Source organism: Oncorhynchus tshawytscha, linkage group LG08 (genome assembly GCF_018296145.1).
Source record: "Oncorhynchus tshawytscha isolate Ot180627B linkage group LG08, Otsh_v2.0, whole genome shotgun sequence".
Lineage (NCBI taxonomy): Eukaryota > Metazoa > Chordata > Actinopteri > Salmoniformes > Salmonidae > Oncorhynchus > Oncorhynchus tshawytscha.
Window position 1 is genome coordinate 26,175,251 of NC_056436.1, and position 60,948 is coordinate 26,236,198.

Sequence of the window (60,948 nt, forward strand, 5' to 3'; positions counted from 1 at the left end):
AGAAAAAAGTATTTAATAAGAATATTTCATTCATTCAGATCTAGGATGTGTTATTTTAGCGTTCCCTTTATTTTTTTGAGCAGTGTATATAGACTATTTAAAAGGAAGAGAGCTAGCCCCAGAGATAGAAACTTTTGAACTAAAAATTCAAATCACAGGGCCTTTGCGCCATTATTCGAATTACATTTTCACGGCAGCCTAGAGTAGAATGTGTACTTGCTTGAAAACAGTACAGAATTATTCATTGTATTGTGGTGTTGTAGGTTAGTCAAGGTAGGATAATTTAATTGTACCTAAACAAGATCAATAGGGGAGCTTTTTGAGCTGTGTGTCATGTCTTCACTGTTCTTTCATGCACAATGATGAACGTGGCCATTAAGCTGCCTATGAGCTATTTCTATTTGTTCTCATGGATTCATTTTGGAAATTGGACAAATGATCCACCTAGGACCATTGTCACTATGAATGGTGGGTAGAGGGCAGGATGGACCGTTAGACTGGTAGACTATACTGACGTGTGGTATAGTTAAGCAATAATTCCTGAGGGGGTGTGGCATATGGCCAATATACCACGGCTAAGGGCTGTTCTTATGCATGACACAAGGCGGAGTGCCTTGATACAGGCCTTAGCCGTGCTATATTGGCCATATATCACAAACCCCCCGAGGTGCCTTATTGCTTTTACAGTATAAACTGGTTACTAACGTAATTAAAGCAGTTAAAATAAATGTTTTGTCATACCAGTGATATACCGTTTGATGTACCATGGCTGTCAGCCAGTCAGCATTCAGGGCTCGAACCACACAGTTTATAATATAAGTTAGCACACAGAGAGGCATAGCGCATAAGGGAAGTACCAAAACACCTTGATATAAGGGAGGCATATGCAAGAAGATTAGGAAATTTGGCTAGGATGGAAGAAATTATATAGCAAAACCTGCAATAAATGAATGTAATCCTGGGGAAACAATGCACTACCCTCCCCTGTACCCAATAAAAAAACATACAAACCTCCCCAAAGCAAAGTTTTGAACCACCCCTCAAATAAATTGCAAGATTCCTTCTCCGTTTTCTAGATGCCCTGCAAACCTCAGTGACTGGCACTTCGCTCAACTCATTGACTGGAAGAAAAGTCACCTTTCACTGATTACAGAAGATCAAGTGACAGGTTGGTTTGATCAAACTATTTTTTATTATTGCCATCTTTGAAATGAGAAACAGAGTTTAAGTAAAAAGACAACAAATATTGTGTGTATGAAAGTGACAAGTTGTAGATGTTTTGAAAAGGTAACTCACAAAATTGTCATATAGCCTATGAAATTACTAGGCTTTTACGCTTGATTAAAGTAACTGTGTTAAAGCTATGTTAAATTGCATTTTTTATGTGTGATTTGGTAGGGTAGCCTATGCTATACTGTTTCAAATCTATAACTGGTATTGTGCTCTGTAAATATCCTTGGGCTACAGTCAGTGAATCAATGAGACATTTTGTTTAGGCTACACTGTACTTACGTAGCGGTAAGATTTAATACAGGTTTGGTGACAAACTGATAACAGATCTGGATTCATTCAATTGAATAACAAGAAATATTATGCAATTGACTTGACACGACATTATTCTATTTTACTGTAAATGGTTGTATAGTCTAGGCTACTGCATAATTAATTGTATGCCCATTTTCAGTTCTATTATTTTGACACATTTACTCATGTCTCACAATATGCTGACTTTAAATAGTAAACTGAACAAGACTTGACAAAAAGAAACACATTGGCAATTTGAGAGACAACAAGATTTATGTTAATTTAGGCTTTAATGAGGCATGCGTGAAATGAGCTGTGAAAACCAAAAGTTGGGTTTGTCTGTGGGAAATAACATAGGTTGACAAGACACCAGTAAGATAAGAGATTCATGCCTTTATGTTTGCATGCTTGCTCGCTCCTCAATTTAAATAAATAATGTCCAGACTGTGTGAAAAAGAGAATTAATGGATAGACGGGCAATTTGCTTTTATGAGTACCTTGTTACAGATTTTGGTTTTTCCATTTATGTTTTGAGGTTGGACTTAAGCACATATAACATGTTAGCACATAGGCTGCACCGATTGGTGTCACCTCGTTAGTCAGTATGTGTTCCACCTGTACTGGGTTGTCCTTCTCGTCAGTCAGGAGGTTAAACCTGTGTTGGCATAAGTAAAATATTGGTGACAAACTGAGGACAGACAGGATTCATGAAGTTGAATAACAAGAAATATTATGCAATTGACTTGACACTACATTATTGTCTGGCCCAGTGCTCCCTGTTTTAGTTTTGCTCCACTTTTTGGTTTGCTTCCTTTCTTTAAGTTTGTAGTGGGCTTTTCTTTTGTTTGCCTCATTTTGGGCAAATTTAGTGGAAGCTCATGGTGGGTGTCTTTTAGATTCCAGTTGTTGTTGCTTTTCAACTTTCAATGGAATCCCCCATAAGGGTCTTGCCAAATGGGGATCGTAACAACCAGCTTAGATCACATTTAAAATGTAAAGTTAGATTTGGATTTAAGGTACAGAGAGGCAGAAAAATAGTTAACTCGCTAATTATAGTGTCGTTATCCTCGCAAGGGGAGGGTGCTATTATGACATTATTTGTTAAACTAAATCTTTCTCTGAGCAATTGTATTAATATATTTTTTAGCATACAATATAGCTCAATATTTGTATAATTTATTTATACAGATATTTTTGCTAATCTTTATCAAGGGTGCCAATAATAATGGACCCCACTTTATTATACAAATATTATCCTTATCAGCCACTGGCTTGCATCCCATCATACATATTACCAAAATGGCAGCAAGTCTGTTTTTGTTTCCCATGTTATCTTATTTACTTGGTTCTTTTATCTTTTTATGCAGCAGAAGAATATTTTATTTAAATGAAAATGGTCTTACCAATCCATTCATATCATTTCTGGAGCAATTCAAAATTTGAACTGGATTTTACATCCCCTCTTGATAGATAGCCTTGAGAATGCTCACGGAGTAATAATTATCTTACTGTTACTGTGGGTTACTCTCATCCTTTTTACTTACAAATAACTCAACTGTGGGGGATTTAGTACATTGGAAAGTATTCAGACCCCTTGACTTTTTCCACATTTTGTTACGTTAAAGCCTTATTCTAAAATGTATTAAATTGTTTTTTCCCCCTCATCAATCTATACACAATACCCTTTAATGACAAAAATGTGCAAAAAACAGAAATATCACATTTACATAAGTATTTACTCAGTACTTTGTTGAAGCACCTTTGCAGCGATTACAGCCTCGACTCTTCTTGGGTATGATGCTACAAGCTTGGCACACCTGTATTTGGGGAGTTTCTCCCATTCTTCTCTGCAGATCCTCTTAAGCTCTGTCAGGTTGGATGGGGAGCGTCGCTGCACAGCTATTTTCAGGTCTCTCTAGAGATGTTCGATCAGGTTCAATTCTGGGCTCTGGCTGGGCCACTTAAGGACATTCAGAGACTTTTTCCAAAACCACTTCTGCTGTATCTTGGCTGTGTGCTTAGGGTCTTTGTCCCGTTGGAAGGTGAACCTTCGCCCCAGTCTGAGGTCCTGAGTGCTCTGGAGCAGGTTTTCATCAAACCTGACTAGTCTCCCAGTCCCTGCAGCTGAAAAACATTCCCACAGCATGATGCTGCCACCACCAGGCATCACCGTGATGCTTGGCATTCAGGCCAAAGAGTTACATTTGCAAACATTTTAAAAATGTTTTTTTCTTTGTCATTAAGGGGTATTGTGTGTAGATTGATAAGGGGAAAACTATTTAAACAATAACAATTCAAAACGTGGAAAAAGTCAAGAGGTCTGAATACTTTTCGAATGCACTGTGTGTCCTCCGAGGGTGAAGGTGTGATTGTCCTTCTGCCCTGTTTACAGCCTCAGCAGCATGTTGTCCAGTCTCTCCAGCTCCCGCCTATCAAATAAAATAAAATCAAATTTTATTTGTCACATACACATGGTTAGCAGATGTTAATGCGAGTGTAGCAAAATGCTTGTGCTTCTAGTTCCGACAATGCAGTAATAATCCAACAAGTAATCTAACTAACAATTCCAAAAAAAACTACTGTTTTATACACAGTGTAAGGGGATAAAGAATATGTACATAAAGATATATGAATGAGTGATGGTACAGAGCAGCTTAGGCAAGATACAGTAGATGGTATCGAGTACAGTATATACATATGAGATGAGTATGTAAACAAAGTGGCATAGTTAAAGTGGCTAGTGATACATGTATTACATAAGGATGCAGTAGATGATATAGAGTACAGTATATACGTATACATATGAGATGAATAATGTAAACATTATATTAGGTAGCATTGTTTAAAGTGGCTAGTGATATATTTTACATCATTTCCCATCAATTCCCATTATTAAAGTGGCTGGAGTTGAGTCAGTGTGTTGGCAGCAGCCACTCAATGTTAGTGGTGGCTGTTTAACAGTCTGATGGCCTTGAGATAGAAGCTGTTTTTCAGTCTCTCGGTCCCAGCTTTGATGCACCTGTACTGACCTCGCCTTCTGGATGATAGCGGGGTGAACAGGCAGTGGCTCGGGTGGTTGTTGTCCTTGATCATTATGGCCTTCCTGTAACATCGGGTGGTGTAGGTGTCCTGGAGGGCAGGTAGTTTGCCCCCGGTGATGCGCTGTGCAGACCTCACTACCCTCTGAAGAGCCTTACGGTTGTGGGCGGAGCAGTTGCCATACTAGGCGGTGATACAGCCCACCAGGATGCTCTCGATTGTGCATCTGTAGAAGTTTGTGAGTGCTTTTGGTGACAAGCCGAATTTCTTCAGCTTCCTGAGGTTGAAGAGGCGCTGCTGCGCCTTCTTCATGATGCTGTCTGTGTGAGTGGACCAATTCAGTTTGTCTGTGATGTGTATGCCGAGGAACTTAAAACTTACTACCCTCTCCACTACTGTTCCATCGATGTGGATAGGGGGGTGTTCCCTCTGCTGTTTCCTGAAGTCCACAATCATCTCCTTAGTTTTGTTGACGTGTCAGGAAAATAACCTCACACTCAACCACACTCCAAGGGCCCTCACCTCCTCCTTGTAGACCATCTTGTCGTTGTTGGTAATCAAGCCTACCACTGTTGTGTCGTCCGCAAACTTGATGATTGAGTTGGAGGCGTGCGTGGCCATGCAGTCGTGGGTGAACAGGGAGTACAGGAGAGGGCTCAGAACGCACCCTTGTGGGGCCCCAGTGTTGAGGATCAGCGGGGTGGAGATGTTGTTGCCTACCCTCACCACCTGGGGGCGGCCCGTCAGGAAGTCCAGTACCCAGTTGCACAGGGCGGGGTTGAGACCCAGGGTCTCGAGCTTGATGACGAGCTTGGAGTGTACTATGGTGTTGAATGCCGAGCTGTAGTCGATGAACAGCATTCTCACATAGGTATTCCTCTTGTCCAGATGGGTTAGGGCAGTGTGCAGTGTGGTTGAGATTGCATCGTCTGTGGACCTATTTGGGCGGTAAGCAAATTGGAGTGGGTCTAGGGTGTCAGGTAGGGTGGAGGTGATATGGTCCTTGACTAGTCTCTCAAAGCACTTCATGATGACAGAAGTGAGTGCTACGGGGCGGTAGTCGTTTAGCTCAGTTACCTTAGCTTCCACCGTGGGGGCAGCTATTGACTCCCTGGTGCACAGGTGACATGTCTATAGTGTTGTCCTCCTCAAAGGTCTGAGAGCTGACAGTTCACCATAGTGTCCAAGAGCAAGAGAGAGATTGTTTTTTATAAACATAGACCTCATTTATATGTAGGCCTAATAGTGCTTAACAATAATACATAATTGACAGTTACCTTCTTCTCAAAAAGCTTGGCTGAGAGGCTGTAGCATCACATGGTGGCTCCAACTTCCGTTGGCTGCTCCATTTCAATATCATTCTCTTTGTCCTCATCTTCCTGAAGCAGTAATAAATGTTCAGCACATAAAAAAGGGAGTCGTGAATGGAAGGGAATTGTACAAGTTATCAATAGGCTTGCAAGGTGACAAAGTTACATTTATTATCCAAAGGTTTTCACTGTAACATTTGAAAAAACATGTAACCATTTCATATTTGATAGTCCATAACTGAAATAATATGATAATGTATGCCTGTAAGTAGCAAAGTCACAAACCAGCTAGATCAGGATAATTTTGAAACCAAGCAAACTACCAACCTGAGCTTCGAAACGTCATTATAGCCATCTATCAATCAACGGTTAGGCTTCAACCTTAGGCTACATGAATTCATGCAATCAGCAGTCAGTTAGGAATCATAGCTATCACAGATTTTTTTTAAATACATAATATATATACAGTGGGGCAAAAAAGTATTTAGTCAGCCACCAATTGTGCAAGTTCTCCACTTAAAAAGATGAGGCCTGTAATGTTCATCAACTATGACAGACAAAATGAGAAAAAAAATCCAGAAAATAACATTGTAGGAGTTTTAATGAATTTATTTGCAAATTATGGTGGAAAATAAGTATTTGGTCACCTACAAACAAGCAAGATTTCTGGCTCTCACAGACCTGTAACTTCTTCTTTAAGAGGCTCCTCTGTCCTCCACTCGTTACCTGTATTAATGGCACCTGTTTGAACTTATCAGTATAAAAGACAGCTGTCTACAACTTCAAACAGTCACACTCCAAACTCCACTATGGCCAAGACCAAAGAGCTCTCAAAGGACACCAGAAACAAAATTCTAGACCTGCACCGGGCTGGGAAGACTGAATCTGCAATAGGTAAACAGCTTGGTTTGAAGAAATCAACTGTGGGAGCAATTATTAGGAAATGGAAGACTTACAAGACCACTGATAATCTCCCTCGATCTGGGGCTCCACGCAAGATCTCACCCCGTGGGGTCAAAATGATCACAAGATCGGTGAGCAAAAATCCCAGAACCACACGGGGGGACCTAGTGAATGACCTGCAGAGAGCTGGGACCAAAGTAACAAAGCATACCATCAGTAACTCACTACGCCGCCAGGGACTCAAATCCTGCAGTGCCAGACGTGTCCCCCTGCTTAAGCCAGTACATGTCCAGGCCCGTCTGAAGTTTGCTTTAGAGCATTTGGATGATCCAGAAGAAGATTGGGAGAATGTCATATGGTCAGATGAAACCAAGATAGAACTTCTTGGTAAAAACTCAACTCGTCGTGTTTGGAGGACAAAGAATACCGAGTTGCATCCAAAGAACACCATACCTACTGTGAAGCATGGGGGTGGAAACATCATTTGGGGCTGTTTTTCTGCAAAGGGACCAGGACGACTGATCCGTGTAAAGGAAAGAATGAATGGGGCCATGTATCGTGAGATTTTGAGTGAAAACCTCCTTCCATCAGCAAGGGCATTGAAGATGAAACGTGGCTGGGTCTTTCAGCATGACAATGATCCCAAACACACCGCCCGGGCAACGAAGGAGTGGCTTCGTAAGAAGCATTTCAAGGTCCTGGAGTGGCCTAGCCAGTCTCCAGATCTCAACCCCATAGAAAATATTTGGAGGGAGTTGAAAGTCCGTGTAGCACAGCAACAGCCCCAAAACATCACTGCTCTAGAGGAGATCTGCATGTAGGAATGGGCCAAAATACCAGCAACAGTGTATGAAAACCTTGGGAAGACTTACAGAAAACGTTTGACCTCTGTTTTATACCCTTTGTTGGCAATGACAAAGTATTGAGATAAACTTTTGTTATTAACCAAATACTTACTTTCCACCATCATTTGCAAATAAATTCATTAAAAATCCTACAATGTTATTTTCTGGATTTTTTTTCTCATTTTGTCTGTCATAGTTGAGGTGTACCTATGATGAAAATTACAGGCCTCTCATCTTTTTAAGTGGGAGAACTTTTGGTTCTCAGCCACAATTGGTGGCTTTTAGTCTTTTTTGCCCCATTTGTTTGTATTTTTTTTGCAAACAAGTAGGCTTCTACACACACACAATATATATATATATATATATATATATATATATATATATATATATATATATATATATATATATATTTATTAGTGCCTTCAGAAATTGTTTAGACCCCCTTGGCTTTTTTCACAATTTGTTACGTTACAGCCTTATTCTTTTTTTTCACCAATCTGCACACAAAGTGAAAACATGACAAAGCGAAAAGATTTTTTTTGCAAATGTATTAAATATAAAAAACAAAAATACCTTATTTACATAAGTATTCAGATCCTTTGCTATAATATTCTAAATTGAGCTCAGGTGCATCCTCTTTCTGTTGAGATGTTTCAACAAGTCCAACTGTGGTAAATTAAATTGATTGGACATGATTTGGAAAAGCACACACCTGTCTATATAAGGTCCCACAGTTGACAGTGCATATCAGAGCATAAACCAAGCCATGAGATCGAAGGAATTGTCTGTAGAGCCACGAGACAGGATTGTGTCGAGGCTCATTTCTGGGGAAGGGTACCAAAAAATGTCTGCAGCATTGAAGGTCCACAAGAACACAATGGCCTCCATCATTCTTAATTGGAAGAAGTTTGGATACACCAAGACTCTTCCTAGAGCTGGCCACCTGGCAAAACTGAGCAAACGGGGGAGAAGGGAGGTGACCAAGAACCCAATGTTCACTCTGATAGAGTTCTAGAGTTCCTCTGTGGAGATGGGAGAACCTTCCAGAAGGACAACCATCTCTGCAGCACTCCACCAATCAGGCCTTTATGGTAGAGTGGCCAGACGGAAGCCACTCCTTAGTAAAAGGCACATGACAGCCCGCTTGGAGTTTGGTAAAAGGCACCTAAAGACTTGAGAAACAAGATTATCTGGTCTGATGACACAAAGATTCAACTCTTTGGCCTGAATGAAAAGGCTGTAATCGCTGCCAAATGCGCTTCAACAAAGTACTGAGTAAAGGGTCTGAATACTTATGTAAATAAGATAGTACCCCCACCAAAAAATATATAGATTTGCAAAAAAAAAACATAAAACCTGTTTTTGCTTTGTCATTATGGGGTATTATGTGTAGATTGATGAGGGAAAAAAACTATTTAATAAAGTTTAGAATAAGGCTGTAAAGTGGAAAAAGTCAAGGGGTCTGAATACTTTCTGAATACACCGTATATCTATAGTCTACCTGTAGTTTAAAAAATAAATATATATATATATATTTTAGGCTACAAGCCTCAACTTTAGTGCTTAATTGTACGTGCGCCAAATAGCCTACACGGCAATCGCCCAAAAATAATTTTGTGAACAGGCAGAAAACGCTAGTTAGCCTATAAGAAGCTTCTAAAGCCCTGAATTTTCCAAGCTGTTTCAAGGCACAGTCAACTTAGTGTATGTAAACTTCTGACCCACTGGAATTGTGATACAGTGAATTATAAGTGAAATAATCTGTAAACCATTTTTGGATAAATTACCTGTGTCATGCACAAAGTAGATGTCCTAACCAACTTGCCAAAACTATAGTTTGTGAAAAAGAAATTTGTGGAGTGGTAGAAAACTAATTTTAATGACTCCAACCTAAGTGTATGTAAACTTCCGACATCAACTGTTTTTTCTCTTTATCAAAAAACAGCAGGACTGACAGCCACTTAGCTGTTGTTGTCGGAAGAATTAATGTGGTGGTCTTCCAACATGGCCGCCAGGTGGTGTCGTACGTCAATTGCAAGCCCTCTATATACAGCTGATATTTCTATGTTACATGTTTCGTGTTAGTGGATTGAATACATCTCTTTGCTCAGATTTACTTCCTGAAGTGTTTATATTCCCCTTTCATATTGGCTATGATGGGACCAGAGTTTTTCTAATCAGGTCACAGGGTTTTAAACTATTGGAAAAAACTTTTGGCCTTCGGGTGGATGAAAATGCAGTTAGACTGCAGCAACCTGTCACATTCTGACCATAGTTATTTTGTGTTTTCTTTGTTTTAGTGTTGGTCAGGACGTGAGCTGAGTGGGCATTCTACGTTGTATGTCTAGTTTGTCTATTTCTATGTTTGGCCTGATATGGTTCTCAATCAGAGGCAGGTGTTAGTCATTGTCTCTAATTGGGAACCATATTTAGGTAGCCCGTTTTGTGTTGGGTTTTGTGGGTGGTTGTCTTCTGTCTCTGTGTCTATGCACCAGATAGGACTGTTTCGTTTTTTTCACATTTGTTATTTTGTAGTGTTCACGTTTATTGTCCTTATTAAACATGTTGAACACTAACCACGCTGTATTTTGGTCCTCCTCTCCTTCAACGGAAAAAAACGTTACAGAATCACCCACCACAACAGGACCAAGCAGCGTGGTGACAGGCAGCGGCCAAGGACACAAGACTCCTGGACGTGGGTGGAAATCCTAGAGGGGAGAAGACCCTGGGCTAAGCCAGGGGAATATCGCCGAACGAAAGTGCAGCAGGAGAAGCAGCAGCAGCAGGAGGCGCAGCATCAGCAGCAATGTCAGGATTCCTGGACATGGGATGACGTTTTGGATGGCAAGGGTTGCTACACATGGGAGGAGATCCTGGCTGGTAGGGATCGCCTGCCATGGGAACAGGTGGAGGCAGCGAGGAGAGCAGAGGCAGCCGGAGAGAGGAGCCAACGATACGAGGGAACGCGACTGGCAAGGAAGCCCGAGAGGCAGCCCCAAAAATGTCTTGGGGGGTGGCACACAGGGAGTGTGGCTAAGCCAGGTAGGAGACCTGTGCCAACTTCCTGTGCTTACCGGAGAGCGAGAGGGACCGGGCAGTAATCGTGTTATGCTGTGGAGCGCACAGTGTCTCCAGTGCGGGTGCATAGCCCGGTGCGGTACATTCCAGCTCCTCGTATCGGCCGGGCTAGAGTGGGCATCGAGCCAAGTAAGGTTGGGCAGGCTCGGTGCTCAAGAGCTCCAGTGCACCTGCACGGTCCGGTCTATCCAGTGCCAACTCCACGCACCAGCCCTCCGGTGGCAGCCCCTCGCACCAGGCTGTCTCTCAGTCTCATCCCTACAGGTGCTCCCGCCTGTCCAGCGCTGCCAGAGCCTTCCTCCTCTCCAGCGCCGTCAGAGCCTCCCATCTGTCCAGAGCTGCTAGAGTCTCCCGCCTGTCCAGAGCTGCTAGAGTCTCCCGCCTGTCCAGAGCTGCCAGAGCCGCCAGTCAGCCAGGATCCGCCAGAGCCGCCAGGATCCGCCAGAGCCGCCAGGATCCGCCAGTCAGCCAGAAGCTGCCAGGGCCATCAACCAGCCTGAGCTGCCCCTCGGTCCTGAGCTGCCCCTCGGTCCTGAGCTGCCCCTCAATCCAGAGGAGTTTGTTTAGTCCAGTGGGGCCCTTTAATAGGGTTTCCAATCCTAGGTCGGCGGCGAGGGTCGCCGTTCCTAGGAGGCGACTAAAGCGGACAAAGACTATGGTGGAGTGGGGTCCACGTAATGCGTCAGAGCCGCCACCGGGGGGAGGGTGTACTGTCACGTTCTGACCATAGTTTTCTTTTGTGTTTTCTTTGTTTTAGTGTTGGTCAGGACATGAGCAGAGTGGGCATTCTATGTCGTTTGTCTATTTCTATGTATGGCCTGATATGGTTCTCAATCAGAGGTAGGTGTTAGTCATTGTCTCTGATTGGGAACCATATTTAGGTAGCCTGTTTGTGTTGGGTTTTGTGGGTGGTTGTCTTCTGTCTTTGTGTCTATGCACCAGATAGGACTGTTTCAGTTTTTCCACATTTGTTGTTTTGTATTTTGTAGTGATCACGGTTATTATCCTTATTAAACATGTTGAACACTAACCACGCTGCATTTTGGTCCTCCTCTCCTTCAACGGAAGAAAACCGTTACACAACCTTGCACTTCATATTGTAATTATATTTTAAAGAAGAACTATGGGGGTTTCCTACACAGACAAACAAAGCCAGTTTGCAGATTGTCCTGTCTTACAGAACTGTAGGCCTAAAAACATTTACTCAGTCTGTGGCAACTAGATAGCCTAATCAGCCCACATTTTATCCAATTCTAATTCTCACAAACTAATGGGCTATAAATACAAAACGTTACCGCTTAGTTTACCCTTGCCAGAGAGACAGGGCGCATGGTATTCTAGACTATGCAGCTGCTGCTGTTAGTAGCCTACAGTTGATCAGACTGAAAAATAGTCTGGCTTCCAGGCAAAACAGCATGTCAGATCGCTAATGTTTAGGTGTAGGCCTTTAAGCTGCTACATTTATGTAAGAGTTTTTGCTTGTGTCTGAGAGTGATGTGTTATAACGATTGCAAATGAATACCAGAGGAAAGTGGAGTGCGCCTTTATATTTGTGCGTTGCGTCGGCCCTCATAACATGTGATTTTCGTGAATCTGATTTGGTCAAGACACAAAGAGCCTGCAGCTATCACAGTGTCTTCCTGGAAATGACCGGACCAAAGCGCAGCGTGATGAGCGTACATTTCTTTATTTTTTTATGAATGTCGCCAACAAAACAAGGAAATGACTGTGAAGCTTAACTTTGGCAACAATGCCACAAACAAAGTCAACTACCCACAAAATACAAAGGAAAAAAGACTGCCTAAGTATGATTCCCAATCAGAGACAACGATAGACAGCTGTCCCTGATTGAGAACCATACCCGGCCAAAACATAGAAACAGAAAACATAGAAATAAACAAACTAGAATGCCCACCCTAGTCACACCCTGGCCTACCCAAAATAGAGAATAAAAGCCTCTCTATGGCCAGGGCGTGACAGCAGCAGCACTGTGATGTGAAGAAATGATTCGGTCTAAGACAAACAGCACTTTGTCCCTCTTTTAACACTTTACATCGATATATTTTATTAAACTAAAGCAAAAGTGTTGTGGTGCTGCCACACCTGATTGAAAAGTGCTGAGGAAAATGCTTCCTCGCCAGGTTTTCCGGTGGCCCTGACTGTGCTCTCCTCTACCTGTGCTGTTGGTAGCTGTGTTATTCACTTTGAAACTGATTAATGTGCTGATGGCCTGTTTGTCCCAGCCTAATAATACAGTATTTTACCAACAGTACATGTAAAAACAGAATACCTTGTAACGGTTTTGACTTGAGGTTATTATTTATAGGGGTGCCAGGTAGGTTGTGCCTACCAGAGAAAACATTGGTTTCTCCTTTTAGTTTGGGTGGGAATGAGTCCCATCTGGTCCGTCAAGTCTACACCAATACAAAGGACTTATGTAAAAGTCAGGATGGAAATAAACTTTTCATAAACCCTTAAAACATTGGAAAGAACTTCAAAAACAACTATATTCTTTTGCGTGGGTTGTATTAGCAACAACAATGATTACACACACACATATAATAATATCACAATGAGTTCTGGTTCCTCCAGAAATGTCCTGTACCTCGGGCCTAAAAAGAGTCCAGCCCGGTAAAGGAGTTCAGTGAACTCAAGTGACTTTTGTCACGCAATGTTTGTCCGTTCATTCCGTGTAGCATAAACCCAGTATTAAACATACAATCAATATAACAATTATTTTACCACAGAACTTTAAAGCGTATCAACTCTTACTAAGTCCTCAACTACAACTACATAAATCACAGTATACATCACATCAAAACAAATGAAATACCGTATACAAAAAGGTGGTAGTCAGTCGGTCAGTCAGACAATCCAATCCGCCAATAGATCTCCAGCGAGAAGGGCCACGAAGAACGGAGAGGTGTAGTCCACGGACGCAAAGAGTGGATCTGATCCTGGGTAAACTCTCTTAGGCTACAAAACACACGTTTAACGGCAACAAAACAACGGAATAGAGAAGCATCGGGAACTGAGGGTTATACACATCCTCAGTCACGTCTCCATCACAACCCCACTTTTGCGCAGCTGATGCTGGCTATTTAATTGGGAATTAAAGGGAAAGCGCCCTATTGGAAGGAGCTGCACTGAGACGGTTCAGAATAATTCAGGGCCGTCACACACCCCCTCCCCTGGAAAAAGCTGACCATTGCCCTGGAAGGCACATCTTGGTCGGGGAAACCGAGAAAGGTCTCCTCATCACTTTCCTCTACAAAAATATTCATGACTTTTTGGAGCTCACGCTCCTCAGCTGAGGGGTCACAGGCCTTAAGGTGTGAGACTTCTGGGTCTGGGAATCCGAGAAAAGTCTCCTCACTTTCCTCTTCAAAGATATCCAGGACCTTGCGGCGCTCAATCGCCTCCAATTCCTCAGCCGAGGGGTAACAGGCCTTAAGGCGTGAGACATGGACAACGCGCATATCTTCACCTGTGTCCTCTTTCACCACTCGGTAGTTCAAAGGGCCCATCTGCTCCACAATCCTATATGGTCCTTGCCATTTAGGAGCGAGCTTGGCCGAGAAGAATTGTTCAGCTTTCGAGTAAGGATGAGAGCGAAGCCACACCCGATCACGAAGCTGGAACTGCATGTCTCGTCTGTTCTTATCATAATTTCTCTTCTGCTTGAGTCGAGCCTGGATCGTGTTCTTTGAGACAAGAGCTCTCAAGTCATGGAGATGGACTACCTGGTCATAGCAAGCAGCGTCTGGAGTAAGCTGCTGGGGCTGTAGCACCATATCCAAGGGTCCTCGGAGAGGACGACTTAGGTTCAGCTCTGCAGGTGACTCCAGTGGACTCTTGCACAGCAGAATTCAGGGCAAATCTAAACTCGTGAAGGTGCTTGTCCCAGTGTTTGTGCTGGGTCCCTACATAGGAAGCAATCATCGTCTTCAAGGTTCGATTTACTCTCTCAGTGAGATTGGTCTGTGGGTGATAGGCCGTGGTCAACTTCTGTCTCAGGTTCCATCTTTGGCAGGTCTCCTCAAAGAGATCAGAGACAAATTGGGAACCTCGATCAGACAGGATGTAATCAGGCACTCCCCAGCGAGTCAGGATCTCTTTCGTAAGGATGTTAGAGACAGTCCTTGCTGTGGCCTGACACAGGGAAAAGAGCTCCACCCACTTTGAATAATAATCAACAAAAACAAGCATGTACACATTCTGATTGGAGCTTCTAGGAAATGGACCCATCAAATCCACTCCTAACATTTCCCAAGGTCGGGTAACCACCGTTTTCTGCAACTTGCCAGCAGGCTTTCTACCTTCTGGTTTGTACATTTGACAAACCTGACAATTTCAGATGTGTGACTTCACATCCATGCTCAGATGTGGCCAGTACAGTAACGCTCGCAACCGCTTGTAGGTTTTGAACCTGCCCAAATGACCAGCTAATGGGTCTTCATGGAAATGTTGAAGCAGTTGAAGGCGTAGAGTTTCAGGTATGTACATTTGGTAGAGTGTTCTGTGAGGTAGTTGTACAACTCGGTAGACTTTATCTTCAATGATGGTCAGCTTTGTGGTAGGATTGACCATCTTTTCTCCATCTACCAGGACAGTCTGGTAAAGCCTGTACTTCTGGATCATCCTGTTGGGCTTTCCATATGGCCTCATCAGAGATGGGAAAGTCCGTTTTGGGCGAGTCTTGACTGCTTGACAGGACAGTAGCACATGTAAGATGAGGGCCACCGTTATCACAAGCAGGAGCTCTGGACAAGGCATCTGGAACAGTGTTGTATTTTCCTTTCCTGTATTCTACTGCAAAGGTGAACTCTTGCAACCGTAGAGCCCATCTTATGAGTCTGGTAGTTGGTTTGTTGGTCTTGAACACCCACACAAGGGAGGAATGGTCAGTGACCACAGTGAAGTGTCTACCCTCCAGGTAGTACCTCCACTTTTCCAAAGCCCAGACAACTGCAAGGCACTCTTGCTCGGTTGTGGAGTAGTTCCGTTCAGCTACATTCAATGTCCGACTGGCGAACGCTAGCACTTCTTCAGTGCCAAGTCCAGTCTGTTGGACTAGGACAGCACCAAGTCCAACATCACTTGCATCAGTGTAAACAACAAAAGGGCAATCAAAGTTGGGATGACCTAAAATGGGAGGTGTGACGAGGTGTCGTTTCAGGGTTTACAAGGAGGTCTGGCACTCTGCCGTCCATTGGAATTTCACTCCTTTTCGCTTCAACGCGTTGAGGGGTTCTGCCACCTGGGAGAAGTTCAACACAAACCGATGGTACCATCCAGCCATACCAAGGAACCGTTGAAGGGCCTTGAGTGTGGTTGGCACAGGGAAGTCTTGTACAGCCTTTGTCTTTTCAGGATCCACATGAATGCCGTCAAAAGACACAATATCCCCAAGGAACTTCAGGGAGGTTTGGCAGAAGTTGCTCTTCTTCATATTCAAGGTCAGACCAGCTTCTCTTAGCTTGTCCAACACTGCTTGAAGACCTTGAAAGTGTTGTTCTCTGTTCTGGGAGTAGATAATTATATCGTCCAGGTAGACGAAACAGATCTTCCCTTTGAGCTCACCTAACGCAATCTCCATGAGTCTTTGGAAAGTGGCAGGGGCATTCTTTAATCCAAAAGGCATCACCTTAAAGGAAAACAAGCCCTCAGCACAGACAAAAGCAGTCTTGTCCTTGCTTTCCTGGTCCATCTCAACCTGCCAATAGCCACTATTGAGGTCAAGGGTAGTGAACACAACAGCGCCAGACAATGACTCCAGGATCTCGTGGATGGTAGGAAGAGGATAGGCATCAGTCTGGGAAACATTGTTGGTCTTCCTATAGTCCACACAAAATCTAAGACCACCAGTCTTTTTTGGGATGAGGACAACAGGAGCAGCCTAGGGAGAGGAGGAACGTTCTATTATATCTTGTGTTAACATATCATTAATGAGTCCCTTTTGAATGATTAGCTTTGCTGGGGACAAACGATATGGCTTTTGCTTGATCAGCATTTCCTGTGTAAGGAATATTTTGTGCTTCAGGAGCCCAGTGCGTCCCAGCTTTGAAGTACATACATCAGCATTATTCTGCAGCTGTTCCAACAGCCTTAACTCCTCTGGCTGTTCCAGCTGAGCTCTTCTCACAGCCTGTAAAGGGAGATCGTCAGAAGGATTATCAAGGGTTAGTGGTAACGGAGCAACGGCAGAGAAGACTGCCACATTTGAACCCCAATCATGTAACTTCATAGCTTCTGATTGGAAGAAATGCTTCTTGCTCGGATTGTATGGAAACCAGTAGCAATTGTGTGCGATATCAATCTGGACACCACTGAAGTACATGAAATCAATTCCCAACACGACAGGAAAAGCAAGGTTCTTGGTTTGTAGGAAAACCGAAGGACTCACATAGGAGCGGTTACACAGGCGGAACTCTACCTCACTCCATCCAAGTGGTCGTCTAGCCTCACCATCAGCCAGATAGAGTGGACCTTCTGTCCACGGCTTCAAGTTGTATTGTGGACCTTTAACCTCCTTCCACAGTTTCTCATTGAGCAGTGTGTAGGATGACCCGGTATCCAAGATGGCTCTTCCTGTCCATGGGCCTATGGACAGGGGTAACACCAGTTGGTGCGGTATTAACTGAAAGGAAGGGGATGTCGATGGGGGGGCGTAGGCAGTGACTCTTGGGGTTTCAGCTCTGGTTAAAGCACCCAGAGTAGGATGGTCATTCCTGCGAAGAGAGTTAGATGTGTTGGCCTGTTGTGATTTGTGGTTTCTGGAAGGGTTTACTTGATACGGTCTTGGACATGTAGCTGAAGAATGTCCCTTTTGGCTACATCTCCAACAGAACATGAGAGGGGTCTTGACTGGAGACTCTGGCTGTTGTTGATGGTCTGTCTTGGGTAACTGGTTGGGTGTCTGTTTCTTTCTCTGGTCATATTGCTGTTGGCATTCTCTGTCCTTCTCAAACTGCTGTCCCAAGGGAACCAGTCCATCAACAGTGGTGACTCGTTCTCGGAGTTGACTGGCTAGTAGTGGGTTGATGTTCTTCAAGATCAATTTAATGACCTCTTCCTCCTCAATGCCAGGTTTCCACCTTCTGCACAGGGAGTGGTAACCGTATGCAAAGTCACGGATACTCTCTTTCTCGCTTTGCACTCGATTCCTGACTCTGTCTGCCAGCTCATCTGTGTAGTCCTCAGACAGAAATGCAGAGGAAAACTTGGCCTCAAAGTCAGCCCAGGAGGTAGTGGTGAGACGTGCCACATCCCACCAGTCTCGAGCTGTCCCATGCAACACATTCCTCAATGTGGCAAGGAGGTCTTCGTCAGCCAGGGGATTGAGGGGTGGGGATGGATATAAACTTTTCATAAACCCTTAAAACATTGGAAAGAACTTCAAAAACAACTATATTCTTTTGCGTGGGTTGTATTAGCAACAACAATGATTACACACACACATATAATAATATCACAATGAGTTCTGGTTCCTCCAGAAATGTCCTGTACCTCGGGCCTAAAAAGAGTCCAGCCCGGTAAAGGAGTTCAGTGAACTCAAGTGACTTTTGTCACGCAATGTTTGTCCGTTCATTCCGTGTAGCATAAACCCAGTATTAAACATACAATCAATATAACAATTATTTTACCACAGAACTTTAAAGCGTATCAACTCTTACTAAGTCCTCAACTACAACTAACTACATAAATAACAGTATACATCACATCAAAACAAATGAAATACCGTATACAAAAAGGTGGTAGTCAGTCGGTCAGTCAGACAATCCAATCCGCCAATAGATCTCCAGCAGAGAAGGGCCACGAAGAACGGAGAGGTGTAGTCCACGGACGCAAAGAGTGGATCCGATCCTGGGTAAACTCTCTTAGGCTACAAAACAACGGAATAGAGAAGCGTCGGGAACTGAGGGTTGAACACATCCTCAGTCACGTCTCCATCACAACCCCACTTTTGCGCAGCTGATGCTGGCTATTTAATTGGGAATTAAAGGGAAAGCGCCCTATTGGAAGGAGCTGCACTGAGACGGTTCAGAATAATTCAGGGTCGTCACAACCTACATAAAAACTCCTTATGTTGCACTTAGTTCTATTATTTATATATGAGTATTGAACATGTTCTATTATTAAATATAAGTAGGCCTATAGACTTTGTGCAAACTTGGATTCATGCCACCAGGACAGTCCATTTTGCATGCTTCTCCTCCATGTGACCCAGTGTTTTACCCCACATGCATAAAGTTAGGGCCATAACCTACGTCCAGTAAATCAAGGCACTGGCCAAGTGCCTGTGTCATGCCCAACCTAACCTGTGTCATGCCCAACCTAACCAAATAGAGAAATAAAAAGGCTCTCTAAGGTCAGGGAGTGACAGCCTGGACGTGTTTATGACTCTTTATGATTGTGCATGTCACTCATCAGAGGCAGAAAGGAAAGGCAAGCAAACGTATTGTGCATAATTTCCAGGAGGCTTCGGTGCAATGATGCTTTCTCTTCCATACACTAGGCATGAATTCCATCTCGCTCTGATCCATCTTAGCTGTGCTATACTCCAGGGGATAGAGAGGGGCAGACTCTAGCAAGGCATCAAAAACTTGTTAGCTACCTATCATAGCCTGGCTTTTAGTATCCAGCTGAGCATATTGAACAGAGGAAAAATCTATCAAGCTAGCACAGCTGAGTCAGTCACACACACACACACACACACACACACACACACACACACACACACACACACACACACACACACACACACACACACACACACACACACACACACACACACACACACAGCATGTTTCTTGAGAAGGTCTTCGGGGTGCAGAGGGAGATGCAACGTATGGACAATCTCACCGATTCCAAGGATTAGAACATTTAGGGGACAAATTAATAAATTGAGGGAATTAATTAATATATTTGGGGAAAATAAATATTGAGGGAATTAATAAAAACAAAAAACAGAGGGAACAAATAAAAAAAACAGAGGGAACAGTTTAGCCTGGCTGGGTTTTTTTTTCATCACCATGACACCTGAGGGGCTCCTTAAATGAATTCAAATAATGATCAAATAGTTTTTGTTGAGGAGGATGGGTGAAGATAACATTATCGTTGAGTGACTTGGTGTGCACTTTAGAATATCTATGTGGTATTTGAGTGTGACTCCATATCCACTTTCTCTATCCTGCTCTCTATCCCACTCTCCATCCCTCCCTCCATACTGCAGATGGACTTCTCTCTGACCGGTCCCAGTGAGCTATGCAATAGACATCAGCAGCAGCCACAACTTCAGCCCAATGTTAGCCCCAGCATGGCCTGTTTTCCTGGGAGTGGGACTGACACTTCTCCCCTGCTCCAGGTCCAGAAGGTGGGCTCCAACAAGGCCCCTGGACTCCTGCCCCCCATTTACAGCCCCCTCAGTGGCATGGAGAGCTCCAGCCTCTGCATCCCCTCTTCCCACACAGGCAGCAGCCATGATTACAGCCCTGTAGCCTTCTACAACCACTCTACGCTGGGCTACAGCAGACCAACCATCTCTGACAGCTACTCTCTGTGTCCCCCACTCAGTCCCCACCACTTCTGGCCCCCCACTGACCACGGCCAGCACAACATGCCCCTGCTGACCGAGCACTGTTCCCAACCCTTGCTGTACAGCAATCCCAAACACCACGCCCCCTTTGAAGAGCCTAAACCCCACAACCTCAACCTCACCCCTAGCAGGTAGCTACAACCTTCCAGCATCTGACAGTGACACACCCTCCGTTTGTATCTTTCAATCTTTACACCTGTCTTATTTGACCTTTGCTTGTCTCCTGTAACATCTCAGATGGGTAAACAAAAGGAGACAGCCTCTTAGTAAAACATAGGCAACCTATTTTGTAGTTTGTGTGTTAAACAGTGTGATTGATGTTCCTTCTCATAGCCCTCTCCTCCACCCTACCAAGCTGCCGGGGGAAAACTTCTGTGCCATATGTAATGAATACTCTTTGGGCTACCATTATAGCGTACAGTCTTGTGAGGGCTGCAAGGCCTTCTTCAAGAGGAGCATCCAAGGTAGGACCAACAAGGGAACTGTGTGGTGTCATTACAGTGTCTCTGCCCTGGGAACTGGGGTCATGGTGTCCACTGTAGGGTCTGATCTCTGCTGAGACCTCATTATATCCTGTTTTTACCTACTGTACTATAGATCTCCAAGGATTATCTGCAGTCTATTATGTAGTAATATGGTTAATTGTAGGTCAATCAGATGTGATGTATACAATTCATGTAATATTTCCCAATGTCTAGCTCTATCTTTTCTAGGGCACAAGGACTACATTTGTCCAGGGACTAACCAGTGCACTATCGACAAGAACCTCCGTAAAATGTGCCGGTCCTGCCGCCTACGCAAGTGTTATGAAGTGGGCATGAAGAAGTGCGGTAGGCAGCCATCGTCCTTATCTACTCTCTCTCACTTGCTGAGTTGTGAAACCCAATCTCATGTAGTCAAACATGTGAGCCTGTGAGCTTGTAGAAGTATCTGTAGGAGTGAAATCCATCAGTTGTTTGTCTGTGCTGTTGTTCAGGGATGAGGCCGGAGCGCTACAGTTACATGGGGGCGAGGCACAGGCGTGTGCCTCAGGGGCGGGGGGCACCAGGCGGGCTGGTGGGGGTCGGTGCCAGGGCCCAGTGGAATCTGGAGGGGGGCTCCCTCCCCCTGCTGGAGGTGCACCACTCATCCCTGACCCCTGAACAGCTGATATCCTGCATCATGGATGTGGAGCCGCCAGAGATCTACCTGATGGAGGACCTAAAGAGGCCTTTCACTGAAGCCAGCATGATGATGTCACTCATCAAACTGGCCAACAAGGAGCTGTTCCTCATGATCAGCTGGGCCAAAAAGATCCCTGGTGAGACACCTGTTCTGTGTGTGTGTGTGTGTGTGTGTGTGTGTGTGTGTGTGTGTGTGTGTGTGTGTGTGTGTGTGTGTGTGTGTGTGTGTGTGTGTGTGTGTGTGTGTGTGTGTGTGTGTGTGTGTGTCAGCTTGCGTGCAGCACATGTTCAAGGTTTGGTTGATGCCCCGAGTTTAAATGTGAGATACAGTAGGTATGTCTAAAGAAAGAAAGACTACATGGCTAGCTGTAGACCCTTCACACCCTACCCTACTTCTATATCTACTAACTGTGATCAGTACTGTAGTAGTTGGCCCTTAGCCTTCTCATTACCCCACGTACTGCAGCCAGCCATATGGCTGTGTAGTCCCGAGGGACAGGAAATCACACGGGCTATGAAGGGGTTACTCCTCTCCACTCCTCTCCTCTCCTCTCCTCTCCTCTCCTCTCCTCTCCTCTCCTCTCCTCTCCTCTCCTCTCCTCTCCTCTCCTCTCCTCTCCTCTCCTCTCCTCTCCTCTCCTCTCCTCTCCTCTCCTCTCCTCTCCTCTCCTCTCCTCTCCTCTCCTCTCCTCTCCTCTCCTCTCCTCTCCTCTCCTCTCCACCCTGCTGCAGAGCATTGTTCCCCCTCACTCAGGGTTGTAGAAATGGGGGTTTGGTGAAATAAGGAAATGTGAAAATTAGCTTGTATTGTCAATTATAAAGAAGAACAAAACCTCTTCAGACTAGCTGTGCATTGTGGATTTGCTCCAGAGAGCCCTGCAGTTTCATTTATGAAGGTGCCTCAGCATTTGGCTTTGTTCCAATATCCATCTCTCAGTACTTGTCCAGCTAAGACTGTTGTGCGCTTTAGGGTGCTCCTAGTCTGTCAGGGCTTTACTATCAAATCAAATCAAATCAAATTTATTTATATAGCCCTTCATACATCAGCTGATATCTCAAAGTGCTGTACAGAAACCCAGCCTAAAACCCCAAACAGCAAGCAATGCAGGTGTAGAAGCACGGTGGCTAGGAAAAACTCCCTAGAAAGGCCAAAACCTAGGAAGAAACCTAGAGAGGAACCAGGCTATGTGGGGTGGCCAGTCCTCTTCTGGCTGTGCCGGGTGGAGATTATAACAGAACATGGCCAAGATGTTCAAATGTTCATAAATGACCAGTATGGTTGAATAATAATAAGGCAGAACAGTTGAAACTGGAGCAGCAGCACGGTCAGGTGGACTGGGGACAGCAAGGAGTCATCATGTCAGGTAGTCCTGGGGCATGGTCCTAGGGCTCAGGTCCTCCGAGAGAGAGAAAGAAAGAGAGAATTAGAGAGAGCATATGTGGGGTGGCCAGTCCTCTTCTGTGCACTATGCATTTCATCTGTCCTTTATTAGTCCCTTTAAATGTAGGGGCCCTCTCTGAAAACTCTCTGAAATGAAAATGGATGGCCCTCCCTTCAGCAAAATGTATTTTACCTAAACCCTCACTGAACACTTAAAAAATCAAAAGTGACCCTCCCATATACCCCAAAATAATATTTAAAACAAAGTTGATAGCAGAGAACATGTCTACCATTTACCCTCACTTCTTGGACAGACCAGAGCCTTTGTCCTGTAAGCATTACATGGCAACGCTGAAATTTTGATAGCACACAGGGCTGCGAGCTAGAAGGTTGTTGGTTCGCAGACCACTATGGACTAAAGTAGGGATAGAAATATCTCCTTCATAGTAAAAGCATTGCATGAATCAATCGTCGTATTTTCAGGTCCGAGAAAAAATATCCTTTTATTAAAATTATATGTAATTCTATGTCATTTTACATATTAGTTGAATACATTTTTAATACCACACAAATGACCGAAATTACAGTCTATGAATGGACAGAGAGGTAGGCCTATCTTATCATATTTCTCCAATGCCAAATGAGTGTCTTGTTTGCAACGAAACTGTCCCTGTTTAAATACACTGCTCAAAAAAAATAAAGGGAACACTTAAACAACACAATGTAACTCCAAGTCAATCAAGGAGTGGTTCTGCAGGTGATAACCACAGACAACTTCTCAGTTCCTATGGTTCCTGTCTGATGTTTTGGTCACTTTTGAATGCTGGTGGTGCTTTCACTCTAGTGGTAGCATGAGACGGAGTCTACAACCCACACAAGTGGCTCAGGTAGTGCAGCTAATCCAGGATGGCACATCAATGGGAGCTGTGGCAAGAAGGTTTGCTGTGTCTGTCAGCGTAGTGTCCAGAGCATGGAGGCGCTACCAGGAGACAGGCCAGTACATCAGGAGACGTAGAGGAGGCCGTAGGAGGGCAACAACCCAGCAGCAGGACCGCTACCTCCGCCTTTGTGCAAGGAGGAGCAGGAGGAGCACTGCCAGAGCCCTGAAAAATGACCTCCAGCAGGCCACAAATGTGCATGTGTCTGCTCAAACGGTCATAAACAGACTCCATGAGGGTGGTATGAGGGCCCGACGTCCACAGGTGGGGGTTGTGCTTACAGCCCAACACCGTGCAGGACGTTTTTCATTTGCCAGAGAACACCAATATTGGCAAATTCGCCACTGGCGCCCTGTGCTCTTCACAGATGAAAGCAGGTTCACACTGAGCACGTGACAGATGTGACAGTCTGGAGACGCCATGGAGAACATTTTGCTGCCTGCAACATCCTCCAGCATGACCGGTTTGGCGGTGGGTCAGTCATGGTGTGGGGTGGCATTTCTTTGGGGGGCCGCACAGCCCTCCATGTGCTCGCCAGAGGTAGCCTGACTGCCATTAGGTACCGAGATGAGATCCTCAGACCCCTTGTGAGACCATATGCTGGTGCGGTTGGCCCTGGGTTCCTCCTAATGCAAGACAATGCTAGACCTCAGGCTGGAGTGTGTCAGCAGTTCCTGCAAGAGAAAGGCATTAATGCTATGGACTGGCCCGCCCGTTCCCCAGACCTGAATCCAATTGAGCACATCTGGGACATCATGTCTCGCTCCATCCACCAACGCCACGTTGCACCACAGACTGGCCAGGAGTTGGCGGATGCTTTAGTCCAGGTCTGGAAGGAGATCCCTCAGGAGACCATCCGCTACCTCATCAGGAGCATGCCCAGGCGTTGTAGGGAGGTCATACAGGCACGTGGAGGCCACACACACTACTGAGCCTCATTTTGACTTGTTTTAAGGACATTACATCAAAGTTGGATCAGCCTGTAGTGTGGTTTTCCACTTTAATTTTGAGTGTGATTCCAAATCCAGACCTCCATGGGTTGATAAATTTGATTTCCATTGATCATTTTTGTGTGATTTTGTTGTCAGCACATTCAACTATGTAAAGAGAAAAGTATTTCATAAGAATATTTCATTCATTCAGATCTAGGATGTGTTATTTTAGTGTTCCCTTAATTTTTTTGAGCAGTGTTTAAAGAAATCTGAGAATCAATCAATCAAATGTATTTATAAAACCCTTTTTACATCAGCCGATGTCACAAAGTGCTATACAAAAACCCAGCCTAAAACCCCAAACAGCAAGCAATGCAGATGTAGAAGCACGTGGCTAGGAAGTCATTAAGAATCTGAGCATGGTACTTTCAAAAGTTAGGCCTACCTTTCCACCACATACAGAGTAGGCCTGCCGATGCAGAAAAATTGAAGCTTTAACTGCTGGCCTCTCTTCTACCGTGGCTTAACCCAATGAGAGGTCACAAGTGTTTCCCTAAATGCTATCTGTGTTTAAATATCTTCCATTGTACAGAAAGTGAATAGCTTAATCATTTGATAGTGACATAATTAGATTACTTCCCTGAATGTCAAAGAAACAAAACAATGATATCCCCAAGTGTATCAGAGTCAAGTCTTTCCCGGGTGTTTTACAGCTTGTTTCTAGCATAAAGCATTGCGGATCAAAGCAATGTTATAGATCACTTTATATAATCAGATCTGTTTAATTTTCTACACAATTTTAAAACTCTAAGGATCCACCCCTTTTTTTCAATTTTCACCTAAAATGACATATCCAAATCTAACTGCCTGTAGATCAGGCCCTAAAGCAAGGATATGCATATTCTTGGTACCATTTGAAAGGAAACACTTTGAAGTTTGTAGAAATGTGAAAGGAATGTAGGAGAATATAACACAATAGATCTGGTAAAAGATAACACAAAGAAAAAAAAACTGTTCTGTTGTATTTTTTGGTACCTTCTTCTTTGAAATGCAAGAGAAAGGCCATAATATTCACGATCGTCGTGGTAATCATACTCGGACCAAGGTAGAAATAAATGCGCTAGATCACCCACCCTAGTCACACCCCGACCTAACCAAAATAGAGAATAAAAAGGCTCTCTATGGTCAGGGCGTGACAATAATGTATTATTCCAGCCCAGGTGCAATTTAGATTTTGGCCACTAGATGGCAGCAGTGTATGTGCAAAGTTTTAGACTGATACAACAACCATTGCATTTCGTTAAAAATGTTGTATCAGGACTGCCCAAATGTGCCTAATTTGTTTATTAAAACCTGTTATGGCAAGGCGATCCCCGAGGGGAACTCCACCCCCCCCTTCAGCTTAAAAGGTGGTGCAGGGAATTCAAAAATATATGTCCAATACAGCAAATGAAAGATAAACATCTTGTTCATCTACCCATCATGTCCGATTTTTTAAATGTTTTACAGCGAAAACACAACATATATTTATGTTAGACCACCACCAAATCAAAGGAAAAACACCTTTGGCTTTTTCCAGCCAAAGATAGAGTCACAAAAGCAGGATTAGAGATAAAATGAATCACTAACCTTTTGAAAATCTTCATCAGATGACACTCATATGACATGTTACACAATACATTTATGTTTTGTTCGATAATATGCATATTTGTATCCACAAATCTCGGTTTACATTGACGCCATGTTCAGAAATGCCTCCAAAATGTCCGGAGGAATTATAGAAAGCTACGCCAGATAACAGAAATACTCATCATAAACTTTGACTAAAGATACATGTTCTACATATAATTAAAGATTCACTGGTTCCTAATTAATAATGCAACCGCTGTGTCAGATTTTTTTTAAACGTTACGAAAAAAGCCTACCATGCAATAATCTGAGACAGTGCTCAGACGTAAAAGTATTTCTCCGCCATGTTGGAGTCAACAGAAATATGAAATTACATCATAAATATTCCCTTACCTTTGATGATCTTTCATCAGAATGCAGTGCAAGGAATCCTAGTTCCACAATAAATCGTTGTTTTGTTCCATAATGTCCAATACTAGTGTCCAATTAGCTGCATTTGCTAGCACTTTCAGCTCACATGCCCAAAAGCTGACGCTGGTCCAGGACAACTCGCACGAAAACTTCAAAAAGATATATTCCATGAACTGGTCAAACTAAGTAGAGAATCAATCTTCAGGATGATATTTTCATACATATCCAATAACGTTCCAACCGGATCATACGTTTTCATCTGCAGCCAAATGGAACGTCGGTGGCACCCACAGAGAAATGTGCCACAGGGAAATTGCATTCTGCCAAGACCGTGACTATTTCCCCTCCCATTCGGTCAAAGTTCACACCAGAAGCTCCATTCGACGTTCTACTGAATGAGGACATCTAGTGGAAGGCATAGGAAGTGCTACCAGATCCATATCTTGTTTGGAAAGGAAGGGGCAATGACGTCAAATTTGACCCACATTTCTTTCACTTCTTGTCTGGAAGATTGCCTGCCCTATGAGTTCTGTTATACTCACAGACATAATTCAAACAGTTTTAGAAACGTCAGAGTGTTTTCTATCCAATAGTAATAATAATATGCATATATAAGCAATCTAGGACAGAGTAGGATGCAGTTCACTATGGGCAAGCAATTCATCCAAAGTGAAAATACTGCCCCTGTCCTCAACAAGTTTTAATAACTTTTCATGTTCAAAATTGTGCACTCCTCAAACAATAGCATGATATTATCTTACTGTAATAGCTACTGTAAATTGGACAGTGCAGTTAGATTAACAAGAATATAAGATTCTGCAAATATCAGATATGTCTATGTCCTGGGAAATGTTCTTGTTACTTACAACCAAATGCTAATCGCATTAGCCTACATTAGCTCAACCGTCCCGTGGAAGGGACACTGATCAGCTAACAAGGAGTAGGCCTGTGCTTTTTGCCATTTTCTTTAATAAAAGGTAGGCCTATAGCATACCCTCTCATACCCATCCATTTGAGTCTTGGTTTTAACAGCCCTTCACTGACACTGAGGTAGACTATTTAGTTAAAGAGTGCCTGGTGGTGGGTGAAGGAATTGATATTGATATAGCAGCCTATCGCCTAATTCAGTCTGTCAAACATGTAGGCCTACCTCTTATTTCTTAAACAGCAAGAAATAGGCTCCTTCACAAAGCCCTCTTGTTGTTAGTAAAGTGTAATGTAGCCTAGTTTTATTTACACCATCCCAGCAGCTATCTCAGAAATAAAACTTTGCTCCCTGCTTCTCCAAGTATTCACTTCGTAGCCTATAGCACTCAACCTCAACTCTGAACCTCGAAGCCAGTTTCACTGCGTTTTTTATTTATTGTTGCCTCTAATCAGGTAGTGATTTAAACCTGGGACACCAGGTGTGTGCAATTAATTATCAGGTAGAACAGAAAACCAGCAGGCTCCGGACCTCGTAGGATAAGAAACACCTGTGCCTATAGGCTATGTATAATTTGATTGAGACCACACTAAATTGCCTATAGGCGGGGTGAGTTTAGTTCAATTGAACGTTTGTTACGTTGCGTAATGGTTTGTACTGAAAGACATAAAATGGCGATCGGCAAATTCGGCATTGGTTATTACTTTGTTTGTTTTAAACATCACTGGAAAAAGATTTGGGAATGTGCACAGTTGATTCATCTAAAATGCAGTGATACTAGCTTTGGGCATGGGGTCAATGAAACTTACCTTTGCTGTCGGTGTGCTGTACAAGCGGGGATATGTGATCATTGAAGGTGGAGTGGGACCAGAGGACTCACCTACAGTGGTTGCTCCACTAAATGTTTTGCTATTATGCTGCAGGACTTAAGAGGTAATTTGTGGTTTAGTACGGTACCCTGTATCACTACTTCATTGATCCAGACTAGCGCAAGGGGAAGTTAGAGCACTGATTATGCTTTTGGGTCCTACTGTGTCTCTAACTTACAATGAATGGGTGACATAAACCTAAATAGAAACTGATAATTGTGCAGGACTTCAGTATTACTTACTAAAACTGTTGTTACACTAAGGTTTTTATTATTTTATTTTGCTCTTGCTGTAGTATTGTAGCTCACTCCTGACCGGTCACATTGTACAGTGCCTGAGTGGCGCAATGGTATAAGACATTTTTGATTTCTTTCCCTCTAAAAACAGAAATAAATCATTCTAAATAACAAACTGGCTTTATTTACAAATGAGTAACAATGTCTCACCCCATGTTCAAGAATGGCCTTTTCTCACTAATTTTACATTATTTGAAAACAAAATCATCTCCAAAGTATTGTTATTTTTTAAACAAGGCGAATGTTATTAATTTTTAATGATATAAAAGTCCCTTGGATATTCTCAAAGATATATTATAAACCATGTTATTAGCAGAACAATATACACTACCATTCAAAAGTTTGGGGTCACTTAGAAATTTCCTTGTTTTTGAAAGAAAATCAAATTTTCTGTTCATTTAATAACATAAAATTGATCAAAAATACAGTGTAGACATTGTTAATGTTGTAAATGACTATTGTAGCTGGAAACGACTGATTTTGAATGGAATATCTACATAGGCGTACAGAGGCCCATTATAAGCAACCATCACTCCTGATTAAAGAAGCAAAAAAACAGGCAATCTTTAGACTAGTTGAGTATCTGGAGAATCAACATTTGTGGGTTCGATTACAGGCTCAAAATGGTCCGAAAAAAATACTTTCTTCTGAAACTCGTCAGTCTATTCATATTCTGAGAAGAAATTGCCAAGAAAACTGAAGATCTCGTACAACGCTGTGTACTACTCCCCTCACAGAACAGCGCAAACTGGCTCTAACCAGAATAGAAAGTGGAGTTGGAGGCCCTGGTGCACAACTGAGCAAGAGGACAAGTACATTAGAGTGTCTAGTTTGAGAAACAGACGCCTCACAAGTCATCAACTGGTAGCTTCATTAACTTCTTGACGCACCTTTCCCGTTAACGGGATCATTTTCATCAACACCCGCTGAATTGTAGTGCGCCAAATTCAAATTTATTTACTAAAAATATTAAATTTTCATGAAATCACAAGTGCAATATAGCAAAACACAGTTTAGCTTGTTGTTAATCTACCTGGCGTGTCAGATTTCAATACAGATTTTCGGCGAAAGCATAACAAGCGTTTATGTAAGAACATCTCTCTCAGTAGACAAAATATTACAAACAGCTAGCAGCCAAGTAGATTGGTCACGAAAGTCAGAAAAGCAATAAATGAAATTGCTTACCTTTGATGATCTTTGGATGTTTGCACTCACGAGACTCCCAGTTACACAATAAATGTTCCTTTTGTTCCATAAAGATAATTTTTATATCCAAAATATCTCCATTTGTTTGGCGCGTTATGTTCAGAAATCCACAGGCTCGAGCGGTCATGACATCGCAGACGAAAATTCCAAATAGTATCCGTAATGTCCACAGAAACATGTTAAACGTTTTTTATAATCAATCCTCAGGTTGTTTTTAAAATATATAATCGATAATATATCAACCGTGACTGTAGCTTTTTCAATAGGAGAGGGAGAGACAATGGCTGCCCCACTCTGTTGCGCAAGCAAAACTCTCAAACACCCAGCTATCCACTGACACGATGTGATCGTTCTCGCTCATTTTTCAAAATAAAAGCCTGAAACTATGTCTAAAGACTGTTGACACCTTGAGGAAGCCATAGGAAAAGGAATCTGGTTGATATCCCTTTAAATGGAGGCAAGGCATCCAATGGAACAGAGAGCTTTCAGGAAAAACAGCACTTCCTTGTTGGATTTTCCTCAGGTTTTCGCCTGCAATATCAGTTCTGTTATACTCACAGACAATATTTTGACAGTTTTGGTTTTCTATCCTAATCTGACAATTATATGCATATTCTAGTTTCTGGGCCTGAGAAATAGGCCGTTTCAAATGGGTACGTTTTTTAGCCAAAAAAACAAAAATCCTGCCCCCTACACTCAAGAAGTTAACTAGCACTGGCAAAACACCAGTCTCAACATCAACAGTGCAGAGACGACTTCGGGATGCTGGCCTTCTAGGCAGAGTTGCAAAGTAAAAGCCATATCTCAGACTGACCAATAAAAATAAAGATTAAGCTGGGCAAAAGAACACAGACACTGGACAGAGGAACTCTGCCAGGCAACATGAGTCTCACTAGTGTTGAGTAATGTGCTGGTAAAAGTGGTGTAGGTCTTATTTATTTAGAGCATATTGAAGTTAGAAGCAATAGGATTTGAAGCAATAGCCTACAACTATTTTAGCACCATTTCACGCTGCTCTGAGACAAGCATGGGGACTGGTCTTGATAAATCAATGAGATGTTTATTTTCACTGAATCTCCGTTTGGGTATTGGTTAGACTACAATTATACAATTAGGGTATGGAAATGTTATGTTCTTAGTGTAACCTTTATTTAACTAGGCAAGTCAGTTAAGAACAAATTCATATTTACAATGATGGCCTACACTGGCCAAACCCGGACGACGCTGGGCCAATTGTGTGCCGGTTGTGATACAGCCTGGATCAAATACGCACACTCCCAGATCCATTACATTATATCTTAGTCTCAGGGATGAGTTCCTTCTCCTCAAGGCCAATAAATCCTCTTACCTTCCGGACTGATCAGATTCACCCAACACCAGAACTACAACTAAATAAACAACGTTTAATACTTAACAAACCCCGATGTCATAGTTTTTTGGGCTACAACCCAAATATATAATTCTGACAAACAAAGTGGGACATGTGTGATTTAGAGCCATAAACCTTTTGTTAACTGACAATTCAAAGGTGCTTTGTCAGCAGTGTCACGCCCTGACCTTAGAGAATCTGTTTATGTCTCTAGTTTGGTTTGGTCAGGGTGTGAGTTGGGGTGGGTATTCTATTATTTGTATTTCTATGTTTTGGCCGGGTAGGGTTCTCAATCAGGGACAGCTGTCTATCGTTGTCTCTGATTGAGAACCCTACTTAGCTAGCCCTTTTTCCACCTGTCTTTGTGGGAAGTTTACTTTGTTTGGGCACATAGCCTTTAGCCTCACGTTTTTTTTTTTGGGTGTGTAGTGTTTATTGTTTTGTTCGGCGACATTTTCCAAATAAAGAGAAAATGTACGTTCCCCACGCTGCACTTTGGTCCTCTTCTTTTAACTGCCGTGACAAGCAGTCAGAGTTTGATATGGCCAAAATTCAAAGTCAAACTTAACTCAAGAACCTAAAAAAAACAAATCAATAAGGAATGTAAAAATACAAGGACTGTATGTTTGAAGAAAACAATATCGGTATTAATATTATTGTATTTTCAGATAGCTCATAGATTTATGGGATGTCAACCTCTCAGCAATTTAAAGGGCAAAGATACTGTAATAAGAACACCGGTTTCCCGCGTGCCCACACAACATGGGGATCCTTTAGATAAATAGCCCGTCAAGTTGTATGGTCGGGAGTAGGTTACAGTACTGGGCTAAAATAAAGTACTATGGCACTTAAATAAAGTGCCATAGAATTCTGCGGCACCATGCAAGCTGTGCCGCAGTATGCTGGAACTTTTATAGGGCGAACCACTGTAGGATGGAGAGTGCACCAAAGGAGGGGGGCTCCACAGCAGCGCAGAGGCGATAGACTGGGGATGTGGTGGTGTGGACAACGGGGCAGCGGAAGCTGAGCTGGCAATGCATGAACATGGGGAGGGGTGCTCCATAGTGCACAGGGAGGCGAGTTTCAAGTGGATCGAGAATTCAGCAAGGCCTTTGGGAAGAAAGGTTCACATTTTGTGCAATTAAATGTCCAAAGCTTACTACTGAAGATGGATGAGATACGCCTGTTGGTTCGCAAATCAGAGGTGGGTGTCTTATGTTTTACAGAGACATGGTTGGATTAATCTGTTTGTGAAATTGAGATGGACAATTATTCTGTCAGGAAGGATTGGAACGGTGATGAGATATGTGAGAGAGATTAAAGTAGACGGCACGCGTCAAAGTAATTGATTTATGACCCTGCGTCATGATGACGTGTGCATGTCCAAATATGGGCCTCCGGCCCCGTCCATCCTGTTCCTGTGGTCACGTGTTAGAGGGTGTGTGTTATTTTATATCTATATGGCATCCTTTGAAGTAGTCATGGTGATTGATGTCTAGGGGCCTGGTTGAACTGGGGGGGTTGAGTGTTTGAACTTTTGGAACGTGTATGTCCCCCACCCCCAGTTTTATTGCCCTTATGTTTGTTATCTATGAAGCAGGAATGTGTGTGTGTGTGTGTGTGTGTGTGGGTGTTAGAAACAAGGAATGTGTGTGTGTGTGGGGGGGGTTGAGTGTTTGAACTTTTTAACGTGTATGGCCCCCACCCCCAGTTTTATTGTCCTTATGGTTGTTATCTATGAAGCAGGAATGTGTGTGTGTGTGTGTGTGTGTAGGGGGGGGGGGTGTTAGAAACAAGGTCCCTTGGCATTGTGTCCATTTCAGGCTTTAAACAACAATTAAACAGCCATCTAAATAATGTTTCTCAGCCTAGTTTCCTATTTAGTTCTCTTTATATGTACAGGCACAGAGCTTCCAGATGGCTCCAGCCTAAGGATTTTCAGTGCATGTACACCTGGGGAGATTAGAACCCCAAAGAAAAGATCCTAAAGGTAATTTCAGATTCAGGTTTATCATGACAGCCGCTTTATGAAAGGCCTTTACTTATGGCTAAACAGCTTCTACACATCTTATTAATTAATGATGTGGGCATACCCAGGATTTACAAGCAGGACGTTTGATCTACACATGGAGGGAAAACTTACGGATTCAGGTTTATCATGACAGCCTCCTTATGAAAGGCCTTTACTTAGGGCTAAACAGCTTCTACACAGCTCATTAATTAATGCTGTGGGATGATGAAATTAGGTGTTTCTAGGAGGGCTTAAACAAATCTACAGTGAAACAAACATGTACACTTTACATACATATTTATTGACATTTAAAAAGACCACAGTAACATGACAGAATTTGTGCAAATGCGACGAAATCTGCTAGGGGATATTAAATGTACAACAGTAGTATTCTGTAACAAGCAATACGTGTTCAACATGTGGCACATGCAATCATGACAGCCTCTTTATGAAAGGCCTTTAACTATGGCTAAACAGTTTTCTACACATCTTATTAATGAATGATGTGGGCATACCTAGGATTTACAGGCAGGACGTTTGATCTACACAGGGAGGGAAAACTTACGGAGTTATGATGGAGCGGGCAAGCGTCTTTGAGTTGGTGAATTCGAAACGGATAATGGTCAGGGCTAACCGGACCCTTTATCTGTAAGAAATAGTAAACATTTTGGAATTATAACAAGTGTTAAAATGTAGGTACTAAATATTTTGAATTAAATCACTGGTTTTAAAAATGTATCTCACGCTTTAACGATAGGGGAAGAGGTCATTTCATATTTTGGTTTATGGGGGTTATTAACTTTATGGAAAACATATTCACACTATGTGGATTATAAACATGTACGTACATAGAGAACCAACACATCAAGATCTAACAGGGATGAGTGGGGATTCATAGTACAACAGGAGGCTTCTGTAACCTGCAATACGTGTTAAATATGTTTTACATACATCCACGACTGAATGGTTTCACAAACTACCTTTAAAGGTTTTGTCAGAAAGTTGTAACAGGCCTCATTCAACAGTCTAGAGATGAACCTAGAGACACCAAAAACATCACCGCTTAGAGCAGCTTGGAGATTATTAGCCATGTAAGTGGGGAGCAAAAGAGTGGATTTAACCAACTCTGTACAAACCCCGACACGGGGTATGATAACTCTGACGCGTACGTCTAATGATTATTGTAGATGTTTACAACTGAGGGAGTTGACAGTAGGTCAATGAGATGTATAAAGGCAAATTGACATAACGGACCTCAAAGACCAACAGCCTACTTAATAATATAGAATGCAGGGGTGTGTACTGAACATGTAACCATTATAAAATAAAATAATGTCTCGAAACACCCCCTAGTTAGGGACAGAACGTGGAGCATATACTTTAACACTATGTTACCACAGCTTTAGCGCAAACCCACAGCCCCGAATATTTAGCTGCCAGGACAGATTAAAAAAGAGATGTGAATAAGTGAATCCCTCCTAATAGATATTTCTGAAGGCTACTGGACATAGGTGATTGGGAAGCGACTGTTAGACGTAGATTCTCAGAAACAATTTATAGTCTTTCCTACAATGGTATGTTATAAAGTTTGTAATAATGTACAACTGTAGACCTCCAATGTTTTTACATAAAAACACTAATGATGCATGTTTAAATAGTAGTACAATTTGGTAATTAATTCTAACATGTCTTTAAAAAGTTAGTACTATATATTTTGGTATTAAATCAATGGTTTTAAAACAGTATCTCACCCTTTAACGATGGGAAAATGTCCTTTCCAGCCATCAACCCGGTCTTTCATGAAGAAAAAAAGACACGGAAAATCCGGGTGCGTGCGTGAGTGTGCAGTACAACTGTAGGCCTCCAATGTTTTTACATAAAACACTAATGATGCATGTTTAAATAGTGGTACAATTTGGTCATTAATTCTAACACGTCTTTAAAAAGTTAGTACTATATATTTTGGAATTAAATCACTGGTTTTAAAAATGTATCTCACCCTTTAAGATGGGAAAATGTCCTTTCCAGACATCACCCCGGTCTGTCACGAAGAAAAAGACATGGAAAATCAGGGTGCGTGCATGAGTGTGCGTGTCACGGAGCAGCAGGAGTGTGTGTGTGTGCGTTTCAAAAACAAAGGGTGTGTGTGTGTGTTCAACAGGGGCGACTGTACACGAGTTATTTGTGTTTTAAACAGGGGGGACAACGTTTTATTTTTATTTTTTTATTATTTTTTATTATTATTTTTTAGGTATGATGGACAACTGACACAACGGGTGACTTGGATGCATTAGGGACTCTGAACGACATCGGAGGAACCGATGAAACAGACAGTTATGTATTTTTGTATGAAAGGTCTACGAACGTTGGAACATCTACAACTATTGAAGATGCAAAAAGGGGTTTTCAGAAATACATTTGGTTTGCAGATATGTATTATTATGATTATATTATTATTATTATGGCTGCATCCCTTGTTCTCAATTTCCGCCTGAAGACATACCCTAATCTAACTGCCTGTAGCTCAGCCCCAGAGGCAAGGATATGCATATTCTTAGTATCATTTGAATGGAAACATTCTGAAGTTTGTGGAAATGTTAATTGTATACGTTTTCTGTTTTTTATTGTTGTAGCATCATCTTTAACATGTACCAGAATAGAGTCAGTCAGACCACACAGTCAGATAGGATGCTGGATATAATTTTGATGGATAGCACAAGAGGGCAACTGTAGGTGTGCAAGGTTTCAGACTGATAACTTCAGGAATGGGTGAGCTACATGACATTTAGCATGAAGTCACCCAGGTATCCCACACAAGTTGCCCAAATGTACCCAAGTGGCCGTATTGGTGAAATGACCTATAACTATATACAACAGTGCAAATAACTATATACAACATATCAAAAAGCAATTCTAACACACACAAAAAAAAAGTTTCAAAAAATATTAGAAAATAAATATTTTTTAAAAACAGTACACCCTTTGGAAGTCCTCTACACAATACTTTGCTGCCTGTGCCATGTCCCATAGCAGTCTCTTTCTGATGTTCAGTTTGCCTCTGCTTTACAAGTGGTGCAGTTCATGCGACACAGAACACAACGACGCCTCCATGCTGTGCCCTTTTGGCCCTGAGACACAGTCATGCCTGCAGTAATGAACTGTGGCATATGAACACCACTGGAGGCAGGAGTAGAGTGGGCAGAGGTAGAGCGGGCAGCTTGGCACCAGGGCTCCCAGTCGGAGTCGCTATCACTGTGAAAGAAAATAAATAAAAAAATATTTGTATTGTATGAGCCTTTTATCATCACATAAAATAAACAGATATGTATTGTGTAGAGCAGAGGGAACAGTCACTAAGGTGAAGTGCTGTTCCATTCAACTCCGGCCATTGTTGTGGGCCTGCCCTCCCCTGAACAGCACCCAATGGCTATTTCATACGGAAATGGAGAGGAGAAGCAGGCGCAGTGGCCATGTGTGTGTTTGCTGTTCTACTCCATTCCATTTGAATAAAAAAATTGAAAATATATATATCTGACATGGAATATATATATATTATTATATATATATATATATATATACACACACACACACACATACATATATACACAAACACCCAAACAAACCAACACACACACACACACAAACAAACCACACATTTCATTGCAAATTGCAAAATGTATATATATATATATTTTTTTTTTTGTGAAAAAATACATATATATATATATATATATATTTCATAAAACGGCATTAGCACTTAACCGTCCAGAAGTATGTCCTGTCCTTGCAGAAACAGCTTCTCAGTTCCTGTTTGAATCATAACACTCAAAGATTCCTCAAACTAAAAAAATCTGTTTCACTTTTTCACTTTCACTTTAGACTTTGACTTCGCTTTTCCTGATTTATTCGCCATGATGTCTTCAATGAAATCGTTGAAAATACAACTTTCCGAAATACTGCTGCGCGTAACAAGCGTCAGCAACTCCTCTGATAGTCAAGGCGAGAATGGAGTTCCTTACGCGTGCATTTACAAACAAGGAATGGTGGTCCAACCCAAAACCATTACATACTGGCGTTTACCTCAGCTCATTGGCTATCTACCCAGCTAGATTTCAAGAAGATCAGTGGTCATTGGGCAGAAATACAGTCAATCAACGAAGCTTCGCTAAAATTATTGGTGCGCAAGGTAGTCATAGCTAGTTGTTTACAAATCAGTTCACTTCGGTCAATACTCCCTGCAAAAAAAACTATGACGTTTGGCTGTGTTGCAAACATCCAGAGGAATGCACTGAAATCAACCATGAATAGATAAACGATTGTTTACCGTGTGTAATTACGTTGAATGCTCCGTAAAAAAATGATAGAGATGGAATTCACGGCACAAACGGGTTACAAAATGTTTCGATTTAGGGTATAAAAATAGATTTTATCAAAGGAAATGGCACTTCATTTGATCACTGGGACCCTCAGGAAGAGAAATAAGAGCAAGATATCAGAATGTAAGTCATAATTTTACCTTCAGATGTGAATGTGTAAAACCTGTCATGGCGGAAAATGTTTTTGTTATTGATTGCTCTTCTCAAACAGAAGCATGGAATTTGTTCTCTGTAATAGCTATTTTAAATGGGAAAACGTAGTTTGATTACCAAGATCCTAATCTTTTGAAGGATGCTTGCATTTTCAAGAATGTTTAATGTTACGACGTTGTATTTTTAGTTGTCACTCTGAATTTTCCCCTGATGTTGATCCCTGTACGGGGATCGCAGCCATAAGAGGTTTTAACAGGTGTGCCTTGTTAAGAGTAAATTTGTGTAATTTCTTTCCTTATTGCGTTTGAGCCAGTCAGTTGTGTTGTGACAAGGTAGGGTTGATATACAGACGATAGCCCTATTTGGTAAAAGACCAAGTCCATATTATGCAAGAACAGCGCAAATAAGCAAAGAGAAATAACAGTCCATCAATACTTTAAGACATGACGCTCAGTCAATCTGGAAAATTTCAAGAACAAATTTTCCAATCCAGAAAATTTCCTCAAGTGCAGTTGCAAAAACCACCAAGTGCTTTGATGAAACTTGCTCTCAATAGAACCGCCACAGGAAAGGAAGACCCCGAGTTACCTCTGCTGCAGAAGATGAGTTAATTTGAGTTACCAGCCTCCAAAATTGCAGCCCAAATAAAAGCTTTACAGTGTTCAAGTAACAGACTCATCTCAACATCAACTGTTCAGAGGAGACTGCGTGAATCAGGCCTTCATGGTCGAATTGCTGCAAAGAAACCACTACCAAAGGACACCAATAAGAAGAGACTCGCTTGGGCCAAGAAACACAAGCAATGGACATTAGACTGGTGGAAATCTGTCCTTTGGTCTGATGAGTCCAAATTTGAGATTTTTGGTTGGCTATCAAACATGGCTCCCACTGCATTCTGCAGAGATGCACCATCCCATCTGGTTTGCGCTTAGTGGGACTATAATTTGTTTTTCAACAGGACGTTGACCCAAAACACACATCCACACTGTGTAAGGGCTATTTGACCAAGAAGGAGAGTGATGGAGTGCTGCATCAGATGACCTGGCCTCCACATTCACTCAAACTCAACCCAACTGAGATGGTTTGGGATGAGTTGGACCACAGAGTGAAGGAAAAGCAGCCAACAAGTGCTCAGTATATGTGGGAACTCCTTCAAGACTGTTGGAAAAGCATTCCAGGTGAAGCTGGTTGAGAGAATGACAAGAGTTTGCAAAGCTGTCATCAAGGCAAAGGGTGGCTACTTTGAAGAATCTCAAATATAAAATATATTTCTGATTTGTTTAACACTTTTTTGGTTACTACATGATTCCAAGTGTGTTATTTCATAGCGTTGATGTCTTCACTATTATTCTACAATGTAGAAAATAGTCAAAATAAAGAAAAACCCTTGAATGAGTAGGTGTGTCCAAACTTTTGACTGGTACTCTATATATATCATAATAAGCAACTCGTTCAAAAATACTGAAGAACATTGAAATTTCGTCGTTTTAATGTTTGCTTCAAACATACAGTCCTTGTATTTTTACATTCCTTATTGATTTGTTTTTTTTAGGTTCTTGAGTTAAGTTTGACTTTAAATTTTGGCCATATCAAACTCTGACTGCTGACCTTTTGAATCACCTTTTGAATTGTCAGTAAACAAAAGGTTTATGGCTCTAAATCACACACGTCCTACTTTGTTTGTCAGAATTATATATTTGTGTTGTAGCCCAAAAAACTATAACATTGGGGTTGGCTTATTTAGGTGTAGTTCTGGTGTTGGGTGAATCTGATCAGTCCGGAAGGTAAGAGGATTTATTGGCCTTGAGGAGAATGATCTCATCCCTGAGACTAAGATACAATGTAATGGATGTGGGAGTGTGCGTATTTGATCCAGGCTGTATCACAACTGGCGCACAATTGGCCCAGCGTCGTCCGGGTTTGGCCAGTGTAGGCCGTCATTGTAAATATGAATTTGTTCTTAACTGACTTGCCTCGTTAAATAAAGGTGAAATAAAATGTTTACAAAAAAATGATGCATACTCCCACATACATTACACTGTATCTTAGTCTCAGGGATGAGAACATTCTCCCCAAGGCCAATAAATCCCCGACGCCTGCGTTTCCGAGAGGATCCCCTCGGGAATCATTGGGCACAAGTGACTCATTTTTTACTGTGCCTACGAAACGGGGCAGCGCTAGGTAAGAGTACTATGGTGGGTCATACTGGGAGTTTTCAAACTCCCATTACTCGTACTCTCTTTCATGTTATCCTGCTGGGGGGTGACCCATCTAAATCTCTCCGAGTGCTCATTGACTCTGGAGCTGAGTTTTATGGACGCTACTCTGGTATCAGAGCTGGGTATTGTGGGAGAATTATATACATGATTTGATAACAAAAGAGAAAAGGTACATTTATGGGTTCATTCCTGTTCTGGTAAAGTGCATTTTTTATTGTATAGGGCAGGAAGCAGTTAAAGGCCGTGGGGGTAGGGGACACTAAAAATGCAGACACATAGACGCTTAAGACCAGCTGGGCATACAAGGATCAAAGAGGTTGCCTAAGGACGGGGTCAGTCAAATGACCAACTGATGGATTGCAGGCATCAATCACATCACAGGGGACACAAGTCTGTTTGATCTTAGACAACCATATGAAGTGAAGGCGACCAGGGCAGCTGAACACACTAAAAACTAGAGACACATACAAAAGGGACACAGAGTTAATTACAGAGCCAAAGCATAGGGCTGTAAAATAGAGGAATGTATAATATTTTTAGTATAGCTGGACACGCTAGAAACTGAGGAGACACAGTCTGCTGATCCTAGATAGTACACAAACAAAATAATGCATTTAACTAAGTGCAGGAACAGGAAAGGTCTTGTCATCTGCCGAAAGCAGATGTGGGCGTTACTGGGCTGAACAAGCAGAATTGGGATGTAACTTAATTTGCATATGGGAGGGACTTATATGGTAGGTGTATAACTCAGAGGGAGGGCTCTGAAAAAGTGTGTGTGTTCCGCGGACCGCTCCGGCTTAAGATACTGTTGTATTAAAAGTCTATCATTGAATTCAAAGTTCTTAGTTGTCATATTTGAACCGATTTGCCACTACAGTATCTCCACACAGCTCCTCTGTGTTCCCATGGACGCCAGAGCACTGGACGGACGTTCCATAGGCAGGGTCCCTCATAGTACGGTGCCCGTTAACCTGTGTGTGTCGGGCAATCACAGTGAGTCCACACAGCTTCTTCTCATTCAATCTCCCCATGTTCCTGTTGTTTTGTGATTCTCATGGCTCCAGAGGCACAACTCCGTTATTGACTGGACCACTGGTCCTATCCTGGGTTGGAGCCCGTTCTGCCACTCACATTGCCTTCAGGCGGCTTAGCCTGCCCCGGGATGTCCTGCTGCGGTCTCTGGTAAAGCCTCGGATATCTCGTTCCAGCAGAATACCAGGACCTCCTAGAGGTGTTCATCAGCAAGGCTTGCGCTCCTCCCTCCGCATCGTCCCTACGATTGCGCTATTGATCTCGTCCCGGGCACAACACCGCCTCGTGGGTGACTATATTCCCTGTCTGGCCCTGAGACCAAGGCCATGGAGGAGTACATGTAGGACTTTCTGGCTGCTGGGAGCATTCATACTTTTGCTTCCCCTGCCGGCGCAGGGTTCTTCTTTGTGGGAAAAGAGGACAAGACCATGCGCCCATGTATTGACTACCGGGGCCTCAATGACATCACTGTGAAGAATCGCTACCCACTACCACTCCTCTCCTCGGCTTTTGAACCTCTCCAGGGAACAACCATCTTTTCCAAGTTGGACCTTCTGAATGCCTACCATCTAGTTCGGATACACAAAGGAGACGAGTGGAAGACGGCCTTCAACACAGCTAGTGGACACAATGAGCACCTGGTCATGTCGTTTGAACTCACCAACGCTCCAGCAGTGTTCCAGGCCCTGGTCAATGATGTGCTCTGTGACATGATGAATGGATCTCTGTTTGTCTATCTCAACGACATCCTTGTTTTCTCCTGTTCTGCTCAAGAACACGTCCTCCATGTCCGTCAAGTCCTTCAAAGCCTCCTAGAGAACCAGTTTTTTGTGAAAGCTGAGAAGTGCAAATTCCACCACTCTACTATCTCCTTTCTGGGATACATCATCACTGAAGTGAGTGTTCAGATGGTTCCTGAAAAGGTGAGAGTGGTGGTGGATTGGCCCCAACCCACATCCAGAGTGCAGCTGCAGCGTTTCTTGGGATTTGAACATTTCTACCGCCACTTCATTCAGGCTACAGCACCCTGGCGGCTCCCCTCTCTGCACTCACTTCTCCTAAGGTGTTGTTCACATGGTCTCCTGTTGACAGGGCATTTTTGGACCTCAAGCGTCAGTTTACTATCGCCCCCATCCTCATCCATCCGGATCCGTCAGTTTGTGGTTGAGGTCAACGCTTCTGACATTGGAGTGGGCGCCGTCCTGTCCCAGCGGTCTGCCCAAGACCCAAAGCTGCATCCCTGTGCCTTCCTGTCCCATTGTCTCAACCCCGCTGAGAGAAAATACGACGTAGGACATTGGGAACTTCTGGCGGTCAAGATTGCATTGGAGTGGAGGCACTGGCTCGAAGGGGCGGAACATCAATTTTTGGTGTGGACCAATCATAAGAATTTAGAATATCTCTGCACTGCCAAGCGCCTTAATTCTAGGCAGGCCCATTGGCCTGTCTATATGTGAGTGTGTGTCTATATGTGAGTGTCTGTAATACTTGTCTAAAGATGTACATGGCGTTTGAGTATAGTAGGTGTGCACATGTGCTGCTATATCTATTTGCCAATCTTTGAGTTTACATGTCTGAACTGTTACACAAGTGTACATGTCTGTGAGTGAGTGTTATATAATATGTCTCCTTCACTCTGTGTGTGACTGTGTGCTTGTAGGGAAGAGGGGAACTGTGTGGAGGGAATCATGATTATATTTGACATGCTACTGGCAGCCACCACTCGGTTTCGAGAGCTGAACCTCCAGAGAGAGGAGTATGTCTGTCTGAAAGTCATGATCCTCCTCAACTCCAGTAAGTCAAATAATCAGTACTTCTGTACAGTGACATGTGGTAAGATCGGAGGCTGGGTAGGCACTGGCTATTATCAAAGCCAGATTTACTCACAAATAAACCTTGATGAAGCCCAAGTTCACCATACAACAGATAGCTCCAACATCCAGTGACATAGGCTATTAACCGAAATTGACAAACAATTTTCACTAAATGTAAATACAGTACCACTGTAGCCAAGATACACAAGCAATAGCCTCCGATGGTGGCATATTTCATATCATCCGACAAAATGTATAACCAATAGGTAGCATTAAAAAACCAATACAAGCACACATTTAATCCGAGTAGTTTGCAATGCAAACTCCTTAGCCTTTCAGAATGGATATACAATTCTTCCAATGAACCACATGCATCATGCACATACACACATGATAATAATAATAATAACATTATGTGAAATATTATTATACACATTATAATAATATTATTATGCTGAAATATTATTATACACATTATACACATATAATAAAGTTCTAACAAAATGTCAATATCAACAATCAAAATGACTGAAAAATGCAGTTCAAAAGATTAAAAGTGTCTCATCAAAACAAAATTCTAGCTTGATAAATCAAATGCAAAAAAGGGATGTTGTGTATTTTCATGTTTCATGTTCGTTCAACAGTAGCCTAACCCACAAATTGCAAAGTATTTAGGCTTAACTTTACCTGAAAATGAAGTCCATTCATTTGTCCTTCAGGGTGAACCTCTCTGTGACAGTGTTGCAGGGCCAGGGATGACAAAATGATCAAACCTTGCTTTCATTTGAAAGCTACTATTGTCCAAAATGTTATAAAACAGTCATCTCTGATCGGCTGTCTGTTCTGGGTTGCTGTGTCTGTTAAGCCGAGTGTGGTGCATTCGAAACAGTCATCTCTGATCGGCTGTCTGTCCTGGGTTGCTGTGTCTGTTAAGCCGAGTGTGGTGCATTCGAAACAGTCATCTCTGATCGGCTGTCTGTCCTGGGTTGCTGTGTCTGTTAAGCCGAGTGTGGTGCATTCGAAACAGTCATCTCTGATCGGCTGTCTGTCCTGGGTTGCTGTGTCTGTTAAGCCGAGTGTGGTGCATTCGAAACAGTCATCTCGGATCGGCTGTCTGTCCTGGGTTGCTGTGTCTGAGTGTGGTGCATTCGATCAGATGATTGTCTTGGCTGTCTGTTTAGGGTAGTTGTCCTGTTGGAAGGTGAACCATTTTGAGCCTGTAAGCTAACCCACAAATGCTGATGCTCCAGATACTCAACTAGTCTAAAGATGGAGTTTTATTGCTTCTTTAAGCAGTACAACAGTTTTCAGCTGTGCTAACATAATTGCAAAAGGGTTTTCTAACAATCAATTAGCCTTTTAAAATCATAAACTTGGATTAGCTAACACAACGTGACATTGGACATATTCCATTAAAAATCAGCCGTTTCCAGCTACAATAGTCATTTTCAACAATAACAATGTCTACACTGTATTTATGATCAATTTTATGTTATATTAATGGACAAAAACTGTGCTTTTCCTTCAAAAACAAGGACATTTCTATGTGGCCCCAAACCTTTGAATGGTAGTGTATATTTTGAAAGAGGTGTTGATCATCATTATTTGGCCCATATAGATCAATTAGCCAGATCTGTTTTTGGTCCAATAGCATATTTAAAATAATCCATCTTCCTTGAGGAACTGTTCGCACAGTTTTCACAATCGGATCAACATTGCTATTAATTAGTATTATTACCCCTTTTGAGTTTCTTTGCCCATGACAAAAATATTTTCCTCCCTCCTAGTTCTTTTCCCACCGAACCTCATCTATATTTGTAGAGTGAATCAATCAATCAATCAAATGTATTTATAAAGCCCTTCTTACATCAGCTGACAAAGTGCTTTACAGAAACCCAGCCTAATAGCCAAAACAGCAAGCAATGCAGGTGTAGAAGCACGGTGGCTAGGAAAAACTTCCTAGGCTGGAACCTAGGAAGAAACCTAGAGAGGATCCAGGCTTTGAGGGGTGGCCAGTCCTCTTCTGGCTGTGCCAGGTGGAGATTATAACAGAACATGGCCAAGATGTTCAAATATTCATAGATGACCAGCAGAGTCAAATAATAATAATCACAGTGGTTGTAGAGGGTGCAACAGGTCAGCACCTCAGGAGTAAATGTCAGTTGGCTTTTCATAGCCGATCATTTAGAGTATCTCTACCACTCTTGCTGTCTCTAGAGAGTTGAAAACAGCAGGTCTGGGACAAGGTAGCACGTCCAGTGAACAGGTCAGGGTTCCATAGCCACAGGTGGACTGGGGACAGCAAGGAGTCATCAGGCCAGGTAGTCCTGATGCATGGTCCTAGGGCTAAGGTCCTCCGAGAGAAATGAAGAAAGAGAAAAAGAGAGAGCGAGAAAGAGAGAGAATTAGAGAGAGCATACTTAAATTCACACAGGACACCAGATAAGACAGGAGAAACACTCCAGATATAACAGACGGACCCTAGCCCCCGACACATAAACTATCATAAATACTAGAGTGAGTTTCCTGTAAAGCAGCACAAATAATAGAGTGAGTTTCCTGTAAACAAAATATATTATATTCTTTCTCTTTTAGCCAGATAAAAATGTATTACTATTATACCCAGTTCTTTATGTCCATTACATACAAGACATATTTCATGTAGTCCTCATTATATCCTGTTTTATTCCGACAAAAAAAGGATGAAGGAAAAAGGAACAGATTCTAACGCTAATGACTGCCAGTAAAAGTGAGTTTTAGGCATCACACTAGCCATAAAGTCATACTTAAGTTTAACTTACAATCGACCCTGACACAGCCATGGCACGATAGCCAAGAATACATGCAGTACTGACAATCCAGAACGACCCACACACTTTTTGTTTTTATTCCAGGATCTATCACCTCAGCTGTTTTACACCTAGGCCTATATCATTAGGATCAAGAATATAAAAGGTAGTGTAAATAGCTTATATAGAATAATAAACTGGGTCGCTCGAGCCCTGAACACTGACTGCTGAGAGGCATGGTACATCAGATTGTACACCACGGGCAGGACAAAGCACCAATATTTAACACTCTATCTACGCTGACAACCAGCCTCAATAGCAATAAGGCAACTCAGGGGTTTGTGGTATATTGGCTACACACCACAGCCAAGGCCTGCATCCCGGCACACCGTGTTGCGTCGAGCGTAGAAGAGCCCCCAGATGGGGCATATTGGCCATTATTTGTGGGACATTGTTTTTGCACCAGCAACAGTCATAATTATTACCATGGAGCTGCTCAAAATCACGGGTGGCGAGAAGGATGAGGAAATTCGCCCACTCCCATGCTTCACAGAATTAGAACAACCCTTTATGGACGGGTGAGAGGCAGGATAACTTGAGGCCGTTGCTCCCGGCGCTTGGTGCAGGCGTTTGACAGATGGAGAATCCCTGAACGATCCAGACGAGGGACGGAAGGTTGCCAACATTGACTTCGAAATCGTAGTATTAGGCACTGCAGCCGCAGATACTCCCAGCGACGAAGGTGCAAGAAGATCAGGCTCCAGGACGGCAAAACTATTTGTTGTTTGTATCTTCCCTTGTTGGGAGTGCAGACTGCTTTGCGGGAGTCCACAGTCTTCGGCTTCCATGGCTCATGTTATGCAATCATCGTTGATTGCCTTGCTCCTCTTGCCAGGCTCCTTCGACTCTGCTATCAGACGGGGAGCTCCGGTGCAACACCGGTAAGTCGGATAACGACAAACGACAAGGCCGGAGATGCATCCAATAAGCGTGAATGCCGTCCAGCCACCGGCATAGAAAATGTAAACATTCCACTCTGTGTTTTCCCCAGTTTCTTACATAGGCTGGAGACCTGCATGATCAAGGAAGCCACCTTAAGCCTATAATTCTTGGCAAAAAGACCATTGCCGCATTGGAGTGATCCGGTTTGTCCCAAAACAAAGCGCAGTAGATATAGCTTCTACAGTGCTTGAACATTTATTTCTCCAGACAAAGAGAGTTCGATTGCAAGACTTCGTTAGCTTGATGGCTAGCAGCTTACCGTACCTGTCAAGTAGGCTTCCACCTCTCTGTTAAGCAGGATTCCAGGACAAGAAATTGCGGTCCTAGCCTTTAAAAGCTAACCACGTCGCAGAAACCACGCAAGAACAATTTCGATATTCGAATTTAATGAATATAGGTTTAAGCCACGACTCGGTGAAACATAAGATATTACAGTTTTTAAATGTCCAGTTGGTAGGATAGTTTCGACCGTAGATCATAGAGTTTGTTTTCCGGTGATTACACTTTAGCCAATAGAACTGATGGTAGTGGCAATTTACTGACTAGCCTAAGATTCTTCACAAGCCACCAGGACCTTCTCTCTCTGTATCTCCGCCTTTTCTTCACATAAATGACGGGGATTTGGGGCTGGGCTCCGTAAAGCAGTATACCTTTGTTTCGGACTCATTAAAAGAGATGAGTAATCACTGTTTTGAAGTCCAGAATCTATTTTCGGTCATAAGAGATGGTAGCAGCAACTTTAAATTACTGCACAACTTGTACTACGTTAGCCTAATATGATCCACTATCGCTAGCGATCCTAAGGAACAACCACACAAAGGTGACAGGAAAGGACGGTAAACGATGCAATGGAATTAATCAAAAAAATCTGTGACAGTTATAAATGTACTTTACGTGAGTATATGTGACCGACCGGCTCAAATCGGTCTTATGTAGCAACATGTGAAATAGTTTTTTACATTGGATAAAAGTAGAGACTCAGCTGTACAATTGTATGTCATACACTACAGTTGAAGAACAATGGGAAAGTAATTCTGCTTTGAAAGTTGATAAACTTGTAAAAACTCACTTTTGAGAAAATGGCCATTGAATGTTTTGGTAAACCTATTGGAGAGAGCTTTTTTGTCTACACACATTCAGCATCATTCAAACCCTCTTAAGATTTAGCCCCACCAATCTCTTTAAGGGTTGATCCGGGCAAAACCGCGACTCGTCAATGAAGAGCACTTTTTGCCAGTACTGTCTGGTTCAGCGATGGTGAGTTTGTGCCCATAGGTAACGTTGTTGCCGATGAGGTCTGGTGAGGATCTGCCTACAACAGACCTGCAAGCCCTCAGTCCAGCCTCTGTCAGCCTTTGTGGATAGTCTGAGCACTGATGGAGGGATTTTGCGTTCCTGGTGTAACTCGGGCAGTTGTTGTTGCCATCCTGTACCTGTCCTGCAGGTGTGATGTTCGGATGTACTGATCCTGTGCAGGTGTTGTTACACGTGGTCTGCCACTGTGAGGGCGATCAGCTGTCCGTCCTGTCTCCCTATAGCCCTGTCTTAGGCGTCTCACAATACGGACCACAGCTGCAGTCCTAATGCCTCCTTGTAGCATGCCTAAGGCACGTTCACACAGATGAACAGGGACCCTGGGCAACTTTCTTTTGGTGTTTTTCAGAGTCAGTAGAGAGGCCTCTTTAGCGTCCTAAGTTTTCATAACTGTGACCTTAATTGCCTACTGTCTGTAAGCTGTTAGTGTCTTAACGACCGTTCCACAGGTGTATGTTCATTAGTTGTTTATGGTTCATTGAACAAGCATGTGAAACAGTGTTTAAGCCCTTTACAATGAAGATCTGTGAAGTTATTAGGAATTATCTTTGAAAGACAGGATCCTGAAAAAGGGACATTTCCTTTTTTGCTGAGTTTATTTAAAAAAAAAAGCTGTGTTAGACAGGACTACCTACACATACTAACCAGCTCAAATAGACAGAAGCATGCTATATGGCAGACCAATCTGAACTCATCTCATGTTCAGCCCACTCATTATCTGTCTTTTTCTGTGGCTAAACCAACTAGGCTCGTAATTTAACAATGGCATACACATTTGTTATTAAGGCAAATGAAAGTTCACATGTTCCAGAAGGCACTTCTGCCAATAAATATTTGATTTAAAACATTGTGTTCAAATGGTTCTCCGGTGAAGTAGAGCCCCGCGAAATATGCCTAGTTTCCTGAAACGGGTCACAAATCTGACGGTCAGTAGCGGTGTGTGGGTAAAATCACTGAGGAAGCCACACCAAGCCAGTCAAAAATATATATTACCACCTATGTTGTGATAATTGCGTTGTTTGCTCTATAACCCATTCATTCATACACCACATATACGATAAGGCCGTGACAACAAAAAGACAACAGTCACACATACCACACAAATTTCTCGACACATACCTTTGTTTCATCACAAAACTGAGCATCATCTGTCTGAAGTCCACAAAGCAAATATTGCATACAAACAGTTATCTCCAGCAGCATAGCCAAGCAAGTTAATGTTTTAGACAGTTAACTTAACAACTACTGATTTACAACCACAGAGTTACCGCAAGTCAGCACAAAGACAACAGGAACATCACTATTTCAACTTAAACATCATCAAATCAACAGGGCTAAATATACAGTACCAGTCAAAAGTTTGGACACACCTACTCATTCAAGGGTTTTTCTGTATTTTTACTATTTTCTACATTGAAGAATAATAGTAAAGACCTCAAAATGATGAAATAACACATATGGAATCATGTATTAACAAAAAAAGTATATTTGACATTCTTCAAAGTAGCCACCCTTTGCCTTGATGACAGCTTTGCCTACTCTTGGCATGTTTTTAAAACTCATGCATAAAAAGGGAATTATGTTCTATTTACATACACTTAACTCGGGTCGGAATTCCCCCTAAATGAAAAGTCAGTTGACATATGGTCTGTGTTTGTGTCCACCTGTAGACATATGCTCTACCTCTCCGGAGATGGCAGAGGATCTGGAGAGCAAGGGGAAGCTGCAGCTTCTGTTGGACTCAGTGACAGATGCCCTGGTGTGGGCCATCTCCAAACAAGGCCTGTCCTTCCAGCTGCAGTCAACCCGCCTTTCCCACCTCCTCATGTTGCTCTCAGACATCTGTCACGTCAGGTAGACTACAGCTACACCAGCTGCAGCTATGTATCACTAGCAGCAAAAAGAGCCTTCTTTAAAAGTCTACTTAGTTACTATCTGTTTAGACATTCATCAACACTTTTTTGGATCAAAGTGGCATAATTGTATGTTTTTAGTTGTTTGTCAAAACTACATTTCCATGCTCCTCCTCTCCACTGTCTCATTAGTGGCAAAGGCATAAACCACCTCTCCGGCATGAAGAATAACAATATTGTGCAGGTCTCCGACCTGCTCTTGGAAATGCTCACCAACACATGCCACAGAAGCCATATGTCCGCACCTCTTGACCCCTCTAATCACGACCTCACCGTGCTCCCAGCAGCCCAAGCCCCTGCCCCTACCCAGGCTTCAGCCTCTGCTGTGGAACCCCCAGTTCCAGCCACATTCCCTATAGCCACCATCCCAAACACTTGAGAGCAGTAAGTAAGCCAAACACTTGAGAGCCGTAAGTAACTCATGAAGTTGGGTTAGCCACTGAAGACGTAGAATGTATATTTACCAATACTCCATGAATCATAATCCGATGTGTTCTCCTTCTCCAGGTATATCCACCCAGGGTGCTGGCCAGTTGAGGGTAGATGTATACATCAGTGAGTGGGAAAGTGACAGAATACAGCGTGGGACATGGGTGGAGACGTCCTGAGACTGTAAAGCACCCCACAGGGGTGACTGGACAGAAAGGGAGGCCAGACTAGCACTAGGACAAGTGATGGATCTGACCCAAGTCCACTCTCTGGGACAGTGGACATAATTCTCAATAGACTGACAAAGAGAAACTCGTAGAAAGACTGCAGAATGTGTCATTGTGAAGTAAATGTCACAGTTTTATCCATTTCAGATTTTTGGGATCTATGGAAAAATATGATTTGTAACAGTGAATTGACGTGTTTTTGATTCATGTATTTTTTGTGATTTCCTTATAAATATGTAGTTGGTAAGTGTACTTATGCATCTTGATCATGCTCTGTCCCTCCTGTAATGATGTGGTGCTTGTGCTGTTTATCTGATGTTCTGATGGAAAAAGTATTTAGTATTTATCTAGTATTTAGTAAGTATCTAGTATTTATCTGATGTTCTGTTTATCTGATGTTCTGTATCTGATGTCAAAGCCATGTTTGTATTTATAGAAAACCCACATCCAGAGATTGTAATTTCAAGACATTTTAGACCCAATTGAATTTCAACCAAACATCTTATTAAAAGCAGTGGTAAAATGTGAATGTGGTTATATTGACATGAGCACAGATCATGGAAAACAATGTTTATTGTTAAGTAAAAATGACTTCAAACTATTCATCATCCATAAATAAGCATTAAAAATACATCTAACTGTACACACCATTGTGTCCTCTATGTTCCATTGTACTACTGAGCAGTACAGAGTGACTTGACTATTTATACTAATAATGGATCAGTGTAAATTAATTGTTTTACACTGTTCGCTGATCAGTTCCATCTTGACTATTGTCGTGACTTTACTTTCATTAATTTGATGACTGTCATTTGTGACTCACAACCTAGATTTGGTCTTATGTAGCAAAATTTGAAAATGTGTTTTTTACAGTGGATAAAAGTAGAGACTCCGAGCTACAAAATTGTATATCATACACTGCATTGTTGAGGAACAATGGGAAAGCAATTCTGCTTTGAAAGTTGATAAACTTGTAAACTCACCTTTGAGAAAATGGCCTTTGAATGTTTTGGATCTAGTGAAGAGCTCTTCTTTGTCTACACCCATTCAGTATCGTTCACACCCTCTTAAGCTTTAGACCCACTCATCTCTCTTCGCCCTCCGAGCGTTCAGAGTGCACACTCGACGCTCTGGCCGATGATTTGTTTACCTATGGATAACATGAAAGCAGCCTAACCAGCTCTACTGGCAACAATTTCAGTACGCTTTTTTGAAGACGTTTACTGACACCGGCCATATTCAACGCGTGTTATACACTTTAGCTTAAGGCATGTAGCTAGCTAACTAGGTAAACAATGAACCTAGCTAGGCAAACAGGGTGTAAGATCACACACATCACATAACGTTAACTGACGAGTCAGCCAGCTAACGTTAGCTAGTTAAACAACAATGATCATAGTGCCAAATCATGTCATTACTACCCTGCATTAATATGCTGGGAGCTAACCATCCAGGTTCAATGTTAGCTAGCTAACATTAGGCTCTAACTAGCGAATCAAACAGCTGTGGGATACAAAAAATAATGTCAGCTACATTAAAATGGCTCTTCTGTGAAGTTGTGACTTGTGACATATGCCTAGTTTCTTGAAATGGGTCACATTTATCTAATCAACTAACTATGTTTAATTATTACCCAATTAAATGAATAATGTAACAATTGACTCATTAGGAATTTGGGGCAGCACGAGAGCAGTTGTTTAAAAAATTACCATCTCCCGAATTAAACTCTAAATGGTCTTTACCTATCACATCCATAAAACAGTCAACGTATTAATCATAACCTCATATCATATCATCATTCTGAACAGTCGTAACATCCTGAATCTGCAAAAAACCCAGCCTTACTTATGATTCAGTACCACACAAGTTGGTTTAAGTATTTATTTACTAGCTAACTAAATGGTAACACAGGATAATCATACATTCTTAATACAGTAAAACAGGTCCCTAGCGGACTGACACAGTATGGTGGCTTTTTTACAAAAGACATGGAGAGGGTGAGAGAGAAAGAGAGAGGAACAGAGACATAACACTTTGGTACATTTAGAACTATTCTCACAGTAATCATATACTTTGCACACGAACCGCTGCCCGTTTGGAGTAAGAAATCATGAAGGTATTTACATGTAAATGTCTTTGTTCGCCGTGTATCTATGTCAGAACCAAGCCTTCTTAGGATGGGTGTTGGGACTTTCCGCAGCATGTTTGTAAGGCTCTGATTGTGCAACAGGAGTTATTTACCCATCTCTTCTACTGTTGCTCTACTCTGCCGTCGCCTAGAATCCGATGACCCGTCGTATAGTCCTGAACAGAACTACAGAGTTTATTTTACTTTCAATTCGCACCTGAAGCTGCTTATTTGAAGATAGCTAGACATCCATGTCGATGGTTCTCAAGGGTGATGAGAGTAGTAGAATATGACAATTTGAAGAGTAGTAGAATGGTACAATTTAAATGAGCTTTTCTAGATATTTTACTTAAGACAGCTATTCAGCTTTATCAGTGAATGTCCAGGAGGTGAGCTTCTCGCCTCTGCCTCGTGTTGATATTCAGAGTTCGAACCACCTTGGACGTCAGCTGAAGCTACACACCTCTCTGGTCTCTCTGGTCTGAATGTCTTTACCTTTATGCACTCTGGCCAACAGGGGCGGTACCGTCAGGCTGACAAGCTCTCCGGCCTCACTCGCGGTGTGGCTACTTACTGTGCAAAGTTTATAGGAGACAAATGATCTCTTATGGCTTCTAAAATCACATTAATATCTAAAAAAAATGCTTTAATCATTTGTTATATTTCCAACACAACATTAAGGATGGAGAATTCATACATATAGTGTACAGTATATGCTTTCAAGTTGCAGTATTTCCTTTTTTACATTTTTTATGAAATCACAAAATAACAACCCATATGACATTATTACTCTGTAAATCGCCTCTGACCATTCCCCACGTTCTATGTTAGAAATATTGTTCCAGTATTTGCTTCACTTTTTAGGGCTGCAATCCCATTAACGGGATCGATATGACAACAGCCAGTGAAAGTGCAGGGCGCCAAATTCAAACAACAGAAATCTCATAATTAAAATTCCTCAAGCATACAAGTATCTTATACCATTTTAAAGGTCATCTTGTTGTTAATTCCACCACAGTGTCCGATTTCAAATAGGCTTTACAGCGAAAGCACCACAAACAATTATGTTAGGTCAGAGCCAAGCCACAGAAAAACATACATTTTTCCAGCCAAAGAGAGGAGTCACAAAAAGCACAAAGAGATCAAATTAATCACTCACTTTTGATGAACTTCATCAGATGACACTCATAGGACGTCATGTTATACAATACATGTATGTTTTGTTCGGTAAAGTTCATATTTATATAAAACAATCTCAGTATACATTGGGCGCGTTATGTTCAGTAGTTCCACAAACATCCGGTGAATTTGCAGAGAGCCACATATATTTACAGAAATACTCATCATATGATGAAAATACAAGTGTTATACATGGAATTAAAGATATACTTCTCCTTAATGCAACTGCTGTGTCAGATTTCAAAAACAGCTTTATGGAAAAAGCAAACCATGCTATAATCTGAGTACAGCACTAAGAGAACAAATACATATATTCACCATGTTGGAGTCAATAGAAGTCAGAAATAACATAAATATTCACTTACCTTTGATGATCTTCATCAGAATGCACTCCCAGGAATTCTAGGTCCGCAAAGATGTTTGATTTGTTCGATAATGTCCATCATTTATGTCCAAATAGCTACTTTTGTTACCTCATTTGGTAAACAAATCAAAACTCACGAAGCGCGTTCACTAGTTGCAAACGAAATGTCAAAAGGTTCTGTTACAGACCATAGAAACTTATCAAACGATGTATGGAATCAATCTTTAAGATGTTTTTAACATACATCTTCAATAATATTCCAACCATAGAATTCCTTTGTCTTCAGAAAAGCAAAAGAACGGGAGGTACCTCTCATGTGAAATGCGCGTGACCAGCACGTGACTGCTGCCAGACCTCTGACTCAATCCACTCTCATTCGGCCCCACTTCACAGTAGAAGCCTCAAACAATTTTCTAAAGACGGTTGACATCTAGTGGAAGACGTAGGAAGTGCAAGATGACCAATATCCCACTGTAACGTCAATAAGGGCTGAGTTGAAAATCGACCAACCTCAGATTTCCCACTTCCTGGTTGGATTTTTTTGTCAGGTTTTTACCTGCCATATGAGTTCTGTTATACTCACAGACATCATTCAAACCGTTTTAGAAACTCAGAGTGTTTTCTATCCAATACTAATAATAATATGCATATATTAGCAACTCAATACTTTGTTATATACCCTTTGTTGGCAATGACAGAGGTCAAACGTTTTCACAAGGTTTTCACACACTGTTGCTGGTATTTTGGCCCATTCCTCCATGCAGATCTCCTCTAGAGCAGTGATGTTTTGGGGCTGTTGCTGGGCAACACAGACTTTCAACTCCCTCCAAAGATTTTCTATGGGGTTGAGATCTGGAGACTGGCTAGGCCACTCCAGGACCTTGAAATGCTTCTTACGAAGCCACTCCTTCATTGCCCGGGCGGTGTGTTTGGGATCATTGTCATGCTGAAAGACCCAGCCACCTTTCATCTTCAATGCCCTTGCTGATGGAAGGAGGTTTTCATTCAAAATCTCACGATGAATGGCCCCATTCATTCTTTCCTTTACACGGATCAGTCATCCTGGTCCCTTTGCAGAAAAACAGCCCCAAAGCATGATGTTTCCACCCCCATGCTTCACAGTGAGTATGGTGTTCTTTGGATGCAACACAGCATTCTTTGTCCTCCAAACACGACAAGTTGAGTTTTTACTTTGGTCCCAGCTCTCTGCAGGTCATTCACTAGGTCCCCCCGTGTGGTTCTAGGATTTTTGCTCACCGTTCTTCTGATCATTTTGACCCCACGGGGTGAGATCTTGCGTGGAGCCCCAGATCGAGGGAGATTATCAGTAGTCTTGTATGTCTTCCATTTCCTAATAATTGCTCCCACAGTTGATTTCTTCAAACCAAGCTGCTTAACTATTGCAGATTCAGTCTTCCCAGCCTGGTGCAGGTCTACAATTTTGTTTCTGGTGTCCTTTGACAGCTCTTTGGTCTTGGCCATAGTGGAGTTTGGAGTGTGACTGTTTGAGGTTGTGGACAGGTGTCTTTTATACTGATAACAAGTTCACAGGTGGCATTAATACAGGTAACGAGTGGAGGACAGAGGAGCCTCTTAAAGAAGAAGTTACAGGTCTGTGAGAGCCAGAAATCTTGCTTGTTTGTAGGTGACTAAATACTTATATTCCACCATAATTTGCAAATAAATGTATTAAAAATCCTACAATGTGATTTTCTGGATTTTTTTTCTCATTTTGTCTGTCATAGTTGAAGTGTACCTATGATGAAAATTACAGTCCTCTCTCATCTTTTTAAGTGGGAGAACTTGCACAATTGGTGGCTGACTAAATACTTTTTTTGCCCCACTGTATATTACATGTAAATATGTTTACATGAATACCTCAAACTTTAGAGAACTTTTAAAAAACATTTGGAGTGGCTCCAGTGTGTGTTTCTCGGGCCTCCTACAGTGGGGACTTGAAAATACGAAGGCAGGGAGTGGGTGTTGTTGTCTCGTGGGATGGGGGGCCGTTGGTGTAGCGCAGCATGGGGTAGAAGGAACGATCAAAGTTGTTGGACAGGGCACAGCTGTAGTCATCCTCAGACAGAGGCACCAAGCAAGCCAGGAGCATCAGGAAGAGTAGGTGGAGTGGGAAGGCAGCACACAGCACCCTGTAGAAGAAGATAGATGGAGAGAAAGAGGCATTAGTAAGTCTATGGGCATTGGAGTCAAATGGATGAAATGTTGGCTGTGGACAGTCACAGACACTGGCATGTTACTCACCAAATAACATTTATATCACTATTCAAGCCCTGTTATTATCACTCAGTTTTTTTTGTTCCTACATGTTGAAAAAAGTGTTAAATATGTAAAAGGTGTGAAAGTTGTGAGCGAGCAGATGTTTCGATCGAAACACATACTATCTAAAGCGAGTCGCTCGGACTCCTTCTGCTCCCATTCCAGTTTTCTCCTACACACATACACAGCATACTATGCCGTTAGATCACATTCCAGTCAATGTAGCATAGCATAGCATTTAGAATAGGTGAATGATAAACATGCTAAAACATGCTAAAATGCATGTTAATCCATGGTTATTACAAAATGTTCACTGTAGAGAATTTACAACAGAATGTTCACTGTAAAAAAAACATTGGATTGAACCCAACACTGAACAACCCTAGCAGCCAGCCACTATGGGGGTAATTCCAACATGAGTTAAACGCACGTAAATGGAACCTAATTCCATTTTTATGCACTCTTCTCTCTACGGGAATTCTGACCTTGAATTTAAGCATGAGAATAGCATGCTATTCACTCGCTATTCGTTTGGGATGGAGATTAAATAAATTAAGATGTGGCGGAGGTGTGTCTACACTCATGGCTTATTCTGACCTTGACTTAAAACCTCTCTGATCTACCCATCCCGGATCCGGGAGAGTAATCATCGCCTCAAACGAATTAGCATAACGCAGCGGACATAAATCTTCCTACAAAATCTTCCTATTCATGAAAATCTCAAATTAAATATATTGAGACACAGTTTAGCCTTTTGTTAATCACACTGTCATCTCAGATTTTCAAAATAGGATTTACAGCCAACGCTAGACAAGCATTTGTGTAAGTTTATTATGCTATGCTAAGTTTATCATGCTATGCAACATTTTCACGAAAATAAGAAAAGCAATCAAATTAAATCATTTACCTTTGAAGAACTTTGGATGTTTTCACTCAGGAGACTCCCAGTTAGATAGCAAATGTTCCTTTTTTCCAAAAATATTATTTTTGGAGGCAAAATAGCTCCCGTTTGTTCATCACGCTTGGCTGAGAAATCGACCGGAAAATGCTGTCACTACAACGCCAAACTTTTTTCCAAATTAGCTCCATAATATCGACAGAAACATGGCAAACGATGTTTAGAATCAATCCTCAAGGTGTTTTTAACATATCTATTCGATAATATATCCGTCGAGACAATTGGTTTCTCATAAGAAGCGATTGGAAAAATGGCTACCCTCAGTATTTCACGCAAGATTTTCTGCGGGAGACATCATGTGACCACTTGCTAAATGTGGTCCCTTACGGCTATTCTTCAACAGAAATGCGTAAAAAGACGTCACAATGCTGTAGACACCTTGGGGAATACGTAGAAAATGTAAGCTTATTCGTAGCTCATTCACAGCCATATAAGGAGTCATTTGTATGAGGCGGTTTAAAAAAATGCGGCACTTCCTGATTGGATTTTTATCTGGGTTTCGCCTGTAACATCAGTTCTGTTGCACTCACACACAATATCTTTGTGGTTTTGGAAACGTCAGAGTGTTTTCTATCCAAAGCTGTCAATTATATGCATAGTCGAGCATCTTTTCGTGACAAAATATCTTGTTTAAAAAGGGAACGTTTTTAATACAAAAATGAAAATACTGCCCCCTAGTCGAAAGAAGTTCCCTCAAAAATCCACCACTCTATTGATAAGAGCTAGGTACTTCAACATATAAAAAGGTAACATATACCTTTTGACCAGTGAAGTTAATTAAATTACTTTGCACTTTATTTTATTTTTTACAATTTGCATCATTAGCCACTATCGGTAGCCAAAAACTCATTCACGTTTTTGATTGCCTTCTGTCGTGTCTTTGGCTATGCCGGATTAAGTGATATGACATGCTATTCTATCAAATCCTTTCTCCGTAATTAATATTACCTGATTGAGCTAATCATGTAAATGTAATTAACTAGAGAGTCGGGGAACCACAAAATAATATTTATAGAGCCGTTATGTTCCGAATAAACTCTTAAAGACCTAGTAATATTTAACATCAATAGCAGTCAATATTAATTGTCACCTTAATTCAGTCTCATCTGAAAGTTGTAAATTCTTGGTTATCTTCACGAACCCTGGCTAACAAGTTGAATCAGCAATACAAAATTGGGCTTAATTATTTATTTAATAATAAATACCTAACCAATCACACAGAATTACATATACAAAGAATGAATCATACCTTGATTACAAATGACGTCATAAAGGAAAACGTCACAAGCGGGCGGAACAGATATGACAGCTGGTTACACAAAAGAAAAGGGGCTGGGTTTGAGTGAAAGAGCAGGAAGACTGAGGGACAAAGGGAGAAGTGGTGCTATCGTAAATACAGTATCTTATGCATTCTAAATTACCGCCCATTTGGAAAAGGAAAATGCAATAAATATTTACTCTGAGCTGTGCTTCGGTAGGTTGGTGGTAGATGGAAGGCCGTGTTGTCCTTTGTCCTTTGAAGAATCTCTCTGGTGGTCAATTGGATACGTTGTAGTAACGTCATTGTGTGATAGACGGGATACTCTGTCTGTTCTTTCCTAGCCTGCGTTTGCAGCTGCTGTTGCTAACTCAACGGCTAGGAGGTATCACTTCTGTAGTGAATAAGAGTTCAGAGTTCATACCACTCGCAACCAAAGCTCATGCTGAGGTTGGCTTAGTTCTGTAGTTGACATGTTAGTCGTTTTAACTCAGAGGCTGCAGACCTCACGTACTTGGAACAGAAGGTTATATTGTCGTTAAGGCTTTATATAGGAAGGGAGAGGAGGGCGTGTTTGAAAAGTTTTATAACCCATGTCCCTTCACAGGGCGGGCCACTGATTGAAGAGAGCCCTAACCTTATGAAAACCCAAATATCTCATTTGGAAGCTAAAATTACATTTCATCTCTTCACCAATAATTTTATATTCAAACATTTAAATTGAACAACAATTCCATGTGACTCCGATAACTACAATGTGCAGACTTTCCACTGTAGAGTTTATGTCATCCTATCATTGATGAGAATGTACCAGATGGCAACCGAACTGACATCATATTCATTAAGTACCACCGCATATGTTCAATTGGTCGGATTACCAGAATATAGTTAATTTCCCCCCACCTTCTGATGTTCCCAGAATCTCTATGTTAACCAATGGGTTTTCAAATTTCACATCAGTAGGGTAGAGAGAGGAAAAAGGGGGAAAGAGGTATTTATGACTGTCATAAACCTACCCCCAGGCCAACGTCATGACACTTCCCTATATCTGTCTGTTTCCTCTGTTTCATCCCTGTGTCAGCATTATTGTCATTTCCGTTTCCCTTGTCCAGACACTGTCTGTATTGTGTTCCTGTCGTTGGCTATTAAATGTTCACTCCCTGTACCTGGTTCTCGTCTCCAGAGTTGATCCTTATAGGAACTCCTAAATACAGATAGGTCAGAGGTCAATGAGGCCAGTTCAGTCTTATCCATATTTTTTTTATTGGTGTGTCTTAAATTACATCCCATTACCTACAGTGTGTGCTATGATTGACCTGGGCCATAGGACGTAGTGCACTATGGGGAATAGAGTGTCATTTGAGATTTGACCTCAGAGTGTGCATTGTATCCTGTTGTTTCCCTTACCTGGCACTGCACAAGTGTGCTCTGCAGTCTTTCCTCCCAGCTCTCCAGGCCAGCGTAGGCCTGCGTCCACCTGTGATTGGCTGTCCCCAGGCCCTTCTGTAGCTCCCATAGATCAGTACTGTCCCCATGCTGAAAGTCCCGCCCACTCAGGTTGATGGAGATCAGAGATTTATAGCCGTTGAACGTCTTCTGCATCTCCTGGACTGAGAAGAGGAAAACAGTGTTGGTTGATGGTCGATATATCAAATACTTTTTCAATGATGACTTGTATGTAGAACAAGCATCTTTGAGTATCTTTTTTTTTTCTTCTTTTATTTTTAAAAGGAGATCGGAGTTCCAATCTCATGACATATTTGTATTGTTTATTGACAGAACAGGTGTAAGTACCGAGTGGGATATAGACATAGAGAGGGATATAAAACAGTGGAGGCTCCTCAGAGGACGAAGGGGAGGACCATCTTACTCAGTGAATTTAATAAAAATACAAATAATGAAACACTGTTTTGCTATGAAGGTCCACAGTAGCCTTACAAGCCCCCTCTAGGGTAGTACCATGGTGTAGCCACAGGACAGCTATTTTCTGTCCTCTGGTATTGACTTCAATACAAAACCGAGGAGGCTCATGGTGCTCACCCACTTCCAAAAACGTACACAGTAATTATAACGACTTCCGGAAGACGTC

At 42.1% G+C, this 60,948-nt stretch overlaps 1 protein-coding gene across 1 annotated transcript; it reads left to right on the forward strand.

The window, feature by feature from the left end:
• The first annotated feature begins 19,940 nt into the window (after positions 1-19,940).
• Positions 19,941-50,500, forward strand: LOC112246797 (estrogen receptor beta-like). Its single transcript, XM_042325375.1, has 11 exons — positions 19,941-20,428; positions 20,631-20,761; positions 21,011-21,127; positions 21,274-21,613; positions 23,747-23,787; positions 27,693-27,699; positions 31,074-31,126; positions 38,203-38,212; positions 42,868-43,001; positions 49,797-49,980; positions 50,172-50,500. The coding sequence occupies exons 1-11, from the start codon at positions 20,019-20,021 to the stop codon at positions 50,416-50,418; spliced, it is 1,674 nt and encodes a 557-aa protein (XP_042181309.1). The 5' UTR covers positions 19,941-20,018; the 3' UTR covers positions 50,419-50,500.
• The last annotated feature ends 10,448 nt before the right edge of the window (positions 50,501-60,948 follow it).

Excerpts from the sequence above, each read along its gene's own strand:
- LOC112246797 (XM_042325375.1), top strand. The coding sequence starts at position 20,019 with ATGGCCTGTTTTCCTGGGAGTGGGACTGACACTTCTCCCCTGCTCCAG. Across the intron at positions 20,762-21,010 it reads CTTCAAGAGGAGCATCCAAG|GGCACAAGGACTACATTTGT; the intron begins GTAGGACCAACA and ends TATCTTTTCTAG. Across the intron at positions 43,002-49,796 it reads CATGATCCTCCTCAACTCCA|ACATATGCTCTACCTCTCCG; the intron begins GTAAGTCAAATA and ends GTCCACCTGTAG.